General features: G+C 35.7%; 1 protein-coding gene across 1 annotated transcript; it reads left to right on the top strand.

Moving 5' to 3' along the window:
- The first annotated feature begins 51,159 nt into the window (after positions 1-51,159).
- On the top strand, positions 51,160-51,612 carry LOC131858312 (uncharacterized). The gene has a single exon (XM_059211511.1). It carries the CDS (start codon positions 51,160-51,162, stop codon positions 51,610-51,612), a length of 453 nt encoding a protein of 150 aa, XP_059067494.1.
- The last annotated feature ends 20,477 nt before the right edge of the window (positions 51,613-72,089 follow it).

Here is a 72,089-nt window from a genome sequence, read left to right as displayed (position 1 = left end):
TACATTTATATCATAACCTAGGACCAATTTTAGTAGGTCGGCTCTAAAAGATATTACAATAAACTCAATTTACAATTAAATTAATTCATGATGCAATAACTGATTCAACATGTCGGCTTAATGCATTTACAACAATAATAAATCATCTCCATAGCGTGCCATGCTGATCTGGAAAAGATAAACCAGCCGATGTATAACCTGGACCTATTTTCTGGTAACAACAAATATGCAAATATGAATATACCAATAATCAAATCTCCAAGACAAGGTGTCCAAATGATGTCTTCGACATAACCAAGTGTTTTCAAGCCTTTCCAAGTGTCGATGATCATTATATCCTGTCGGTGTACTAGATACTGGTGACTGTGCATGAGTCATTTGCTTGCCGGTGAATGTTACTGATTCTCCAAAGTGCCAGAGTTGATAAGTGTTAGTAGGTGTTGACATCAATGACAAAACCATACCAAAATACCAATAGAGATAAATTGATTGGACTCATCTAGATATTACTTCAAGTGATCTTGTTCTTCTGCTGCAACAAGCTTAACCTTCTTGAGTTCTCTTCTTGTCTTACTTAACTCCTTGAGAGCACTTATGAGCTCACCTTCTAGATCCACTTTGTCTTCAATGTATTCTTCTTCCCCATCTTCACCAACTAGTTCATCTAGTTCCATAAAGATGTTAACTTCTCTTTCATTCTCATGGTAGTCATCTTCTGATGCACTCTCTTCATCATCCTCAATAGTATATAGGTTGTTATGCTTTCGGTAGCCTCTTCTTCCTTGCCTATAGACATTCCTTTCTTTGTCTTTACTGGAAGATCTTCCAAAACCTCTTTTCTCATCTCCACTGGTTTCATTATAAGGATATTTTGCAGCAAAGTGTCCAACTTTACCACAATTAAAGCATTTGAGTGGTAACTTTCCTTTATACTTATCAATTCCTCTCGTGGGCTTTCTGACAAAGTTTTCTACCTCTGTATCTGAGTCTTCATTGGATCCTTTATGAGAAACCTCTTCCTTTCCCTTTTTGGTGGAGTTGAAAGATGCCTCTTTCCTTGAGGATGCTTCACTGGTTGTTCTCATTTCATAGGTTGTTAGAGAGCCAAATAGCTCATCCATTATGAAGGTATTCAGATCCTTGGCTTCCTCTATGGTAGAAACCTTAGTATCATACTTAGATGTGAGAGATCTAAGTACCTTCTTGACAATGATCTCATTAGCAATTTATTCTCCAAGTCCTTTGATGGTGTTTACAATTTCATCTACTCTATGAAGGTAGTCTACAATATTTTCTTTATCTTTCATCTTGGTGCCTTCAAGCTAACCTCTTAGTGATTTCAGCTTGGCCTCTTTGACTTTGGCATCTCTTTCAAATAATCTTTTCAATTTATCCCAAGTCTCCTTGGTAGATGCACAATATGTGACCTTGATAAACTCATTATCTAACAACCCGCTTAAGATATCATGTTTAGCCTTTGCATTATTCTCATACTCCTTCTTAGCATCTGGATCAATGGGAGGAATACTAAGGACAATATACCCATTCTTGATAGACATCCACACATCAAAACCAAGGGAGGAAATATAGGTATCCATTCTTCTTCTCTAGAAGGCATAGTTAGATCCACCAAACATGGTGGATTTTGAGGAGGCAGACTCATCTCTTTCCATTGTGTTCTTTGACTAAAATCTACCCAAGCTATAGAAAGATTTAATCAATTGGGAACCTAGGCTCTAATGCCAATTGTAGTCACACAAATCTATCCAGCTTAATTAATTAAATATTTTCTATTTATTTGATTAAAAATCCACTAGCCACCAGTTAATTAAATTAACATTTAATTAATTCATCCTCAAACATTCTCCTATTAATTAAATAAATTATTCAATTTATTTTAATTCATTCATTAAAACCAAGTTCACAAATCAATTAAATAAATAAAATCTATTTATTTAATTAAATCCCCCCATTCCTCTTTTAAATAAATTAAATTAAACATTTATTTAAATCATTATCCCCCCCCCCCACTTGCATTTTCCTACAAATGCAACTTGCACACATTTATTGAAATAAATGAATTTTTATAAAATCCTATTCTCCCTCACCCACCAAATCCACTTGCAAATCTAATCCTCTTCTAGATTCTTCTAGCCCCTTCCCAATTAACCTAATCCATTCCCTAATTATTGTCACATTCCTAAGCAAAATGGAGTCACTTCTCAAAGACTTCAAAAGTCTTTGAAAAGCATTTAATGCTTTGTGTGTTCAACAAATTAACCTGCAAAGTCTTCCAAAACCACTAATGGCTCTTACATGACCATTAATGGCTCTTACATAATCATTTATGGTTATTTCAAACTTGTCTCCCCAAACATTTATTGCTTTGACCATGTTTATCCCTCTTGCCTTTTGCACAAGAGTTTATCCATTGGATAAAAGATTTATTCTTTGAATAGAGAGTTTATTCATTCAACTAACCTTGACCTTAGCTCCCAAGGTCATGTCAAGCATTTAATGCTTATTCCCTCTCCTCTCAACCTATCTCACATTGACACTTGTCATCCTAGGATTGGGTTGAAAGCCCTCACATGGATTGAAAATCATTCAATCCTGACCCTTGTTGAGATTGCTCAATCTCAACCATCCATTGCTCCATTTTTCCTATAAATAGAGCCCATTTCTTCATAAACCAGATCTTGAAAACTTGTATGCATTTAACCTATAGGCCTTTTAGAGAGCATTTAGCATAGCAAACTAATATCTTGTTATTTGGTTAAAATCAATCATTTTTAATACCATCTAGTATTTTAGCTTTTCATTTTACATTTGGAGCAAAATACTCAAATCTCAATCCTCCATAAGAATCCATAGTGCAAAAAGCTGCTGAGAGCTACACTATTTTGGAACTTGGAGAGGAGAGGAACAAGGGAGAAGGAGCTAAGAGCATGCTAAGAGGCATTTGGAGATGCCTTATTATTTTTGTTTCATTTGTTAGACATATTAGCATGATTTTAGTATCTCTTTTGATATGCATGTTTAGATTAGCTTTTGGTTAACCTTGTGTTGTTTGTCATTTGCTAACCTTATCCATTTTGCAGAGCATCACCAATTATTGAACACAATGTATCACTGAGAGGGGGGTGAATCAGTGGTTCGTATTAAATTTTCCTTTTAAACCAAGCCTTGAGTATCAGTTAACAACCTAAACACTAAACAATCAAACTGGTAAAATAAGAGTGGATGTCAAAAGAGCCAAACACACAAATGCATAATCCAGAACACCAGATGTATGAGGAAAACCCAATATGGGAAAAAAATCGGTGATAAATGTTGTTGGAGTCTACTACTCCAATCCAGCCTCATAATGAATTAATAGATTACAATGATTTAGGACACCAACCCAAGGAGCACCAACCCTTGCACCAAGAACCAACTCAGTGTGATAATGCAATACAATTTTAATGCAATGAAAGCACCTAGTTGTAAATTAGTTCTACAACACTTGATCAATAGATGTTTGTTGGTTAACAAACTCCTCTTCGTTACTGGTTCTCACATTGTCGATTATCAGATTACTCTCTCTAATCACTCACCGGTTACTCCCAACCTTTATTCTCTCTCTGCCTTAAACTTCATAGTGTCACTCTTGGATGCCTTCCTTACCAATCACTCCTTACCAGTACACTTGACTATTAAAATTGTAATAGTTTACCGGTTACTCTGTCTCTACCGGTTAGACCCTCTTACAAGTGACTTGCTAACACACATTGACTCTCTAAGAAAATAACTCTTAGGCAAATAGTCTTTCTTCTTTCTCAAGCTCTCTTTCCTCTCACACCTCGCATCTAGCATCCATTGATTTCAGTCTCAAGCTGACATATTTATCTTTGAGGGTTCTTTCCAAAGGCAATATTCAAACAATGTCGTGTTAGGTTTTACCTTCACCAACTCGATCCGTATTAGATTTGATCTGATCTACTTTTTTGGAATGGTGATCTGCATTCACCAAACAACACTGCCATCTCCTTTCTTTTCAATGTGCGTTTTCTATTTCTGGATGACTATGACATGCTTTTTCTGCATTGCTCTATCAAACGCCATTAATGGATCAGTTGTTTCCTTTGGCAAACAGGTTCAAAGATCAGATCTTCTTGCAAGATCAGTTCAATCACCTTGCCACCTTGTCTTCCTTGAGCTACAACATTCTACTATCCTCTCATGATTTTTGGGTTCTTCATTAATGTTGACCTGCTTGTTGACTATTATGTTGATGAATACTTCACCAATGAAGACTAACTATCGGTTAAACTCACCTTATCTATATAACCTAACTTCATCAGTGGTCCTTCATACCTACTGACCTCTTCTCTATTAGTGGATCAACTTGGCCTTCCATCAAACATATAGGTCCATCTACTAAGTCCATTTACCAATAGCATTAAACTTTCTCTGGGTATACTATTTCGCGTCCTTTTATTCTTCTTTGATTGCTTACTTTATCTTGTCGGTGGGCCTGCTTTACTAGTAGATGATATATTTCATGTGTATCGGTAACATACCTTTATGTTTGGTTACACACATATTGGTTGACATCATTATATCTTACTTCACCCATACCAGTCACCATTACTTACTCACCGATCACCATGCCATACTAGTTGACATCAATGACAACCTAATGCCAACACCTAGTAATTTGTTTCATTTTGGGAAAGTGTCATCTTATAGGAAACCTTGTTGGAGAGTGCAACACCTAGAATAAGGTCTATATGATGGCTAATATCTCTGACTGGAGGCAAGTTGTTAGGCATTTCATCAACTGCTATACCTTTGTATCTCTCTAACAATTGCAACACCTCTTTAGGAGTATCTTTCCCCTTATTTATTAACAAATCTGATTCACTTTTTGGCTTCAAGATCAAGGAAAACCGTTGTCCATCCTCTTCCTTCAATGTTCTCAAAAAATCCTTCTCACCTACCACCATGACACTAGAGCCAACTTGTCTATCCCTACTCTCATCCGACAGAGGGTTAAAAGTGAAAGACTCATCATTTTTGGTTATGGTGTAAGTATTTTTCTACCCATCATGTTGAGAATTAAGATCATACTGTCATGGACGTCCTAGAAACAATTGGCAAGAATCCATGGGAATTAAATCACATAGGACTCTATCCCTATACCCCCCAATCTGAAACTATACCCAGGATTGTACATTTCCAGGCACTTGTTGGCCCCTACTCAACCAAGACACCTTGTAAGAGGTAAGATGAGGAATTTTCTTCAATCCTAATTTCTCAACCATTTCTACTGACACCAAATTATCTGTTTATCCTGAATCAACTATGATTTTACATACCTTCCCTTTAGATTTACAAGAAGTCCTAAAAAGCGACTTCCTCTATGGTGGCTCCTTAGTGCTTGATACCTTCAAAAGTGTTCTCCTCATCATTAGACTCTCCCCATATTCTGGATCTGTGGGTTTGGGTGGTGCATTAACACTTTGGCTATCTTCCTCTTGCACTAGTTGATTCCTCTTATCTCCTCCATGAGAACTAGAGGCTTGATTTTCAGGACATTTGAAGGCTGGATGTCCCACTTGGTTACAATTGTATCATCTACCGATAAAGGTACTTGATCCTCTTCCTGAACTAATATTCCTTCCTCTTCTATTGGGCCTTCTTCCTCTAAAACTTCCTCTACTATTAGAGTCCCCATTTAGTTCATTTGGATTTGATTCTCCTTGTTGTCTTTGGGACTGATTTCTGCCCCAAAAGTTTCCTCTTCCTCTAAAACTCCTACCTCTTCCTCTACCTTGCTGGTCACTCTTCCTCTTCAACTTTTCTTCTGCCCTCAATGCCACTTGAAAAAACTCATCCACAGTTTTAGGAACAAGAAGGTTGATCTCATCTTGGATATTAAATCTTAGGCCATTCAGATATCTAGCCACCTTTTCTCTTTCATTCTCCACATGTCTAGATCTCATGTTGAGTTTATGAAACTCCTTGTAATGCCCCACCAGGAACCCTAAAGGAAAACAACACAGCTAGGCAACTAAAGGGTGAAATAATTTTTTTTGTTAAAGACTAAGTGCACTAACTAAAACCATTGCATGTTTATCAACACAGCGGAAGTCTATCATATGTTTTCCTAAGGGTAACCAACAAAGATAATTTCATAGATTATATTAACACCACAGTTAATCCATTCAATTAGATAAATTGAAAACTTAAGTTTAAAACTACACATACATCCAAAACAAAGATATAAAAGTATTCCAATGTATCCAATTTCCATAAATCATTTAAACATAAGATCAAAACAATAACATTCATTTCACTGACATAATAATATTATAATATCCATAAATACATGGCTTCCAATAATACCACTGGTTACAAAGATACAATATCAAGGTTACATAAAAGTCTGATACAATGACCACATGGTCTCAACTGAACAATGATCTCAAACAAGAGCTGATACATAAACCACAAACCAAGGAACACTAGTGAAGCCTTTCCTCACCTGAAGATACAATCTAGAATATCCAATGGGAAGTGACACTACCACCCGACCATGTGATCCCGAAATGGAACCACCCCACCATGCTAGGAGATAGTAGAAAACCCTCAAGCAAGCAAAGTAAGACAAGTACAAAAGGACTACAAAACTCTACAAACATCCATGTGACTCAACTCACAAAACACAAGTGACTCTAAGAAGAGAGTGTCATCGCATAGCTTGATGGTTACCATTGTACAAACTCCATAGGTCCTAGCCCCCATAGTTGGGTTTCTCCTGGTAACCTCTCTCGAGCCTCCGGTTCCAACTAAGTCTCATGCGGACCCTACCAATCCTTTCGTGAAGACAAGGTGATAAGTTTGCCATTCCAGGCCTTCGCGTAACATTATGAGCCCTGTACAAGCACTCACCTATGCACGAGGTACATTTATCTTAATTAATATTTAATCTACCCACCCCCTAATCAATTATTAGGTTATCACTTTTTAACTAACTCTCAATGGGTTATCCTGTCATCCACTTTGGGCATGGCCCCCGCTCGAAAGCCACTCTCTCCTAGGACACTAATAGGAAATGATTCTCTCTATGAGAACTCTATGGCGAAATAGGCAACCATAAACAATCTTGACAAGCACAGGTGAAGGATCAACAAATACCAACCCAAGATTGACCATTTGGACAGAAACACACAATGGCTCATATCAAATAGGTTATACAACAACACCTGGTCTAGGAGAAATAATAACATAGGGCATAATGACAATTTACCCAAAATTGCAATGAAATAAAGCTTGACTGAGAACATAATATACACAAGACCCTATAATAGGCAATCTTTCCTTAAAACAACCAATAAGCATAAATAACATGCAATTTATGAATTTCCAGATTAATAAAAATTTACAACTTTTTAAAACCAAAAACAACCACTTTGTCATTTGTCCAAAAAAGATAAAATACGAATAATTCTCCTAATGTATTTTCAACATATTTATATAAATTACCATTCCAAACTGTAATTAAATAATATTTAAAATAACATAAAAAAATATTATAATAACTACCAAAAGAAACATATCTAATATTAAATATATATATATAAACACATATATGAATATACATATATTTATTTATATACATATATAATATAATACATGATAAATTTAAATTATCTAACCCCTGGGTACGAAACCCAAAATTTTGCACAGGGTTTAGAAATTAATTAAAATTAAAACCACTTTTACAATTGCTAATAGCCCCTATCACGGTAGCCTAGGCTACCGCCGGTAGCTAGTACTACAGTTCGGTAGCACTGCTATTGTCTGGTAGCTAGTACTATTGTCTGGTAGCACTACTACCGTAGGTAGCTGCTATCGTCAGTAGCACTACTACTATCGGTAGTACTGTGTACTACCACCGGTAGCGGCTACTATTGTAGGTAGTGTTTTATTATATTTATTTATTTATTTTTTATATATATTTAAAACAGAACAATAAAAAAAAACAATACTTTTTCAAAAATTTCATTTTAATAAAATTTAATAGCAATAATAACAAAAACAATTATTTTTTTGTTTAATAATTCCATTTTCACAAAATTTCAATTCCTCTTCATATATTTTTCTTTTAAATATAATTAACCCAAATAAATTTAATGTGTAATTAAATTTATTTTCTTAAGGTAATTAAAACCATTTCTCAGGTAAATACCCTTTCTCACAAATCTTGCAAATTTCCATGCATCCTAAAATCCGACAAATTTTTCTATAATAATTTCTCTTAATTTTCTCAAAAATTACATACTTCCCATAAATTAGAAATACACATCAGGCATGGATTTCAAAAAAAAAAACTTGAATTCACCAGAAGAGGGTTTTGGATTTGACAATTATTTTACACACACATCAAGTAGAGAAAAATAGAAATAGCTTTCCTGGAAGAAATCTGTAGAAGATCCCTAATCCCTTCAATAACTTCCAATAAAATTTCTTCCCTAAATTCTTGACCTGTTCCTGCGTGTCCCTAAAATAAAGACCTAACCCCTATTTAAACTAAAATTCTAGATTCAATAGCTTTTTCACAAAAAACCTAAATTTAGAATAATAGTAATTTATATTTTATTTTTTAAATTTATCACATGCAATAATTAAAAAACATTATTCTTTCTTTACTTTTCTCATGCACATTAATTAATTTTCTAAATAAAGAATTAAAACAATATTTTAATTCTAATTAATTCTTTTATTCATTTATTTATTTAATCATTTATTTATTTAAAATTCAAGGAAACAATAAATATAATTAATCTAATTTATTTAAATAAAAATATATTTCAAATACCATGTAGGTTGCAACTTAATTTAATAATTTCTTTAATTAACTAAATTTATAATCTCAATGCATAAACAATACAATAATGAGATAATTTCATAAACTTAATTAATTAATTAATTAAATCCACTCAAACACTCAAATTAAACAAATCTCAAGCAATTACCCATAAAAGATAAAATGACAAAATATGAAAACCGAACTAATTGACAAAATGACCAACTAACAACACTCATATGAGTGTAACTGAGTAAAATAGGGTCAACTACTATCTCCTCCACTTCCATCAGAAAATATAAGGCACGCTCAGACCTATGAAGCCAGGTGGAGACGATACCCCGTACCTACCCAGTACTTGTACCTGCAATATCCTGCATCACCAAACTACACATGCATATATATACAATATAGAAAACACGACATACACACCGATGAAGGAGAATTGCGACGTTCCTTGTCTCACTGAAATGAGTGAAGGAAAATCATCCCCTTGCATCCAATACACTCGCAAACACACAACATATAATTCCACATTGCATAAATAAAGTAAAATGTCAGTACATAGCAATAATACATAAAATGCCATAAATCACAAGTACTGAATACTGCAAATAAATTATACATCTCATCTCCAAATAAAGCATAATGTCATAAAAATCTGAATAATATATCATGGTAATGTATCCACTAAAAAACAACCAATAATAAAATATGAGTCTAATGAGTTCAAACTAGTAGGGGTACTACATTCTCCCCCCCAAAACTAGGCTTACTCCTAGAAGCCTAAAATAAATAAGAATATAGTTCTCTCATCTTTGCTACATCCTCCCAAGTCGCCGAGGTCTCATCATTTGGGTCCCATAGGACCCTTACCTGGTCGATGGTATGACCCCTAAGGATCAAATCCCAACACTGAAGAATGTGCACGGGCTCCATGGAATGCTGCCCGTCCTCGACCTGCAAAGAGTTCCAATCAAGAACATGTGTCACATCTGGATGATAAGGCCGAAGAACTGAAACATGAAAGACATCGTGGATGTGGTATAGACTCGGTGGCAAGAAAAGATGGTAGGCAACAGGTCCTATCCTCTCAAGGATCTCAAAAGGTCCAACAATCTGAGGTGCCAACTTAGATCCCTTTCCATAATGGATCAGACTCTTCCATGAACGCACTCTCAAAAACACACAATCACCAACAAAAAACTGATGATCTACCCTATGAGCATCTGCATACTTCTTTTGCCTATCCTGTGCTGCTACTAAATACTCATGAATCCTATCTACCTGTTGCTCCATCTCTCGAAGAATATCCAGTCCTATAAGCACCCTGTCCTCTAACAGATCCCAACTCAAAGGAGTGCGGCAAGGATGACCATACAATGCTTGAAAGGGGGACATACCTATGGAGCTATGATATCCATTGTTGTAAGAAAACTCCACTAGATATATATAGTCCTCCCAACGTGATTGTTGGTCCATCACATACATGCAAAGCATATCCTCTAATACCTGATTCACTCTCTCTGTCTAACCATCTGTCTCTGGATGATAAGCTGAACTAAAATTCAACTGAGTCCCCAAAGCATGTTGATGTGAGGTCCACAATGCTAAGGTAAAGACATGATCTCTATCAAATATGATCTACCTCAGAATCCTATGCAATCTCACTACTTCTTCTAAGAAGACCTGTGCCACCACTACTGCTGTGTAGGAAGCTCGAATATGAACAAAATGAGCAACCTTAGTCAATCTGTCAACTATGACCATGATGGCATCATGACAATGAGAAGAGATAGGCAAACCAATAATGAAATCCATGGAAATGATATCCCATTTCCAATCCGGTACTAGATTAGGCTGCAAAAGCCCTGTTGGGTGTTGATGCTCTGCCTTCACTCGCTCACACTCTAAACACTTCGACACAAAATCAGCAATGTCACATTTCATACCCTCCCAATGATAAATTTGTCTAAGGTCTGTGTACATCTTCTTGACACCTAGATGTGCCAAATAAGGTGCACAATGGGCCTCGGTCATGATCAAAACACGAAGACCCTCCAAAGGAGGTACATAGATCTACCCATGGTGATGAAGAAGTCCATTTGCCTCAAGGTTATACCCAGAAAATCTACCCTCTAAAGGCCTTCCGGACTCTATCTCAACTCTAACATCTTGATACCAAGTATCCTGAGGAAGAACTCAAAGAATTATCTCTCTCAAGTCTACTCCAAGGGATAATGCTAAAACTTCATGCTGCCTATGACTCAAAGCATCTACTACTACATTTTCTTTCCCCTGAATATAACAAACCTCAAAATCATATTTGCAGAAGAATTCCATCCATCTTCACTGTCGAGCATTCAAGTTTGGTTGTGTGAATATATACTACAAACTGTGGCGATCACTATGCAGCTCAAACTGACGCCCTAACAGGAAATGCCGCCATCGAACCAAAGCATGAACTACAGCTGCCAACTCTAAATCGTGAACTAGATAGTTCAACTCGTGGCTCTTGAGTTTGTGAGACTCATAAGCAACCACACATCCATCATGCATAAGTACTGCACCTATACCTTCCAAAGAGGCATCTATGCATACCATAAAATCTCCAGATGGATCAGGAACTACCAAAATTGGAACAATAACAAGGAGTTCCTTCAAGGTTTTAAAAGCTACTTCACACTATTCTGAACAAACAAAATTCTTCCCTTTTCTCTGAAGAGAAGTAATCGGGTGTCCTATCAGGGAAAAGCCTTCAACAAAGCGACGGTAATATCTGGCCAAACCCATAAAACTTCTAACTTCTGAAATGTTGGTCGACGCTAGCCAATCAACAATGGCTTGGATCTTTGAAGGATCCACAGATATACCTTCTCCCGAAACCACATGACAAAGATAGTTCATCTTAGTCTGGAAGAAGTCACACTTTGCTAAATTGGCATAGTGTTGATTTTCCCTTAAGCACTGCAGTACCTGACGTAAGTGACCCTCATGCTCCTCCACAGATCTAGAATAAATCAGAATGCCATCCAAGAATACAATGATGAAACGATCAAGATAGGTGCGAAAAAATCCATTCATTAAGCTCATGAAAATTGAAGGCACGTTCATCAACCCGAATGGCACCACTGTGAACTCATAGTGACCATAATGAGTATGAAATGCTATCTTATGAGTGTCTACATCCTGAATGCGTAACTGATGGTATCCAGATTTCAAGTCAATCTTAGAGAACACCTTGGCTCCCTTAACCTGATCAAAAAGGTCATATATACAAGGCAATGGATATCTATTCCGGATGTTTACCTTATTCAGCTATTGGTAATCAATGCATAACTGAAGAGAACCATCTTTCTTCTTAACAAAGATAATAGGTGCACCCCAAGGGGAAACACTAGGATGAATGAATCCCTTGGCCAATAATTCTTCTATTTGCAATTTCAACTTGCTTAACTCCTGAGTAGTCATCCGATATGGAGCTCTCGAAATAGGTTCTGCACCAGGAACCAAATCAACATGAAATTCTGATACCATTTGGTATCAGAGCCTAAGTTTCAACACTGGGTACTTTGGGTTTGTAGTGTACCTTTCATTGACCATCTTGCTTAGGTCATAAATGTTTGTATCTCTCATGTCTTATCCTTACTATGGATCTGAACCATTTTCTATTTTATGGTACTAGGTCATGGCTAAGAAAGCTAGAGGAGGTGGTCGTACGGGTGGTCGCAAAGGAGGCAGAGGTGGAGGATGGGGCCGTGGTTCAGACCATCATAGTCCTTCACCACCACCCACTCATGTGAGTGTTGAGCTAGAACAGTCAGTTCATCAGGAGCAAGAACAATCTATTCATTAGAACTCTTAGCATGTAGGAGAACATGTTTCTGAAAGGGAAGAGCTGAGATAGATGTTTCAGGAGGTTCTGGCTAGGTTAGGCCAAAGGTCAGAGTTTGAGCAACCTATTCATGCTCAGGTTGAGGAGCCGCTTCAATAGGTTCTAGAGGAAAGAGAGAGAGATCACCAAGGTGAGGGGAGATTCCAGCTGTCCAAGATCCACCTTCCTTGGGTCACATAAAGGACTTGATGAGGTCCAATCCTCCTTACTTTGATGGTATGGGTACTGGTCTTGAGGCAGAGACCTAGCTTATCGGCTTGGACCGGTGTTTCGCTATGTTTCCATACAGTAGTAACACCAAGGCAAGATGTGCTATTATGCATCTAAATAAATTTGCTTCAATCTGGTGGAGATTAGAGGAGGAGAAGATCAGTGTATGCATTAACACCATCACATGGGAACTATTTCTGGAGAGATTCAGGGCACGATTTCTCTCACCTCAGTGGTGGTAGACTCGAGCAGATGAGTTTTATGCCTTGCGTCAGTATGGGATGACAGTAGATGAGTATGAGCACAGGTTCTATGAGCTCAAACAATATGCTGGAATTGGTAATGACGAGGCTATGCTTGTCCAACATTTCCTAAGAGGTTTGAATGACCATATCAGTGGAGGTGTGAGGGTATTCAAGCCAGCTTCAATGGAGATAGTCATGGCAAAGGCCAGATTAGTTGAGTTGAGCCTTAGTCATGCACTTGGTGGTCAGATAGGTGTGCAGATAGGAAGTGCACCTACTAGTGGAAATAAAGCTCGGGGAAATCAGTCCCAGTTAGCTACACCATTTAGAACTCCTCAAGCACCCGCTAAGAGTGGGCAACAACAACAACATCTAAACCTATAGTAGGAGATGTAGGGAAGTCCCATAGAGTATTTGCAGCAGTAGATGATTGCCAAGCTGATCATTAGGGTACAGTCATTGAGGTAGTAGGTATGTTGCATGGAACCCCTATCTCTGTACTTTTTGATTCTGGAGCTTCTGATTCTTTTATTTCTTCATCCATTACAGAGCAGTGTGGACTTACATCTACTAAGCAGGTGGATAGGTGGCAAGTAGAGTTGGCTATAGGTGTTCATGTTTCTATAGATGCCTTTATTCCCAGTTGTGAGTTGAAATTAGGAACCATAGTTACTTCAGTTGACTTTCAGGTTATTCCTTTGGGATCTTATGGAGTTGTATTGGGGATGGATTGGCTATCATCTCATAATGCTTGTGTAGATTGTCGCAAGAAGATAGTAGTGTGTTTAGATGACCTTGGCAGAGAAGTGGAGATTGTTGGAGTACAGAGGCCGATATCCCTACGTATGATCTCCGCTATGCAACTTGAGTGGTGCATGCGTAGAGGATGTCATCTTTTTGCAATCACTCTTGAGGTATTGGATGAGTCAGAGAGGTGAGAAATCACTCTTGATAGTCACCATATTCTTAGAGAATACGCAGACATGTTTCCATTGGATATTACTGGCGAGGCATTACACTCCTTAGTGTAGGCATCCACTTCCTTATCTTTCTGTTTCTAGTTTTGCACCCTCCTCAACACTTAACACTCATAATCAGAAAGTAGGATTTGTACCTTTAGTTTTTTCACCATCCTATCCCATGAACTTATAATGGATTTATTTTGTTTCACCCTTTCTCCTTGGGTGTAGTTCCACCATGTCAAGGAAGAACCCTTCAACTTGGTCCTGGCAAATTTTACCTTATTATCTTTAAGCAGCTCCCTATACTCAAAAAAATTGTTCAATGCATCAATCCACTCTATCAACTCCTTGTATAATATAAGATATCACTGAGAGGGAGGTTGAATCAGTGATTATAAACAATTTTAAACAATGTGCACAATCGATAGGATAATGAAAACACTAAAAAGAAACCACACACAAGAGCACATCACATAACACTAGATATATGAGGAAAACCCAATTTGGGAAAAACCTCAGCAAGAAATATTGATGGAGATCTACTACTCTAGTACACCCTCAATGAAATAAAGGTTTTATAATGTTTAGGGCACCAACCTAAGGAGCACAAACCCTAGAAATTTTTGGGCACCTACCCAAAGGAGCACTAACCCTAATCTATCTTTTGAGCACCAACTCAAGGAGTGCCAACCCCTATTCTATTCTACTATGTCTTCTCTCCTTCACTTTCTACAGCTATCTTACCATTTCAAACACTACTGGTTAGATGAACTGTTACTCTATAACTGTCTATCAGTTACCTTACACCTTGCCACTTAAACCTTCCTTACTAGTTATTTGACTAGCACTCACTCACTTCAATATTTTTCTATCAACACTCAGACTGATCAAATCTCACATGGCAGAAACACACTTTCTCATTAGTCATCCAATGACCTCTTAGATTTTTGATCTACACATTTATACTCATGCTTTCTCACCAAAACAAAAACTTAAACTTCACGTGCTTAAGGTTTTCTTCACCGACCATGATCCATATCAAATCGGATCTCATCTTCTTAAATCAACAACCTACAACAGTTAAGCAAAAATCTTTGTCCTTTTTAATTCTTCCAATAAATGTTTACTATTTTTAGTAAATTGGATCATGTTTATTGACCTTGACTTTGTCGATTACAATAAATGATCTAGCAGTTTCCTTCTCCAGATCAACAAGACAATCAAATATCTTGCTTTGATCATAATGTCAAAAAATAAAATATCTGCCCTTCGATCTGATTTGAGCCACAATCCTCTGTAATCGATCCATGATTTTCGTAGTCTTCATTTAATACTAACCTAGTTGACAACTACCTACCACTTCATGTTTGCCACTTGGAGTCCACGTGACATCTCTATCAGCATCTAGCTCACTTAATTATGTCGATTCAAACTCAGTCACTGATTGAACATGCTACCGGTATAGACTAGCCGGTTAACCTTCATATCGTGCACTTTTTTGTTCTACCAGTTAGGATATGCTATCTTGGACCACACTTACTAGGTTTTCTTTCTTACCGATTGAAAGACTTATTGGTTGACATCAACATGCCAACTATCTACATACTAGTAATGTCAACGTGCACACCAGTTGACATCCCATACTGGTTGACATCAATGAAAACAAAATGTCAGCACTGCTCAACATCCATTTTGCCTCCATGCATTGGAAGCTCCATCTTCACATCGGCAGCATCCCCTTTGACTGACTTCAAGGCATTAATGAACCTTCATTCTACAGGAGGGAGCTCCTCTTCCTAAGGTCTTGCAGGAGGGGTCTCACCTTCACCTTCTCCTCCTTATTCCTCTTTGATTTCACTATAAATATCTTCACTCCTATCTCTCCTTCTCTCTTTGGCCTTTAATTCTTCTACTTCTTCTCTTAGGGCTTTCAACTCCCTAGCTACTACTGATCCAACCTTTGGAGGCATATTGCCTACTCAAAAATCATTTTCTCTTCTTCACACACTGATGCTTTCCCTTACCAAACCAAATGTGGCTTTGATACCACTATGTTTTAGAGGGTCTACCAGGTCACACAATAATCAGGGATTAGATTCTAAACCCCACCTCAATTTGATCATTGAATGCTCAACCAAGACTATAACCTAGACAACGCTTCACAAAGGCCTAATGAGACATCAAAGAATAGGGAACAAGCATGACTTGGGGAAGGCCTTATAACATATCCTTTGACCTATTTTGACTTAGTAACATCAATCTCAACCTTGGTATCAAGCCCTACTAGACCATCCAACACCAAATGCACCCTTTGGGCCTAGACTCTATTAACCCTATTTCAAGACAAATTCAAACATATATTTTAATTCAATCACAAAAGAGATGAAATGAAAAAAATTTTAGATACCCTTTTAGAATTTTTTCAACATATGTTAAAACCAAGGTGGGGTACTTTGGACCAACATTCTCAAAATCATACTGTTACAGTCCTACAAAAGCCTAATTAGGCCTCCAACAACACTACAACAACCTCTTAGACTCTCCACTTCCCTACACAACCAATTTTAAAGGTAAGGGAATGTAATAATTTAATTTATTTCTTAAGCTTCAAGGTCTCCTTGGAATTTTTGATACCCAAACCAACATCAAGTCACTCAACCTTGTCAAACCGACCTAATACATGGAGATATTAGGCCTTCAATTGCTCAAAACTCCACTTGAACTCCTCTACAAAAATGGTTCAAAACCCACTTGGAGAACCCTCATACCCATCTTTCCACCAAGTCTTGAGTCAAGTCCTTAGTGGAATGAGTGGATATGCATAATTCTTGACAAAACCCTACAAACCTAGGGTTTTAGACTAGTCTAGAAAAAATCACTTGTAGAATGCATAAAACCCAATCAAATAAATTAAAAATAGTGCCAAATGAAATTTAACTTAGAGATATTTCCAACAAGTCTAGCTTTGAGTTCTAATTCATCCTAAATAGAGAGTTATGAGATAAAGTGCAGTGTTTTTTCTAGAAATTATAGAGAAAATATTCATGAATTGCCTTAAAACTTGGAGTTCTCCATACAATAGCATCAACTAACCCATTCAAAAAAACTAAGGGGTCTATAAATAATCTATACTCAATGGCTATAACCATTATTTGAATTGGTTAGCCGTACAACCACCTTTTGAGTGCTAAGTGTCTTGACAATGTTGAAAGTTCTCAAGCAACTTATACAAAAATTGCACAATTGGCAGTTTTGACACCAATGACCCCTAAGACCTTTGAAGACATCTAAAATAGGGTATACAAACACCAAATGCATCAGAGATATGTTGGATAGTTCATATAACTAGGAGACAACTGAGAGGGGGGTTGAATCATTTGTCATAGATTACAGGAACATTCGGCAATTAAAACTTTAATACCGGAACCTAAAACAATAATACCGAAATAGTAGTTAATTAATTAAGCATAAGAAATAATCACAAAGTAAAATCCATCCACACAACACCAAGATTTGTACGTGGAAAACTCAATAAAGGGAAAAACCACGGTGGGAAACCTACCCACAGTTAGATAATACTTCTGCAGTAAGTATGTGAATTACAATGAAGGGGCCCACACTTGCAGGAAGACCAACAACCTAGAGCACACTGCTCATCAAAAAAGGAGTCTCACTAACTACATATAAATCCAAACTACAATCCGGAGAAGATTTGAATTGCAAAAGATAGCATCTCCTATGCTAGAGTACAGTTCCAGTTAAGCTCAATATCAGAAGACTAAATCCTCTTACATGAACCCAATTCTATCTCCAATGATTGACCAACCCTTCTTCCTAAATGATATTACATTATTTGCACATTACATCCCTTGACCATGACCTCTTACATTAACCATGATGATCTACAATGAGATCTTACATCTATTTATACAAACCCTCGACCATGAACAATCAGGTCGGCCACCAAACAATAAACCAATTACATAATTACAAACCATGTTAGCCGATGAAACAAATAATAACAACACATCAATAAGTCCTATCCACACATTACATTAAAGCTGGTCCATAACCTAGATCAATCGAGACCAAGTATAGGTCCACACTCTTTAGCAATGATCTCCAAATGCCAAGTCTCGAACATGATCACCAAAAGCATCTTGAAACTCCATCAGAAGCTACACCAACACCACTCATGCAATTCATCAAAGATCTCCACGAAAAGCTCTGCTAGTGAAACCCTCGTCGGAACCTAAAACCAACTAACCAAATACCAGACCAAAACCAACTGACCAAATATGAGTATAAGTATTATGAACAAGCCAATTCCATCACCAGACTATACTAGAGTTTGTCAGATCATACCGGATCCAAGTTAACCAAAAACCACTCATCCTACTGGGACCAAAAGGGTGCTTGTAAAGTATCCAAACAACTAGTGTTGACATCAATGCAACACATACTCAATTCCACCAAATGACCAACAATCTCCGCCTTTGGCATTCATGACAACACTAGATGTGAAAAACATCTAAGTACAAAGAAATGCCAAACAAGTCTCCCCCTATGGAAGACAACCAACAATCACCTGCATATAGGTCCAAATATCAATATCTTTCCCCCTTTGACATTTATCATTTCCTTTCTTTATCTTTTTCACATCAATATCACTCCCCCTTTGACATCACTGCCAGAAATCTGACAGAAATGTCAAAGTAAAAACATAAGCCTCTGAATCTCAAAGCTGACTACTCCCCTTGAGTAGTAGCATCCCACATCAATGCCAGAATGAATAGTATCCCAGATAATTCATGTCGGATGGATGCCAAACCGCATTAGTCAAGTCTCTAGCGGAGGGGCAAAAACTCCTAATATGTCTCTCAGGTACTCAAATGATTCCTTGGATAAAGGTTTAGTGAAAATATTTGCAATCTGTTCTTTAGTGTTCACATAAACTAGTCTAACTTCATTTTCTTCCACCTTCTCCTTCAAAAAGTTATACTTGATAGATATGTGCTTTGTCTTAGAATGAAATACCAGATTCTTTGATATATCAATAGCAGTAGAGTTATCACAGTGAACAACCACTGGTGCATCACAATCCACCTTTATATAATTTAACATTTGGCCATAAAACTTGTGTATAATTAGTAGCAGCAGCAACATACTCAGCTTTAGTAGTAGATAGAGAAGTACATGTCTGTTTCTTGTTGATCCATGAAAGCAACTTCTTTCCAAGAAAGAAAGCTCCACCGGAAGTACTTTTCCAGTCATCAACATCTCCAGCCCAATCAACATTTGTATATGCACATAAAGTAAAGTCATCACCCTTAGGGTACCACAAGCCATATTCTGATGTACCTTGCAAGTATCTAAAAATCCTTTTCACTGCAATCTCATGATTTTCTCCAGGATCACTCTGAAATCTTGAAATAATACAAACAACATTCATAATGTCAAGTCTAGTTTGAGTCAAATAAAGAAGACCTCCAATCATAGATTTGTATCTTGTAGGATTTACCGACGTAGAAACATCTTTTCTTGTCAATTTCTCACTTGTAACCATAGGAGTACTTACTAGTTTAGAATCTCCCATACCAAATTTATTCAATAGTTCTTTAGCATATTTAGTTTGACAGATAAAAATGCCTTTGTTAGTCTGAGTAATCTACAAACCTAAGAAAAATTTCATCTCACCTACCATAGACATCTCAAATTCTTTCTCCATATTGTTAGAAAATTTTATGCATAATTTATCTTCACCTCCAAAAATAATGTCATCAACAAATACTTCAACAATAACTATATCATCATCAATTATTTTATAATATAAATTACTATCAGCACTGCCCTTATTAAAACCAAGCTTCAAAAGATATTTATCCAACCTTGCATACCAAGCTCTAGGTGCTTGTTTTAGTCCATATAAAACTTTCCTTAGCCTGCAAACCATATATGTATCATCTGATCATGAAAAACCATCAGGTTTCTCAATATAAACTTCCTCATCAAGATCCCTATTCAAAAATACACATTTAACATCCATTTGATAAACCTTATAGTTTTTATAAGCAACATAGGCAAGAAATAATCTTACAGCTTCAATCCTAGCTACATGTGCAAAAGTCTCTCCATGATCAATTCCTTCCTTCTGAGAATATCCTTTACAAACCAATTTGGCCTTGTTCCTTATAACTTGACCATTCTCATTCAATTTATTCCTAAGAAACCATTTAGTTCCAATAACATTTTTATTTTTAGGCCGGGGAACCAAAGTCCATTTGTTATTTTTCTTAATCTGATCTAATTCTTCTTCCATAGCTTTTAACCAATGTTCATCTTTACATGCCTCAATTACTGATACCAATTCAACTTGTGAAATTAAACATACCACATTATTTTCAGTCTTCTTCTTGTCATCACTCCATTGCTCTTATCCCCAATAATTTGATCTTCTGAATGATTCAGTCTCACATACCTAGGAGTCTTCTAACTCTTTGTTCCTCTTCCCTATTCTTCAGTTACTGTAAAATTCTCTGATGTTGTTAGAGTAACTGGTTCAACTCTCTGTTCTAGTAAAGGTTCTACTGGTTCTGATATAATCATTTCCACTATTAGTTCCTTCTCATAAACTCTGATTTGACTTTTGTTTAGCTCATCTACTTTGATATTAGAACTCTCCACAATTCTCTGCAATCTCTTGTTATAACATCTATATGCTTTGATTTCATCAGAATAACCAAGAAATATGCCTTCATCACATTTAGGATCAAATTTCCCAATAGTATCATCTCTTGATATAATATTTACTACCAAAAATTCAGAAATACTTAACTGTAGGTGTATTGCCAAACCATAACTCATAAGGTGTCTTACTAGTTTCTCCTTTGATATGTACTCTATTGAATATATAAACTATTGTACTCATTGCTTCTGTCTAGTAGATATGAGGTAGTTTAGCTTCCATCATCATTGTTCTAGCAGCATCCAAGATAGTTCTATTTTTCCTTTCCACAACTCCATTCTGCTGAGGTGTCTAGGGAATAGAAAATTGTCTTCTTATACCATGCTTGTCACAAAAGTTATTAAACTCACCGGATGTGAATTTTCTATCATGATCTGATCTCAAACATTTAATAGTCAATCTTGTCTCTGATGGTATTTTTAGATTCTTGGCATTTTGCATATAGCTTGCATTAATGATAGATTGTAATTGATGTCAATTGAACCGGTGAATGGCATTCATGATATTGCTGATGTTATTGCTATTATCTTGTAACTGGTATGATAAACTTTAAGGAAGATGTTGTAAATTGGTTATGGTACTTTGTAAGTTGAACAGGTGTAAAGGGTTAAATCTTTATATGTTAAGTAATCGATAAACCCTACCAGTTGTTTTTTTTAAACCCTAACCGATCAAGTTTGTTGGTTTAAGATCTAATGTTGAGCGGTAATATTGGAGAAACATGTGATCATTGTATGAGGATTAGTTCAAATTGATTTGGTGTGTTTGTTTATTATCTTGACAAGGAGCAAAGTGGATTGCATCTAATGCATAGCGCATGATGAGTTACAAAGTTCGATGAAGCAGTGATCATGGAGTGGTTGGAATTTTCCTACTTAATGTGAAGAGATTGTTATGATTTCTAATGATCAAGATTGTACTAACTTGTTTGTAATATCAATGATGAGAATTAGGGTTTTGTTGTGTTACTGGCCTAGTTGATTTGTGTTTAAGGTCGATGATATTGTTTTTCAAGTGTTGGCAAAGTTGACAAGATTGGCAGAAACCTGTTGAGTGTGTGGTTGCCTAGCTAGTGGATAGATCTGCAGTTTGAGTAAAGGTAGATTGAAGCTTAAGAAGGATTAGATCAAGCAGATGTAGTGTTATTCAGATAGATCAAGAAAACCTATTGTTTTCTAACAATTACAACAGAAATTGAAATCCCCTAACTGGGTAAGCTCTAACAAGCTTGGTTACTTTCTAAATCCTCTCACAAGGTGGTCCATTAGTTTGGTTTCTCAAATCCTCCAACGAGGTTACTCCCAACAGGGTATTGTGCTTTTCATCAAGGCATATTTGTAAATCCCTTAACTGGATGATTCCAAACATAATCATTTCTTAATAGGACTTATTGTAAAATCTTTAACATGCTTGGCTCCTAATAGGGCAAACTTTAGAAGAGTTCAGATAGATATCCTTGTGAGTCTCATCTCACCATGGTTTTTACCTATTTGGGTTTTCCACGTATAAATATCTATATCAAGTGGTGAATTTTTTTGTGGTTATGATCTTATTTGTTGATTTAATTAACTACTTAACTATTCTGATAAGGCATGATAATTGAAAGCATTGAGAGATGAATATGTTGACATATGATTAAGAATTCTTTTTTGTTTACAAGATTGAAGTTGTTTACTGTTAAGTTGTCATAACAGTCAAAATGGTTGATGTTGGTTAATGCTGGTAATCTTTGAGCTATTATCTTGACTGAGTTATTTGTTGATAAGTTTATTTTTGAGTTTGGGAGTTTGTATCAAGTTTTAAGTATACTCATTCACCCCCCCCCTCTCATTATTCTACCAAATACTTATTCATTCATCATACTATCAATTGGTATCAGAGCGTCTTAGGTCCTCTTTAACCTAAAGCCTAACAGCTTGAGGAAAAGATCTTGTAGATCATTATGAAGAAAGAAGGTCTGAAGTTCAACAAAGATAACTATAGGATATGGAGTGACATAATCAAGATATACATTAGGAGTTTGGGAAGTCAGCATTGGGATCATATAGAAACTAAGTATACTATACCTACTGGAACTCTGACTGATGATCAAAAGAAAGAAAACCAAGAGAATCATCAAGCATTAGAGGCTATTATTAGTTCCCTATCTAATGCCGAATTTGTAGATGTTCATGGTATTGAAACTGGATATGAAGTATGGAAAAAATTGAAGAGATTTATAGTGGTGATGAACATGTTAAGATTGCTCAAGAGGAGAGTTTAAGAGGAAAATTTCATGACATAAGAATGTCTGAAGGTGAGAATATCCAACACTACAGTCAAAGGATAAAAGAGATAGTTGGTGAAATAAAGAGTGCAAGAGGGAAAGTGGAAGATGAAATAGTGATTAGTAAGGTACTGAGAACCCTACTACTATTCTATGCTATCTGAGTTGAAGCTATTCAAGAGCTGAAATTTATTGAAAAAACAAAGGTAACTCTTCAATCTATCATTAGAAAACTTATTGCTTTGGAACTAAATGGCTATGATGGTAGTGTACAAAAATCAGAATTTGCATTCAGAGCTTTTGTCTCTAACTTATCTGTGAGAAGAAGTAGAGATACCAGCCATAGCTATGAATCTAGATCCAGCAAAGATGTTGATGATGAAGATAGTTTAGTGGACCTTGAAGCATTGTTGGCAAAATGACTGCCTAGAGGCACTAGGAAATATAGAGGTAAGCTATTGTTGAAATGTTTTGCTTGTAATAAGATTAGTCATATAGTAACTAATTGCCCTAATGGTGAAAATGAATACAAGAGAGACAAACTTAAGAAATATAAGGGTAAAGGCAAGAGAGATTGTCTTGTTGCTATTGACAGTGGTATTACTGATGAAGAATCTGATGATGATGCTAGTGAAGATATTGTGTTTGTAGCTATTAAGGAAGAGATATCAGATCAGATGACACTAGTGTCCAGGATGGATAACTCTGATGATTGGATCATTGATTGTGGTTATTCACATCACATGACCAGTGATCGAAGAAAAAAAATTTCCTTGAAGGAATTTGATGGCGGTGTTGTCAGATTTGGCAATGAATCACCCTATATGGTTAAAGGTAAGGGAGTTATTTCTATTAATGGGAAGAGTAGTGCTAATGATGTCTATTATGTTTAAGGCCTAAAGCACAATCTTCTGAGCGTGGCACAACTTAATGATAGAGGATACCCATTGGAGTGTAGAAATGGTATGTGCAAAATCATTGACAACAAAGGTGAATTGATTGCAATCAAGAAATAGACCAGAGGTAATCTATTTCATCTTAATACTAAAGTTATCGACTGTTTGATTAAAAAAATAGATGATAGCTGGATTTGGCATAGCAGATTTTGTCATATAAACTTTGATAACATTGTTAAAATGAGCAAGTCTAAGACAATAAGAGGTCTACCTTAGATAGACAAACTGGTTAATGCTCTTTGTAAAGAATGTTAGTTAGGAAAGATGACTTCTTCAAATTTCAATAGCAAGTCCTTCTCAGTAGAGCACTTGTTAGATTGGGTTCATATAGATCTATGTGGACCAATAAGAACTAGAAGTATTTCAGGTGATAGATATTTCATGATCTTCACTGATGATTGTTCAAGGATGATGTGGGTCACATTATTGAAGGATAAGAATGAAGCTTTTGGTAAATTCAATGCATTCAGAGCCTTAATTGAGAAAGAGAGTGGAAAAAAGATAAAATGTCTAAGAACATATCAAGGCAGTGAATTCACTTCCAAGGAATTCACTAAGTATTGTGATGAGAATGGTATCAAGCGACAACTTTCTGCACCAAGGACACCACAACAAAATGGTATAGTAGAAAGGAACAACCAGTCAGTGGTTGAAGCAGCTAGAACTATGTTGATACAAGGAAATATAGCAAAAGCATTTTGGAGAGAAGCTATAAGTACAATGGTCTATACAATGAACCGAGTTCTGGTGAAAAGAGGCGAGGACAAGACACCTTATGAGTACTGGTATGGAAGATCACCTAATGTTAGCTATTTTAAAATATTTGGTAGTAAATTTTTTATTAAAAGAGGTGATTACATAAGAAAGTTTCAAGATAAGAGTGATGAAGGCATATTTCTTGGCTATTCCACCAAGAGTAAGTCCTACAAATACTTCAACAACAGGACACAAAGAATTTTTGAGTGTCAATGTTCATGTAGATGAATGTCCTAAAATTTCAAAAGGAACCTGTTCAGAGAGAAAGGATGAAGATCCTTGCATTTTTATTTTGGAACCTGAAACTGTTAAATCAGAAATTGGTAAAGCAAATCCTGATGTACTTGTTCAATGGGAACAAATAAATTCAAAGTCAGAAGACAATGAAGAAACTCAACCTAAAGAGAATGATCATGTTATTTCTAGATATGTGAGACTGAATCACAGTCCTGACCATATTATTGGGGATAATGTTGTTAGCGTACTAACTAGAAGAAAAATTAGAGAGAACTCTTGCATGATCTCCACCATTGAACCTAGAAGTGCTAAGGAGGCATTTAGTGATGATCATTGGGTGAATGCAATGGAAGAGGAATTGGATCAAATTGAGAAGAACAACACTTGGACCCTGGTACCCTGATCGGTAAACACGAATGTTATAGGTACTAAATGGGTTTTCAAGAATAAGTTAAATGAATATAGTGTTTTATTTCTCAACAAGGCAAGATTAATTTACAAGGGTTATGCGCAAGAAGAAGGAGAAGATTATGGTGAAACTTTTGCACAAGTAGCAAGACTATAAGGATTTAGAACATTACTTGCATTTTCAGCCCATAAGAAGTTTAAGGTATACCATATGGATATTAAGTCTTCATTTTTTAATGGGATATTGGAAGAAGAGGTTTATATAGAGCAGCCTGATGGTTATGCATTGACAGATAAGGAAGACATGGTATGCAGATTGCATAAAGCTTTATATGGATTAAAGAAGGCACCCCAAGCATGGTATGAAAGACTTCATACAGATCTGATGAAGATAGGATTTGCAAGAACCAGTGATGACAAAAACATTTATCTTAAGTCTAAAGGAGATGAAATAATGGTCAGTGAAGTATTTGTTGATGGCATTATATTTGGAGGTAATGATGTCATGAGCAAAATTTTTGCAGATGAAATGAAGAATGAGTCTGAGATGTCATTAGTAGGAGAAATAAATAAAATTATAGGCCTTTAGATACAGTAGATGAAGAATGGTATTTTCATTACTCAATCTAAGTATGTGAAAGAAGTTTTGAAGACTTTTGGCATGAGTGACTGTAAACCAGTTGGAACTCCAATGGTTATAGGTTGTAAATTTTCCAAGGAAGACACATCTAAGTCTATAGATGAAAAGGAATACAGGTCAATGATTGGTAAATTAAACTATGTTGTTCATAGTCGACTGGATATTGCCCATGCAGTTGGTATAGTTGCTAGATTTCATTAAAATCCAAAGGAAGCACATCTGATAACAACCAAGAGAATTTTTAGATATCTGAAAGGTACAATTGATTATGGGTTATGGTATCCATATGGAGGAAACTTTGATTTGAAGGCATACACTAATGTTGATTGGGTAGTAAATGTTGATGACCGGAAGAGTACTACAGGTGGAGCATTCTTTCTAGGAGGAAGGCTAGTTTCATGGAGTAGTAAGAAACTTAGTTGTATTTCACAATCTACTATGGAAGCTGAGTATGTAGCAACTTACATGAATTGCACACAAGATATTTGGATGAGGCACATTTTGGAAGGTTTTAAGATGAAGATCTTAGAACCTATAAAGATTTTGTGTGATAATACAAGTGAAATAAATATTTCTAAGAATCTTGTTTTGCACACAAGGATTAAGCACATTGAATTGAAGTATAACTTTTTGAGGGAAAAAGTTCAAAGTAAAGATGTTATCTTAGAGCATGTTTCTACCCAGGAGTAGCTTGCAGATATCTTTACCAAACCTCTGCCTAAGACCACTTTTGAGTATCTTAGAAGTTAGTTGGGGATTGTCCCTCTTCATGAAATAAGTTGAGCATTATGTTGATTGTATCAGTCCCTGAATTACTTGCAGAATCTTACATGGATTGATGTTTTTGGAAGTGGATGTATTCCACAGGGGGAGCATCAAGTTGTAGTATGTTGATGCATAGTGAGAATTTAGAATTACATGTTTTACTTTCAATTTGGTATTGTTGTCAAAGGGGGAGAAGAATTATGTGATTGAGGAGAAGAATTATCTGTCTAATTAGGTGAACCCATGACCGACTGAAGACAAACAAAGCATGGTGAATACTTGGTATGTAAATCAGGATTCCTATTCACCAATCCACAACAACAATCAGAGGCATTGATATTTTTATTGCAATCAATGCCAAAGTGGGAGATTCTTGGCAATTTTAGATTGTTGGCATTTTGCATATAGATTGCATTAATGATATGTTGTCATTGATGTTAATTGAACCGGTGAATGGTATTCATGAGATTTTTGATGTTATTGCTATTGTCTTGTAACTGGTATATGATAGTTTGTAAGTTGAACTAGTGTATTGAGCATTGAATTTAAATGAATAGAATTTCATGGTTTCAATTGAAGCTACAGAAGTTTTCTTGAGAAAAAATGAAATCAAGCATGCCCTTAAGAATTTTGATAGAACCTTTGGCATTTCCATCAACATCAGAATCCTAAAGATTATCACTCAAACCAAGGCCATCAGATATACATGCTAATCCTTCACCGATATAACTAGTTTGACCAAAATGGTACACCTTTTGTATCGAAGAAACCTATTGGTGTTTCATCGAAAAGATGTCAACGAAACCACAGGAAGTTCTCATCGATAAGACTTTTCAACAAAAGGAAGCTATCGAAGAGGTGCAAAAGTTATTGACCGATGATCACAGTTTCATCATAAAATGAAAAATCAAAGGAGGATATTCTTCGTTCACCGACATGAAAGATTTCATCAATGACCCATGTAGAAGCTGGATAACAAGGGACCATTATCGGCATACTCAAAATAAGATAAGATAGTTGTGTGAGGCCCTACCCTGGCTCATCTTGGCATTTCTGTTATTTTCATGATGAGACTATTATGGATGCTTTATTTTTATGCATTATGGATTTAGAACTTATATGATTCCATGATTTGGATAACATTGATGTATATTGACGCTTCATTTTTATGCATTATGGATATGAAACTTTATATGATGCTAGAATAGAATTAATTTGAGATGATGTATGTCATTATTGGATTTGCAGGACTTCATTATGATGAAAGAAATAGGATGCTTATAATATGAATGGATGAAATTTTGAGGATTATGATAATTGCTTATGTGGATCAATTGGGATATATGAGATATTGGTTTATTACTGTCAATTGTATGAGTGTTTGATGTGTATTCAAATTCATGTGTTTAATAATATATTTGTGGTTATTTGGAATTACTAATGTGTAAATTGAGATGCACAGGAAAATTATCCATGTGACCATGGAAATATTATGGAGAACCAAACCTAGACTTACGTATGTTTGTAAAGCTAGGGGTTGTCTATTTGGAGAGACAACACCCCGTTTGTATCGTATTTTATTTGTGGAAGTAAATGATGCATGTGTGTTAAATTGATTTTGTTAATTTGTGTAAATCCAACAAGAGACAAATTCCATGTGTAATTTTTTTAATGTATTTTATTGTGTCACTTGACACATGTGCTGATTAGTGTCATTGATTTTGACTTGTCTCTTGGAGGGAGTTTGTTTCTACCAAAGGCCATTCCAAACATTTGAGTGTGGTCCCAAATTTTCCTTGGGTAGGAAGTCTTGGGAGTGGTCAACTCAGGTTTGACCCGTAGGTTAACTTAAGTTGGGTTTCTAAGGGGTCAAATGGACTCCTAGGGTTAGTTTTAGGGCTTTTCCAAAGGTCCAAAGGGTATACCTATGGGTTAGGAGTATTTTTAAACATGTGACTACTCCCATGTGATTGTTTAGTCACCTCAAAAAGTTGTTTTTCCAAGGTGAGCGAAAATTCTACTTAGAAGGTTCCTCCTAGGATAGACAACCTTCCCTTTTGGTGTCAAACTCTCTTCCCCATCCTCTCTTACCTTTTCTCTTTCCAGTTTTAGCAACATGTAAGAGGTTGGGAAGACCAACCAATGGGAACTCTCACTCTATCCAAGGGGTTGGGAAGAGTGAGAGAGGCCTTCTTAGGCAAGGATTAGGGACTTAGTGAGTTAATCACCCACTCTACATTGTTGGAGATTATGCAATTTTGAAGAATAGTTGTAGGATAGAATTTTTGGCTAAGTGTTGGTGAAGAGATTGTGTGGATTTGGGCTTCTCATCCCCAACTAAATCTATCACAATCTTTGGGCAGATTAAGGTCGGTTCTTACTCTTTTTTGTTTACGTTGTATATGCATGTTGGAAGAAATGCTTTTATGGAAGAGTTGTCTATATATATTTTACTTCGTGAAAGAAAGTGTGATTTTTCCCCTTTGTTCATTTTATGGTTTTTCTTGTATTGGGAGTGTCCAAGGCCTTCTACTCTTGGGAGAGTAGGATGGTCTTGGGGTGGAAGAAGTTTGATAGCCTTGGGTGAGAGGCTCTCCTTTATGGAGAGTGATCTCAAGGGTGTTCGTTGAGACCCTTGTTGCATAGCCTTGTTTATGCATTTGGGGGTCATAAGGAGAGATGATATGGCTTATATGCCTTTGGGGGGCATAAGGATGTACAGAGGTATTTGTGTTGTATTTGGTTTTCATGAGGTGGCTTGAGATGTTCCATGCTTGCAGTCTCCCCAATGGTATTTGGTCCATTTCCACCCGTGGAAAATCATCACAAGTTGTGGTGAAGTGTAGCCTTGGTTGGGAAAATTGTTTGTTGTGTGTTTACCCCTTTGCTTGTTGTTGTTGTTTGTGTGTAACCCATCTAGTGCTTGGTTCTCCAGGCTCGGGGGTGGCTTCTAGTAAGCCTAGGCTAGGAGGTGAGCACTCCATGGTCAAGCTTTATGTTTTAATTGTAGGTTACTTGGAAATGGAAGGAAAAAGAAATATATAAGTTGCTGGTTTTTACTTGAGTTGCAGAAATGATTAGGAAATGCGATAATGTAATTAAGTTGCAGCTATGTAAAAGAAAAGCCAAATGTTGTATTTATTTTTCAAAAGCAAAGAAATGTATGTATTTTATTCTAAGTTCTTATTCAATGGAAAGAAGAGACTAGTAGGGTTTCAAACCCATTTGTAATGTTATCTACATTGTATTCTAAATATGCTTAAATAAATACATTATTCTACTTAGTTATTTTTGCAAAAATGATATGTATAAGTTTTATTAAGTCCTATAGTTACCAAAAAAAATAAAGTTGTTGCATTCATGTTATTTTTGAAATTTAAAGTGCTTTTATTCCCTCATGCAAATAAAATTATGGGAATGGGAAAAGCATGCATATAGACCTTTTGAGTTAAATACAAATACAAATTATGTTAAATAGGTTTAATATATCTATCTCTAAGTTGATTTTAAATGTTTCTAGGCTATTGTAGTTGTTGTTAAAATTTATTACATTCTGTCATTTTATCCATTGCAGAATATAAAATCTAGTTATTTCATTCTGTCACTTATTTATTGGAGAAAATGTATTTAAAATTAAATAGTCATCTATTTCCAAAGTTAGCATTAGATAAAAAAAAGAGAGAGAGAGAGAAATGCACTATTCTAAATCTACTAGCTTGTTGTTTGTGTTTTAAATAAAATGAAATAGTTACAGATTGTCTTAAGCAAAGAAAATATAGTATATTCCCTCTAAGCTAGGGTTAATGTGCAGGAAAAAAAAAAAAAAAAAATGGTTAGATTTGGATTTGTGATATTAATGAAAATAGGATAAATTCTAGAGCATTCTCATATATTTAAAACTTACCAAAAAAAAAAAGAGAATAATCTCCTCATCTATTTCATGCTGCTATTTCCCTTATTAGTTTTCTGCATGGTTTATAAAATTATAAAAAAAAATATAGGATGCTAAGGTGTGCATATGTATATCTATATCTATATATATATATATATATATATATATATATAACCTCATATTTTATCTGTTAATAATAATATCATGCCTCTGAAAAAAAAACGTTATTTGAAAATCATGTAGCCACAGAAAAATGTAAATATATATATATATATATATATTTTAAAATCTTAAAAAAATAATTTATTGGCAAGTAATTTCCGGCGGACCCTTCCCTCAGACCAAGTGTTGCATGCAGGCGGGAAAAAGAATGAACTCTGCCGTGGGCGGTGACCCCAACAGTGGCCACAACCGCTCTATGGGCCGCAACCCATAGCCGGGGAGGCCTCGACCTTCCCCTGTGGGCGGCGTCCCACAGAGATGGCGGCAGCTGTGCTACGGGCCATGACCCATAGCAGCGGTCATGGCCACCACTGTGGGCCATGACCCGCAGTCACGGCTGCGGCTGCTTCTGCGGGGAGCCCCAATGGGAACTGCCTCCACCACCCCGTGCTACAAACCCCCGCCTCTCCCCATGAGCAGTGCCTCCCTCCCTTGGCTCCGCCGAATGCCATGGCCGCCGCCTCCTCCTACCTGTACACTCAAAAAAATAAAAAATACACACACACACACATGCCCTAACCCTAATTTCGGGTTAGGGCAAACACAACATGTGTCCAAAAATATATGTGTGGGTAAAAGTTTTATAGGAGTTTAGGTTTTCATTCTTTTTAATATAAAATAAAAGAGATTAAGAGAGAAAAAAAAGGGGGTCTTGTTGGGTTTATTTAACTCATTAAGTTATAAGTGTATTTCTTTTTGGGAACTTATTAAGGAGTTATTTAAAAATTTATTTTAAATTCCTTTTGGGTCTATTTTTATAGGAAATTTAATTGCAATACTTTTTGTTAGTATTTTAATTGGCCAAACATTAAATGTATTTTATAGGGTAAATTTCATGATGGACTTCATTGACCCCTTTTGTCAAATTCTAGGCAAATTACTTATATTGTTAAAATAAATAATAGGTTATTTAATCTAAGAGCTAGTGCTATTTTATTTAGTTCCTAGGCAATTAAAGGACTATTTGAGCTTAATAATATCTCTGGCAAATTAATTTTATTAATTTAGAGATATTTGTCTGAATGAATTTATTTATTTATTATTTGATGAGATAATAATGATTCCTTGGAAAATTAATATTTCATATTTAATTTAGATTACCTCGCTTGTTTGATCTAGTGTTTGGATTCTTTTATTAGTTGAAAATAAATCAAACATAGTTAAGACAAGCCTTGTTAATGTGTTATTTAGCAAATTTAGTTTTATTAGGTTAAGTGTTTTAAAAAAAAAAAAAAAAAATTACCCCGTTTGTGCCCAAAAGTTTGGGCATGACATTTTGGTATCAGAGCAAGGTTTCCAACACTAGGAACCTTTCTCCATTATGTTTCACTTTAATTATTTAATTAACTAAATTATAATTATTTTATTTATTTATTTATTATAGTTAATTTTTAATAAATTAAATCTTTCTCCAAAAAATTATTTATTTATTTCATTTTATTTTTATTTTCTTATAAGGATGCCTCCAACTATGCGACAAGCTCACAAACGTGGTAGAGGCCCTAGGCATGAACACATGGCATGCGAAGAGGTTAATAGGGAGGAATTGGTCCCAAAAGGGAACCCAGAGGCTCCTCCCGAATGGTCAATTGACTCGAACCGAGACATCTTGTTAGCTCTACAGAACCTGATTGGCATAGTCCATGATAGGCTTCTGGTAGTTTATCATCATGTTGAAAACCAAAACTCAGGGAGCCATAGAATAGTACAACGGGAATGGAGTAGGAGTCCACCTCCTAATCCCATAGAGAGTTAGGTTGGGCATGAACCTGAGTCCGTTCACCTACTAGCACCACCTCTAGTAGTAGCACCAGTGTATTATGAAAGGACACACCAGAATCCAAGGGATCTAATCAGAGAGGTTATGCGCCTTCAGCCACCATCTTTTGGGGGATCTACCGACGAGGTAGAAGCAGAGGCATGGCTTTTGAGGCTAGATAGGTGCTTTGCATTGCACTCCTATGAGAGAAATCTAAAGGCATGTGTAGCAGTCCATCTATTGAGAGGAACGACCTCCACATGGTGGAGGCAGGAGGAATATAAATGTGTCTTAGTGGCAAATACTCTCACATGGGAGATTTTCATAGAGAGGTTCAAGGAGAGGTACTTATCAAAGCACTATAGATAGTGTAGGGTGGATGAGTTCCATGACCTCCAGCAGAAGGGTCTTTTAGTGACCTAGTATGAGAGCAAGTTTTTCGAGCTCTTATCGTACGTGGACTAACTGAAAGACGAGAAGCTTCTCATCAACCAATTTATCAGAGGACTGAATGTCGGCATAGCAGGATTGGTGAGGATGGTTTCTCCAAGGAGCCTTTGGGTTTCCATGGAGAAGGCCTTGATAGCAGAGGAGATTCAGGTCAGACCTTATGACTCGAGGGATCAGTCCCAGAACTGAAACAATACACCCCAGACTTACGGATTTTTGAAACCCCATTGGAAGGGTAACAATAGACACACGTCGGGGTTCTCTAAACCCCCTCCTCCACAGCAGTCATAGCAGAACCAAAGGCAGAGGCCTCTACAGAGTTAGCAGGGCGTAAAGCCCAAGCAGTGGCAGTCTCAGGGTTAGAGGTGAGATCAGCGATCTCAGGTTCCTTACACACCTTCGGTGAGGACTCAGCAGTCCTCCAAGGGTGGGTACAGTGGTTCTAGTAGAACAAGGGGACAGTCTTTCTCCAGACCACAGGGCATGCAATTTCAAGCACGTGGCACTTGCTTCACATGTGGAGCCATGGGACACATGGCGAGAGAGTGTCCTCAGGTTCAGATGGTAGGCAGTCAGAGGATGGCAGCATTAGAGCCGATAGTTGGAGATATGGGAAAGTCCCATAGGGTCTTTGCAGCGGTTGACAACCACCAAGCAGAGCATTAGGCCATGGTTATTGAGGTTGCAGGTATGATCAGAGGTAGCAGTCTATCTATATTATTTGATTCAGGAGCTACTGACTCTTTTATATCTCCATTGGCTGTGGAGCATTGCAGGCTAGTGGAAATTAGACAAGAGGTCAGTTGGGAAGTGGAGTTAGCTTCAGGGGCTAGAGTGTTAGTGGAATCAGAGGTTAGGGGATGTTAGCTTCAGATTGGCAATACCACCACCTTAGTAGACCTTAGAGTTACACCACTCAGATCATATGGCATCGTACTTGGCATGGATTGGCTTTATGCCCACAGAGCCAAGATGGATTGTCACCTAAAAAAGATCGAGTGTGAGGATGATCATGGTTCTCTCATAATAATCACTGGAATTCAGAGACCCATGTCTCTTCGTATGATTTCCGCAATGTAGCTTAAGCAGAGCATGCAAAAGTGATGCCAATTATTTGCCATCACCATTAGTGATAGAGAAGAAGAAGATGAAAAGGAACCCTCTATTGATGACCATCCTATCCTTAAGGGATTTTCAGACGTATTTCCTTTAGAGTTACTCGATATGCCGCCTCATAGAGAGATTGATTTTCATAAAGACCTTGTACCAGGAGCTAAGCCAGTTTCAAGAGCACCATATAGGATGACCACAAATGAGCTTAATGAGCTCAAGATGCAACTTAAGGAACTCCTAGAGAAGGGCCACATTCATCCTAGTGTATCCCCTTGGGGTGCACCAGTCATCTTCATGAAGAAGAAGGATAGATCTCTCCGATTATGCATGGATTACCGTCAGTTAAACAAAGTAACCATCAAGAACTGATATCCTTTGCCCAAGATCGATGATTTATTCGACCAACTTCAGGGTGCCAAAGTATTTTCCAAAATTGATCTGAAGTCAGGGTACCATTAGTTGAGGATAGTGGATAGTGATATCCACAAGACCACATTTTGCACTAGATATGGCCACTATGAGTTCACCGTGGTTCCATTCGGTCTTACAAATGCCCCAGCTATTTTCATGAGTCTCATGAATGGATTTTTCTGCACATTCCTTGACCATTTTGTGATTGTGTTTCTCGATGACATATTGGTATATTCACGGGATGAGAAGGAGCATGAGGAGCACCTAAGACAGGTTTTGTAGTGTTTGAGGGATAATTAGTTATATGGCAGTTTGTCGAAGTGTGCTTTCTTTAGAACAGAGGTCAAGTACCTTGGTCATGTTATATCTAGTGATGGGATCTCAATTGACCCATCAAAGATCAGAGCCATTATGGATTGGCCAGGACCAACCAGTGTGACAGAGGTCAGGAGCTTCATGGGCTTAGCAAGTTATTATCGACGTTTTGTTGAGAAATTCTCTAGAGTCACACATCCTATTACTTCTCTTTAGTGTAAAGGGAAGAGATTTGAGTGGATGGAGAAGTGCGAAAAGGCCTTTCAAGAACTTAAGAAGGCACTTACTAGCGCACCTATCCTTGTAGTGCCTAATCCCTCAGCTGACTTCTTGGTTTTCACAGATGCTTCCCTAGAGGGTTTAGGAGCAGTCCTTATGCAGGATGGTAGAGCTATAGATTTTGAGTCTAGGAAACTTAAGACTCACGAGCTTAATTACCCTACTCATGACCTTGAGCTTGTAGTAGTAGTGCATGCACTTGTGAGGTGGAGACATTTCCTTTTAGGTCATCATTTTGAGTTACACTCAGACCATCAGAGCCTTCAGTACATATTCACTCAGCTGAATCTTAATGCACGTCAGAGGAGATGGATGGAATTCTTGTGCGAGTATGATTTTGACGTTCACTACATCAAAGGGAAAGAAAATGTAGTTGTAGATGCTTTGAATAGGAGATGTCATGAGGTATACACCATATCTATGGGCACGGATTTGAGAGATCAGATAATGCAGTAGTTGCCAGAGGATGGATGGTATTTAGAGGTTTTCTAGGCTATACGATCTCAGGAAAATTTAGAAGGGAAATATGTGGATTATTCCTTACAGTCCAATGGATTATTATGCCATAGAGGGCACATCTATGTACCCTCTTCCGGGGGATTGTGGGAGTTCATTATCACAGAGGCTCATAGAGCTCCTTATGCAGCACATCTCAGAGTTAAGAAGATGCATGCAGACTTGAGGCAGTTATATCATTGGCCAGGAATGCGACAACTTATTGCTAAGTTGGTATCCTGATGCCTCGAGTCTCAGAGAGTCAAGGCAGAGCACCACCATCCAGGTGGGTTGCTCCAATCTCATGTTATACCAGAGTAGAAGTGGGATACTATATCCATGGATTTCATCATTGGTCTCCCTATGTCATCTTGCCGCCATGATGCCATCTTGGTAACAGTTGACAAGTTGACCAAAGTGGCCCACTTTTCACCAGTTTAGACTACCTTCACAACACTAGTAGTAGCATAGGTGTTCTTGCGAGACATTGTCAGACTTCATGGCATTCCACACAAGATCATTTTCGACAGGGATTCCCTCTTCACTTCTTCCTTTTGGAAGGCATTACAGGCAGCTATGGGTACTAAGCTCAATTTTAGTACAACCTATCTTTCGAAAATAGATGGTCAGACAGAGAGGGTTAATCAGGTGTTAGAGGATATGGTTCGCATGTACATCATGGATCACTAGACCAGATGGGAAGAGTACCTTCCCTTAGTGGAGTTTTCCTATAACAATGGGCATCACACATCTTTGGGGATGCCACCCTACCAGGCATTATATGGTGGACCTTGTAGGACACCGTTGAGTTGGGACTGCATAAAAGACAGAGTTGCTATTGGTCCTGAGATAGTTCAGGATATGGAGCAGTAGGTGGATTTGATTAGGCAGCATCTTAAAGAGGCATAGGATAGACAGAAGAAGTATGTAGATGTGAAGAGGATAGATCGTAGCTACTTGGTTGGAAACAGAGTCTTCTTGAGAGTGTGACTGCATAAGAGTTCAATCCATTATGGAAAGGGTTCTAAGCTCACACCTCGATTTGTACAACCATTTGAGATCCTTGAGAGGATAGGACTAGTTGCCTATCGTTTAGCATTGCCACCTAGCCTATTGCACATCCATGATGTGTTTCATGTTTCAATTTTGAGGAAATATATATATGATGAGTCTCATATTCTAGATTGGGATGCCTTGCAGGTGGAGTTGGATGGGTACCTAGCTTCGGAGCCCATTCACATTTTGGCACGCTAAATGCTGGCCCTTCAAGATCAAGAGTTGGACCAGGTAAGGGTCCAGTGGGATTGCTATGATGAGGTTATAGCTTCATGGGAGGATGCAGCACGTATGAGATCACAGTACCCCCACCTTTTTGATAAACTCTAGGAGGAAGTTCATGCCTAGAGGGGGAGGGTGTGAGGCCCTACCCCGGCTCATCCTGGCATTTCTATTATTTTCATGGTGAGACTTCTATGGATGCTTTATTTTTATGCATTATGGATTTAGAACTTATATGATTCCATGATTTGGATAACATTGACGTATATTGATGCTTCATTTTTATGCATTATGGATATGAAACTTTATATGATGCTAGAATAGAATTACTTTGAGATGATGTATGTCATTATTGGATTTGCAGGACTTCATTATGATGATAGAAATAGGATGCTTATAATATGAGTGGATCAAATTTTGAGGATTATGATAATTGCTTATGTGGATCAATTGGGATATATGAGATATTGGTTTATTACTATCAATTGTATGAGTGTTTGATGTGTATTCAAATTCATTTGTTTAATAATATATTTGTGGTTATTTAGAATTACTAATGTGCAAATTGAGATGTGTAGAAAAATTATCCATGTGACCATGGAAATATTATGGAGAACCAAACCTAGACTTATGTACATTTGTAAAGCCAGGGGTTGTCTATTTGGAGAGACAACACCCCATTTGTATCATATTTTATTTGTGAAAGTAAATGATGCATGTGTGTTAAATTGATTTTGTTAATTTGTGTAAATCCAACAAGAAACAAATTCCATGTGTAATTTTTATAATGTATTTTATTGTGTCACTTCACACATGTGCTGATTAGTGTCATTGATTTTGACTTGTCTCTTGGAGGGAGTTTGTTTCTACCAAAGCCCATTCCAAACATTTGAGTGTGGTCCCAAATTTGCCTTGGGTAGGGAGTCTTGGGAGTGGTCAACTCAGGTTTGACCCATAGGTTAACTTCAGTTGGGTTTCTAAGGGGTCAAATTGACTCCTAGGATTAGTTCTAGGGCTTTTCCAAAGGTCCAAAGGGTATACCTACGGGTTAGGGGTATTTTTAATCATATGACTATTTAGTCACCTCAAAAAGTGGTTTTTCCAAGGTGAGCAAAAATTCAACTTAGAAGGTTCCTCCTAGGATAGACAACCTTCCATTTTGGTGTCAGACTCTCTTCCCCATCCTCTCTTACCTTTTCTCTTTCTAGTTTTAGCAACATGTAAGAGGTTGGGAAGACCAACCAATGGGAACTCTCACTCTATCCAAGGGGTTGGGAAGAGTGAGAGAGGCCTTCTTAGGCAAGGATTAGGGACTTAGTGAGTTAATCACCCACTCTCCATTGTTGGAGATTATGCAATTTTAAAGAATAGTTGTAGGATAGAATTTTTGGCTAAGTGTTGGTGAAGAGATTGTGTGGATTTGGGCTGCTCATCCCCAACTAGATCTATCACAACCTTTGGGTAGATTAAGGTTGGTTCTTACTCTTTTTTATCTATGTTGTATATGCATGTTGGAAGAAATGCTTGTATGGAAGAGTTGTATATATGTATTTTACTTTGTGAAAGAAAGTGTGATTTTTCCCCTTTGTTCTTTTTATGGTTTTTCTTGTATTGGGAGTGTCCAAGGCCTTCTACTCTTGGGAGAGTAGGATGGTATTGGGGTGGAACAAGTTTGATAGCCTTGGGTGAGAGGCTCTCCTTTATGGAGAGTGATCTCAAGGGTGTTCTTTGTGACCCTTGCTGCATAGCCTTGTTTATGCATTTGGGGGTCATAAGGAGAGATGATATGGCTTATATGCCTTTGGGGGGCATAAGGATGTATGGAGGTATTTGTGTTGTATTTGGTTGCCATGAGGTGGCTTGAGATGTTCCATGCTTGCAGTCTCCCCAATGGTATTTGGTCCATTTCCACCCGTGGAAAATCATCACAAGTTGTGGTGAAGTGTAGCCTTGGTTGAGAAAATTGTTTGTTGTCTGTTTACCCCTTTGCTTGTTGTGGTTTTTTGTGTGTAACCCATCTAGTGCTTGGTTCTCCAAGCTTGGGGGTGGCTTCTAGTAAGCCTAGGCTAGGAGTTGAGCACTCCATGTTCAAGCTTTATGTTTTATTTGCAGGTTACTTGGGATGGGAAGGAAAAAGAAAGATATAAGTTGCTTGTTTTTACTTGAGTTGCAGAAATAATTACGAAATGGGATAATGTAATTCAGTTGTAGCTATGTAAAAGAAAAGCCAAATGTTGTATTTATTTTTCAAAAGCAAAGAAATGTATGTATTTTATTCTAAGTTCTTATTCAATGGAAAGAAGAGACTAGTAGGGTTTCAAACCCATTTGTAATGTTATCTACATTGTATTCTAAATATGCTTAAAGAAATGCATTATTCTACTTAGTTATTTTTGCAAAAATGATATGTATAAGTTTTATTAAGTCCTATAGTTTCCAAAAAAAAAAAAAAGTTGTTGCATTCATGTTATTTTTTAAATTTAAAGTTCTTTTATTCCCTCATGCAAATAAAATTATGGGAATGGGAAAAGCATGCATATAGACCTTTTGAGTTAAATACAAATACAAATTATGTTAAATAGGTTTAATATATCTATCTCTAAGTTGATTTTAAATGTTTCTAGGCTATTGTAGTTGCTCTTAAAATTTATTACATTCTGTCATTTTATCCATTACAGAATATAAAATCTAGTTATTTCATTCTATCACTTATTTATTGCAGAAAATGTATTTAAAATTAAATAGTCATCTGTTTCCAAAGTTAGCATTAGATAATAAAAAAAAAAGAGAGAGAGAAATGCATTATTCTAAATCTACTAGCTTGTTGTTTGTGTTTTAAATAAAATGAAATAGTTACAGATTGTCTTAAGCAAAGAAAATATAGTATATTCCCTCTAAGCTAGGGTTAATGTGCAGGAAAAAAAAAAGAAAATGGTTAGATTTGGATTTGTGATATTAATGAAAATAGGATAAATTCTAGAGCATTCTCATATATTTAAAACTTACAAAAAAAAAAAACAGAGTAATCTCCTCATCTATTTCATGCTGCTATTTCCCTTATTAGTTTTCTGCAAAAAAATTACAGGATGCTAAAGTGTGCATATATATATAAAACCTCATATTTTATCTATTAATAATAATATCATGCCTCTGAAAAAAAAATGTTATTTGAAAACCATGTAACCACAGAAAAATGTAAATATATATATATATAGTATTTTAAAATCTTAAAAAAAAAAATTATTGGCAAGTAATTTCGGGCGGACCCTTCCCTTGGACCGAGCGTTGCACGCAGGTAGGAAAAAGAATGAACTCCACTGTGGGCGGTGACCCCAATAGTGGCCGCAGCCACTCTGTGGGCCACAACCCACAACTGGGGAGGCCTCGGCCTTCCCTTGTGGGCACCGTCCCACAAAGACGGCGGCAGCCGTTCTATAGGCCACGACCCACAATGGCGGCCATGGCCGCCACTATTCGTCGTGACCTGCAGTCATGACTACGACTGCTTCTGCAGGGAGCCCCCATGGGAACTGCCTCCACCGCCCCATGCTACAAACCCCCGCCTCTCCCCATGAGCAGTGCCTCCCTCCCTTGGCTTCGTCGAATGCCATGGCCACCGCCTCCTCCTACCTGCACACTTAGAAAAATATAAAACACACACACACACACATGCCCTAACCCGAATTTCAGGTTAGGGCAAACACAACATGTGTCCAAAAATATATGTGTGGGTAAAAGTTTTATAGGAGTTTAGGTTTTCATTCTTTTTAATATTAAAAAAAAGAGATTAAGAGAGAAAAAAAGGGGGTCTTTTTGGGTTTATTTAACTCATTAAGTTATAAGTGTATTTTTTTGGGGGAACTTATTAAGGAGTTATTTAAAAATTTATTTTAAATTCCTTTTGGGTCTATTTTTATAGGAAATTTAAATGCAATACTTTTTGTTAGTATTTAGCCTTAGTGGAATTAATTATTTTTATTGGCCAAACATTGAATGTATTTTATAGGGTAAATTTCATGATGGACTTCATTGACCCCTTTGGTCAAATTTTTGGCAAATTACTTATATTGTTAAAATAAACAATAGGTTATTTAATCTAAGAGCTAGTGCTATTTAATTTAGGTCCTAGGGAATTAAAGGACTATTTGAGCTTAATAATATCTCTGGCAAATTAGTTTTATTGATTTAGAGATATTTGTGTGAACGAATTTATTTATTTATTATTTGATGAGATAATAATGATTCCTTGGAAAATTAATATTTTGTATTTAATTAGATTACCTCGCTTGTTTGATCTAGTGTTTGGATTCTTTTATTAGTTGAAAATAAATCAAACATAGTTAAGACAAGCCTTGTTAATGTGTTATTTAGAAAATTTAGTTTTATTAGGTTAAGTTTAAAAAAAAAAAACTACCCCATTTGTGCCCAAAAGTTTGGGCATGACAAGTTGCAAAACACTACGATGAAAGGATTCCCGCTGAAAATGGGGTTTCGATAAGCCGATGGAGGATTACATCGACATAGACACGTGAGGTAGAGCATTTCAATGAAAGTGAAGAAATCAATGAAGCCACAAAGCTCCTTAACAATGATGGTAGTTTCATCGAAACCAAGGAGACATCGATGAAACATGAAATTTTGAGGGAAGATAAAGTTAAGCCACCAAAGTACATGATTGCATCGAAAAAGGGTGTGACCATAGAATTGATGAGCATCAATGGGTGATATGAAGTGCTGCTAGACGAATGAGTACTTTTTGCCACAGGGATCAATACAATGCTTAATAAGGTCACTTCATCATGAATTCAAATAAATGCCTCTGTGACTATTGTGTAATTGATAATTGTAATTGATAAAGTCACCATGAATGCTCAATAAATTGATAAAAGAGGAAACACTTTTGAGAAACACTTGAAGAATTCATAGTGAGCCTCAGAGAGCCGAGATTACTCGAGATCAAATTCATGAGTGGTATAGAGCATGGCTATTAGATGCTATAAGAGTGATAGTTATATTAATTATCTTGGCATGCTTAATCTCTTTATCTTTCAATTTGTTAAGAAATTGTAATCAAGTTGTTAATGATGAAGGGACGTAACTTCTCACACAATAGGTTTTTCTCACTTATTTATATGAGTAATTTTTTGTGAAATAAGGGGATTAGAACATAGGATACTGGACAGAGACAATAGCCTTTGGCATACTATTGTACCATTTTGAAGTTTTTAATAGAATCAGTCATTTTCTTTTGCATATGTGTTGTGGATTATCTCATTTTCTATAGGCAGTTGTTTGTGATATTAGCTAAAGGAGATAAGGTTATTCGTATTCTTATAGTGAATTCTATGTTCCTATGTTATAAATTTGGATTAAGAAGATCTACTCGTGGATTGTAATTGTTCCTTGTACTTATTCCTTGAATGGTCCCTTAAGGTTAGAGTTAAATTCATTCAGGCAGTTTATGATATAAACATTTAGCAGATCTCATAAGATATAGTAACTTACAGATTTACCAAAGGGGGTAGGTTTAAAAACTATCTCACAAATCATACATTAAGTCCTAGAGAAATATAAGACACTATAGCCCAAATAGTAAGAAAGACACTGGTCATTTACAAATCACAACCTTTACCATATTAATTACCTTTGTATTAAAACTATAGGATAAGTAAGTAGGATTCATAGAACCAATTAGCAATAGTGTACATACATATAAATTTCAAGTACAAAGATCGAATAGCTTCCACAACAACAATCTTGAACCCATCTAAAATCACCTATCCTAGGAACCTATGCCATTCTGAAGTAGGGAAGAATTTAGATCAAGATACTCAATCTACTATAAAAAGCATTAGTCATCGAAAGCCACTAGTGAATAGGTATGCCCACCTAGGTCTTGCAGAGCGTAAAGTGAGGGAGTTAGTAACCAAAAAGGTTCACTCTATACGCTGGCCAGGTCGAATTGGAGGGTTTGATCATAGGAGTCAACATTTTCTTAGAACCTATCCCATTTGTTGATTTGAGATCCAATAGATTGGTGACTCTTCTGGGGATAGTACTCATTTAAAGAGACTCTGTTGTGGGAAAGAACTCATATAAAAAAGAAATAAATTTCCTCTCTAGGGAGAGGTGGCAACTCTGAAGAAAGAGAAGAATTTTTATGTATGGAATGAGGTCAATAGCACAAGGCCATCCAATAGTACAATTGAACTTTGATAAAAAAAGAAACAAGGAAAAACCAAACAAAGAACCAATAGACAATCCAATGGAACATGAATGATTTCATGAAGGAGAGGTATAACTAGTATTACTATGAAAATAACTCATAGTCAGCCTAGAATAAACAATATGATACAACTCCTTCATGCCCAAGAAATGAGGACTTGGTAGCTGTAGATAAAGAATGAAAAGGAAAATTACCTCTTGGTTTTGAAAATCATCTCCCAAATTTGAGAGAAAATACATCAAGTTCCTTAGGTTCAAGCAAGATGGATGCACTAGACCATTTTGTAGATTTGATGAAACAAATGTTAGATGTAGCTACCGAAATGAAAGATACTGGAAGAATAAGGGATTGCGTGGAATTATGTGTTAGGATGGGTATCAATATCAATGAAAATGATATTGATCATGACCTAAATAAGTATAAAGAAAGATGTGAACATGCAACCCAAGGGTCGGACAAGGGAAGAAATCATAAAGATGAAACCAATGTAAAGAACAATACCTATAAGATAACTGCAAACCTCTTATATGATCATGAGAATGGTAATTATGCATACACCCATGTACCTCTTGAACATCAGTACAATCATTATAACAACTTTTCATATCAAACTCAATTCCAACCCCGAAACCAATTTCTGCATTATAATAACATGAGTCAGAACCATGGAAATTTCTTCTAGGGAGGATATGGATTTATGAATACAGAGCATATCACACAATTTGACTTTTTAGGAATGATGGTGTATCCTCATCCCATCCTAAATGAAATTAGGACTGTAGTATTAAAATTCACTGGGAGTAATGCTATCATGGGAGAAGCACATTGCAAAGCTTTTGATACACTCATGGAAGATTTTTGCCTCCCATATGAAGATGTTAAAATGAAGTTATTCATGCAGTGTTTAACAAAAGATGCATGAGATTGGTTTAGAACATTACATGATGCTTCAATAAGTAGCCTTGTAGAGTTTAGGAGACTTTTTTTTGAACGGTATGGAGATCAAAATAGCCCTGAGTTTGCACTACATGAAATCATAAGTATCAAAAAAGAACTTAATGAGATAGTAGTCAATTTCAATAGAATATTTAATAGAGTTATAAACAAAATTTCTAATAGGATAAAACCAATCCCTTAACCAATTGCTTGAGTCTCACCTATAGGAAATGCAGTTTACCGAGTTCTATTTGATCCATAGATAATAGATACATAGCCAGTAGCACAGGAAGCAGTTGAACCTATAGGAGCAAAGGCAGTAGAGGTAAGCATCTTGTACTACATAAATGCCTTTGACAACAAGACAAATTATGAACTTGGAACAAAAAACCCTACAACTCTTCAAGGAGTTATGAAAGCTTCCATAACTCTAGAAAACAATAGAAAAGATGCTAGGAGAATTGGGAAGAGAGAAGATACTAGGTTGTTCAACCCAAATGCTCCCAAACAAACTAAAGATGAAGATAAATTGGACAAGGTATTAAATGTTCTAAAAGATTTATCTGTGAAGGTAAATAAAACAGAAAAAAAATAGTTCTTCTGTCATGATAGACCCAAACTACATGATATGCCTTACAACACTACCTGGAAGGATGGGAAACTAGTGGAGAAGAGTCAAAAGGATAATATGCAAACACTAGATCCTCTGAAAAGAACTATTAATCAAGTGTCAGATGATAACCTGTGGTTCTTTTCCTGTGACATGCCACATTCTCCTTACCAATGTATAGTGGCAAAGAAGCTGCAAGAAGAAGAAGAAGAATGTGAAGGGTATACAGATGACCACACCATAAATTTTCTATCATTCAAAGAATATAACTCATCTGAGGAAGAAGGGGATGGTGATGTAAGTTCCAGATGGATCAATTAGCAATTTTGTATGTAGAAAATATTCTCAGATGAGGAAGAAGATATCAAACTAAAGGTCCCCACTAAGGAAGAAAGGGAAAGAATCACAACGGCTATAGTGGAACAAGCCAAAAGAACCTATGCTCTCATAAATAGAACCATAAACCCCGAGCAGGGAAAGAACTCTGGAATGTTCATAAAAGAAGTCAATAAAATATCTAAACCAATAAATAGAATGAGTAATATCCAAGATAAGGACCTAGAAAAAACCAAAGAGAAAGAGGTTCAGATAATAAAACTGCAAAAGGGAGAGAGGGAGAATATGGCAACTACTTCCCCAATACCTCTTGCCACATTGTTTGACATTGCCAATGCTTTGACACAAATGAAGGTCTCTGTGCCATTGCTTGAGATGATGAAGTTCCAAGAATACAGAGAGAAGACTCTAAGGATGATGACAGATGTCTCAGGAGATAAAGTGAAAGAACACAAGCAGAGTGGTCAAGTCAATAATGGTGAACATGATCCAACTCCAACCATTTATTTGGGGTTGACAATAATAAAAAAACCTTCCCAAGTAGATCCCTTTTACTTGACTCTAATGGTCAATAATAAGATGATTAAAAACTACATGATTGATTCAGGAGAAGCAATAAATGTTATGCCGATAGGAGTCATGAAAGAGCTTGGAATGGGGGTGGATACGACATTCGACAAGTGTTATGCTATGGATAATAGATTTGTTCTAGTAGTGGGTGTTATGAAAGATGTAGAGTTCAAGCTAGCAACATGCCCCAAAGCATCCTACAAGACGGACATCACGGTGGTAGATGTCCCTCCAAATTATGAAATGTTATTATCTAGACAATGGTCAAACCTGATAGGGGGACATGTCCAATTGGATTTGTCATATGCAACCATACCACTAAATGGACATGAAGTGAGAATTGATAGAGAGCCTTGTTCCTCATATATCATTGAGGATGTGTAAACGCCTAATCCAATATGTTTTATTTAGTCAGACATGGATAATTTTAAAGTATAATTGATGAAGCCAAAGATTGAGGATTTGTCTCCAATTGAGTCTTGCATCAAAGAAACAAATGATCAAGTGTGGCACATGTACTTTGATGGCTCATGCAATAAGGAAGGAAGTGGAGCTAGGATTCTATTCATTTCACCAAGTGGAGAAACATTTAAGTATTCTTTCAAGTTGATATTTGAATGTACCAACAATATTGCTAAGTATGAGGCTCTAATCACAGGACTAAACCAAGCAGTTAAGCATGGGATTAAAATCCTTAGTGTATTTGGGGACTTAGAACTGATAGTGTCCCAAATTAAGGAAAAATATGCCTCTAAACATATCAGATTGAAGCAATATAGGAATGTAGTGTGGGACACTATCGAATTGTTTGATCCCTTTCAAATAAATTGGGTTGATAGGTCAAAAAACATAATGGCTAACTTTCTGGTGAATATTGCACTAAAGGAAAATGATGTGACATTGAATGGGCTATCAAAAGTGGAGATAAAAGTCAGACCTTCTATCCTTGATAACCTATACAACTGGAAAATTTTTCAAGATGATGCTCACCTGCTAAATTTCTTGCAGTGTGTGGATCATTATCAAACACATGCTATTAACTTTAATGACTTTGTGGAAGAGGCTGATGGGAAAAAAAACTTGTTTGGACAAGAAATCATATAGTTGAAATCAAACAAAATACCAAGAGGTTTGGTTGCATTAGAAAGAACTTTCAATGCACAGGACAAAATATAAACTAAAGTGACTGCAACTAAAAAAAGTGGTGTTGAACAAGTTAACTTGGGAAATGAGGAGTCACCAAGGCGTGTGTTTGTTGGAAAGAAATTAACTCCTAAAATGAAGCAACAACTGATAATATTTCTCAGAAAGTATAGGCACATTTTTGCATGGTCATATGATGACCTCAAGCCTATAGAGAAGATCTTTTCTAGCATGAAATACCCCTTAAACCTGATGCCAAGCCATTTAGACAAAAAAAGAGACCTATAAATCCAACCTTGCTACATAAGATGGAAGAAGAAATAATAAAAATGAAAGATGCAGGGATAATCAAACCTTGTAGGTATTCCACTTGGGTTTCAAACCTAGTGCCTGTCAGAAAAAAGAATGGAGATATAAGACTCTATGTAGACTTTAGGAACTTGAATATATCATCTTTGAAAGATAACTACCCATTACAAAATATGGATATCATGTTACAAAAGGTAACTAGATGTGAACTATTATCTATGATGGATGGATTCTCAAGTTACAACCAAGTAAAAGTCATGGAGGTTGAGCAATACAAGACAACCTTTACAACACCATGGGGTACGTATGTGTATGCAAGGATGCCATTCGGCCTAACTAACCTTGGAGAAACTTTCCAAAGAGAAATGGATGTAGCATTTGCATAGCTAATAGATGTGATAATGGTGGTATAATAGGATGATCTAACTGCTTATTCAAAAAGGGCTGAAGACCACTACAATCACCTTGAAAAATATTCAAAAAGGCTTTAGAGTATGGGATCTCTCTTAATCCAAAGAAATGTCATTTTGGAGTAGAGGAAGGAAAGCTCCTAGGACACATAGTATCCAAGGAGGGAGTAAAAATTGATCCTGAAAGAGTTGTTGCAATCAATGAAATCCCCATTCCAAAAACCGTTAAAGTCATTCAGTCATTTTTGGGGCAAATCAACTTTGTCAGGAGATTTATCCTAAACTTTGCAGACATTGTAAAGTCTATAGTGCAGATGTTGAAGAAGGGAGCCAAGATATATTGGGGTGAAAAAGAATTGGATTCCTTTGTAGCAATCAAAAGGGAAATATTTGAGGCACCAGTACTGATATCACCAAATTTTAGTAAACGATTTTTTATATTCTCTTTTGCCTCTTGTAACACAGTAGCAACATTATTACTACAAAAGAACCAAAACGGTTATGAGCAACCCATTGCATACTTCAGAAAATCATTGAGCCCATTTGATATCAAGTATGATATAAGTGAGAAATAGGACTATGCTCTGGTAAGAGCAATAAAACACTTTAGACCATACCTAGTAGGGGCAGAGATCACAGTTTTTGTTCCTAATGCAGCAATAAAAGATATTTTTAGACAAACCAAAGTAACAGGAAAAAGGTGCAAATGGATCAATCAAATACATGAGTTTAACATTGAGCTCAAGATCTCACAAGTCATTAAGGGCTAGGGATTAGCTAGACTCGTGCTATGGGTAGATTCTGAAGGATTTCAAGTAAATGAAGTTGGGCTTGAGGAAGATAATTTCAGCATCGAGCACATAACATGGTACACAGATATTGTGTATTATCTTAAACATATGAAGTGTCTAGACAATATGAGTGATAATAAAAAGAGGACCTTGAAGTTGAAATCATTATTTTAGGTGATCATTAATGGCGACTTGTTTTGGAAAAATAGAGATAGGATCTTATTGCTTTGCTTGGATGAACACCAAGAAAAAGGAATCTTGTAGGAAATGCATGGTGGGGTATATGGTGGTCATGTTTCTTCTAGGACCACAACTCATAAAACCTAAAGCAAAGCAATAACAATTAGGACAACCACAAAACCTAAAGCTGTTATGAAAGCAATCCTAATCAAATCAATGAAGACATAAAGAAAAGATATTCAAATCAAATGAAATCGGAGCAAACCGACGCAGATATCTCCTTCATGTGGCTCCATTGTTCTTCTTTCACCTTCAAATTTGATGTGGATCTCACCTACAAGTGCAAAATGCAAGTGGAAAGCAAGTTGTTGAGAGATGAAATTCATAGCATAAGGTTAATCAAAAATGTGATTGATCTCCCCTTTTCATTGAAGAAAATCATCCAATTTATAGACAAATTGGAGAGAGGACAATATTAGCATGAAGAGATTTGAAAGGAAATTCAAATAAAGAATGGCAAAATTATGACAAATGTATGACAATTTCTATGCAAGGTGTATGACAAATTATGCACAAATTATGACAAGTTGCTATTCCCAATGTATGACAAATTATGACAAGATTGAAATAGAAATTAGGAATTAGGAGAAATTAGCAAATTAGAAAATTGAGGAAAAAGATGAAATAGAAATTAGGTGAATTAATTAATAGGTTTTCATCCATTAATTAATTCATGAAAGAGACCTAGGACTAAATAAATAGATTTATTTAACCCATAAAGAAGAAGAAAAGGATTAAATGAACAAATCATAAAACCCTAGAAATAAGAGGACAAGGAATTAGGTCAATACAACAAGAAATTAATGTAGGTTCGATCATGATTCTAATTGACAAAGGACCAATGTTGATAAATGATTCAGATTGGTTGACAAAAATCAATGACAAATTGACCAAGATTGACAAGGAGATCAAATTGATAGGTTCCAATTGACGAGGAACAATGACTAATCGATCCAAATTGACATGATTGAAAAGGACAAGGATCAATGATGAATCGATCACAAAATGACAAGATTGACAAGGACAAGGATCAATGACGAATCGATCACAAAATGATGAGACTAACAAGGACAAGGATCAATGACAAATCAATCACAAAATGACGAGATTGACAAGGACAAGGATCGATGATGAATCGATCGCAAAATGACGAGATTGACAAGGACAAGGATCGCTGATGTATCAATCACAAAATGACAAGATTAACAAGTTGATAATCACAAATGATTACTAACAAGCTAAAGATGATTGAAAGATTGACAAGAGGACAAAACCCTAATTCTATCATCGATTAGGATTGATGATGTCCAAAATGATGATAAATGATCACACACCATGATGCGACAGGATAAGATCGACCAAAATCATGACTGAAGATTGCTATCGACATGACCTAAATTAAAAGTGAGACAAATGAGGAATGTAGAAGAAGGACTCGATGCTCACAAATGATAAAGACCAAGTGTGCAATATAGAAGAAATGTTAATGAGACGCAAGAACCCTAAAATAAGGCAATGCGCAAATGTTAAAGTATGACTCCACAAGCATTGACCATTTTTAGACATCTACAGATATCAAGTATGATATAAATGAGAAATAGGACTATGCTCTGGTAAGAGCAGTAAAACACTTTAGACCATACCTAGTAGGGGCAGAGATCATAGTTTTTGTTCCTAATGCAGCAATAAAAGATATTTTTAGACAAACCAAAGTAACAGGAAAAAGGTGCAAATGGATCAATCAAATACATGAGTTTAACATTGAGCTCAAGATCTCACAAGTCATTAAGGGCCAGGGATTAGCTAGACTTGTGCTAAGGGCAGATTCTGAAGGATTTCAAGTAAATGAAGTTGGGCTTGAGGAAGCTAATTTTAGCATCGAGCACACAACATGGTACACAGATATTGTGTATTATCTTAAACATATGAAGTGTCTAGACAATATGAGTGATAATAAAAAGAGGACCTTGAAGTTGAAATCATTAAATTATGTGATCATTAATGGCGACTTGTTTTGGAAAAATAGAGATAGGATCTTATTGCTTTGCTTGGATGAACACCAAGAAAAAGGAATCTTGCAAAAAATGCATGGTGGGGTATATTGTGGTCATGTTTCTGCTAAGACCACAACTCATAAAATACTAAGGGCTGGATATTATTGGCCACATGTTTTCAATTATTCCTATACATGCGTTAGGAAGTGTGAAGCATGCCTGAAGTTCTCAAGAAAATTGAAGTATCAGGGGGCACTCCCATTAAGACCTATGCAGGTTGAAGAACCTTTTCAACAATGAGGATTAGATTTCATTGGGGAGATATCAGATAGATCTAGTGGAGGTCATAGGTGGATATTGGTAGCCACCGATTGCTTAACCAAATGGGTAAAAGCAATTCCTACCAAGCAGGCTACTAGCAAAGATGTCATCAAATTCATGATGGAAAATATCATCACCAGATTCAGTGTCCCTGCAAGGATTATTACTGATAATGGAATGTGCTTCAAATCTGAGGAATTCAACACCTTCTGTGAGGAGTATGGCATCAAAATATCCCATTCATCTCCATATCATCCTCAAGGTAACAGGCAGGCTGAATCTAGCAATAAAATTATCCTCAAAATCATCAAGAAGATGCTAGGACAAAATAAAAAAGGGTGGGATTCAAAATTGAGTCTGGCACTTCGGTCTGATAGAATAACAATCAAGAAGTCCACAAGAAAGTCTCCATTTGAATTGGTTTATGGCAAGAGAGCTGAACTTTCGTTGGGTAATCTTTTGCCTATCCATAGATTTATGATACAAGAGGAAATTAATGCGGAAGATCCTTTGCAGGAGAGGCTTGTTCAGCTAGTAGAGCTTGATGAGATCAGAACAGAGGCTCAGAGGTAGAATGTTAAGGCATAGAATCAAATTAAAAGGTTATATGACAAAAGGCAACAAATAGGAAGTTTGAGATAGGTGATTGGGTCCTAATGTAGGATGCCAGAAACTAGGACAAAAGGTAGGCATGGAAAGTTTGAGGCCCTTTGGCTTGGGCCATATGTGATTATAGAGAAAGTAGGGGAGGATACTTATTACATACAAAGTGCAATAGGAGACAATCAATAATTGCCAGTACATGGACAATTCGTGAAGAGATTTTTCTCTTAAAATATTATTCCATGTACAGTAGGTTAGGCTTCATTTTCCATTGTATATACCGCCAAACACCATTAGTAGGTCCCTATTCATCAGAGATTATAGATTTTTGAAGGCATCCATAGTATACCTCCATCCCCAGTCAGAGCCACTATTGAGCATTGAATTTAAATGAATAGAATTTTGTGGTTTCAATTGAAGCTACATAAGTTTTCTTGAGAAAAAAATGAAATCAAGCATGCCTTTAAGAATTTCAATAGAACCCTTCACATTTCCATCGACATAAAAATCCTAAAGATTATCGCTCAAACCAAGGCTGTGAGGCTCTACCCCAACTCATCCTAGCATTTCAGTGATTTTCATGTTGAGACTATTATGGATGCTTTATTTTTATGCATTATGGATTTAGAACTTATATGATTCCATGATTTGGATAACATTGATGTATATTGATGCTTCTTTTCTATGCATTATAGATATGGAACTCTATATGATTCTAGAATAGGATAACTTTGAGATGATGTATGTCGTTATTGGATTTGTAGGACTTTACTATGATGATAGAAATAGAATGCACGCCTTATGTATGGATCAAAATTATGAGGATTATGATAATTACTTATGTGGATTTATTTGGATCTATGAGATATTGATTTGTTTAATGCCAATTGTATGCAGAGTGTTTGATGAGTATTCTTATCCATGTGTTTAATATTTCATGAAGTTATTTGGAATTACTAATGTGTAATTGAGATGCGCAGGAAAATTATCCATGTGACCATGGAAATACTATGGAGAACCAAACCTAGACCTATGTATGTTTGTAAAACTAGGGGTTGTCTATTTGGAGAGACAACACCCCATATGTATCGTATTTTATTTGTAATAGTAAATGATGCATGTGTGTTAAATTTTATTTATTGGTTTATTTAAATCCAACAAGAGACAAATTTCATGTCTAATTTTGTAATGTATTTTATTGTGTCACTTGACACATGTGTTGATTTGTGTCTTGATTTTTGACTTGTCTCTTGGAGGGAGTTGTTTCAACCATAGCCTTTTCAAACATTTGAATGTGGTCCCAAATTTTCCTTGGGTAGAGAGTCTTTGGAGTGGTCAACTTAGGTTTGACCCGAAAGTTAACTTCAGATGGGTTTCTAAGGGGTCAAATGGACTCCTAGGGGTAGTTTAAAAGTTTTTCCTAAGGCCTATAAGGTATACCTATGGGTTAGGGGTATTTTTAGGCATGTGACTACTCCCATGTGACTGTTTAGTCACCTCAAAAAGTGGGTTTCCTAAGGTGAGCGAAAATTCAAATTAGAAGGTGCCATCTAGGTTAGATAACCTTCCTTTTTTATGTGAGATTCTTTTCCCACTTTCTCTTACTTTTTCCTTTTTCAGTTTTAGAAACCTGTGAGAACTCTCACTAAGACCTTTTTAGGCAAGGATTAGAGATTTTGTGGGTAATCACCCACCCTCCATTTTTGGAGATCATGCAATTTTGAAAAGAATAGTTTTCAGATAGAAATTTAGCTAAGTGTAGAAGGAAGAATTGTGGAATTGGGCTAGTCATCCTCAACTACTTCTAGCAAACCTTTGGGCAGATTGAAGGTTGGATTCATCTTCTCCCTTTCATGTTGCATGTTTATGTTGGAAAGATTGTTTGTATGTATAAGTTGTTTTCTTGTATTTTCCTTTGTGAAATTATTAGGTGACCTACCTGTTATTTCTTTTATACATTTTCTTGTGATTTGGGAGTAACCAAGGCCTTCTACTCTTGGGAGAGTAGGATGGCCTTGTGGGTGGAAGGAGTTTGACAACCCTCAAGTGAGAGGCTCTCTTTATGAGAGTGATCTCAAGGGTTGTATATGTGACCCTTGCTACATAGCCTTGTGTATGCATTTGGGGGTCATAAGGAGAGAAAGTATGGCATGAATGCCTTGGGGACATAAGGAAGTGGGGTTAATGAACTTATGATATATCTTTGTTTGCCATGAGATGGCTTTGTGATCTACCATTCTTGCAGTCTCCTCAGGGTATTTGGTCCACTTCCACCCATGTAAAAACACCACATTTTATGATGAAATGTAGCTTTGGTTGGCAAAGTGTTTGTTGTATGTTTTTCCCTTGCTTGTGGTGTTTGCCTGAGTGTAATCCTATCTAGGGCTTGGTTCTCCAAGCTCAGGGGTGGCTTCTAGAAAGCTTAGGCTGGAAGGTGAGCTCTCCATGGTCATAGCCTTGTGATTTATTTGCAGGTTGCTTGTAAAGAAAAGAAAAAGACAAGCTAAGAGTTGTTGGTTTTACTTGATTTGCAGAAAAAGATTTGGGAATGGGATATTAAATTTTAGTTGTAGAAATGTCAAAGAAAAGCTATATGTTTTATTTATTTTGAAAAAAAAAATGTATTCATTTTATTTAAAGTCCTCATTTAATAGAAATGAGAGACTAGTTGGATGTCTCACCCATTTGTAATGTTGACTACATTGTATTTTAAATATGCTTTAAAGAATGCATTATTCTATTAATTTATTATTGTAGAAATGAAATGATTATTTGTGGATTAAGTTCCTATAGTTATTGAAATAATACTTGTTGTATTCAGGTTATTTCTGAAAATAAAAGTTCAGTTTATTTCCTTATGCATATTGAAATAATGGAAATGAGAGAAAAGTAACTATATCTATTCCTTTTACAAATTATGGTTAAGAAAAAAATTTAATTTGTCTATCTCTAAGGATTATTTCAAATGAGTTCTAGTCTAATATAGTTGTTGTTAAAATTTATTAAATTCTGTCACTTTATTTATTTGCAGTAAATAAATCTAGAATTAGTAATCCATCTCTAAAGTTAGCAAATAGATTGTCAATAGAAAAAGAAATGCTTTATTTAAATCTGTTGGTTTTGAAAATCTTCTTTAAGTGATTTTAGGAAAAATAAATATAAACAGATTGGTTAAAGTAAATAAAAGAAATTTGCCTCTATGTCCATGTTGTCAATACTTTGTTAATATTTGCATAATTTAGAAAGCAAAGAAAATATAGTCATATTTAGGTAAATTAGAAACTAAATCTATCCCTAAAATATATATATATATATATATATATATATATATATATATGTATATGTATATGTATATGTATATATATGTGTATATATATATATATGTATGTATATATATATATGTATGTATATATATGTATATATGTATATATATATATGTATATGTATATGTATATATATGTGTATATATATATATGTATATATATATGTATGTATATATATGTATATATGTATATATATATATGTGTATGTATATATGTATATATATATGTGTGTATATATATATACATATATACACACACATATATATATACATATATACATATATACATACATATATACATACATATATATATATATATACATATATATATATATAATCTTAAAAAAAAAAAAATAGAATTAAAATTTTTAAAACAAAAAAAATTTCATGTTAACCCTACTCAGGGGACCCGGAGCCGAGGCTCCCATGGGCCCCCTAGGCGGGGCGGCCTCTCTGTGAGCCACGACCCACAGAGACACTACAGGCGGCGCTGCGGTGTTCGTGCCCTCACACGCCGACCCCCCTATGAAAGGCCTCCGCCCCTCTGCCGCTACCTGCACCAAATGAACAAGCGGCCCTCCTCCTCCACCTTAGCAAAATTTTGGTCTCCTCCTGCCTACACAAAAATATAAAACCCTAACCCGGTTTGGGTTAGGGTAGCTTTGAAGTTGTAGAAAAAAAGGAATAAAATTTAGAATGAAGGGTTAAGTTTATAAAAAAAAAAACTTAGGTTATCATTGTTATATTATTATTAGGGTTAGAACTCTTTTTTAAATAAAAGGGGGGAATCCCATTTGAATTTCGAATAGGGTATTCCCCATCCCTTTAAAATAATAATATGGTTAGTTCCCTTGTTTAAAGGAACCCTATATCCTTATATGTATATATATGTGTGTGTGTGTGTGTATAATTATATATATATGAACGCATAACTCTAACTTTAGATCAATTATTTTACGTTCATATTTTATATGTTTATATAAACATTTAAATATGATGTTTTAATTTTAAATTATTTTGGAGGTTAATCTTTTAGGAAATTATAATGACTTTGTAAGTTATTTTGGCCATAGTGGACTATTTGTAGTCCACCTAACTTTAGGCTTATCGAGATTATACTTTATAGGGTAATTTTTATTATGGATTTATTTAGCCCTTTATTCAGATTTTAGATATATTACAATTATTGTTAAAATAAATCATGAGATTTAAAAAAATCCAATTGCTAGATTTAATTTAATTAATATCTACAATGAATAAAGGACTATTTGAGATTAATAATATATCTTGTCAACTAATTTAGGGGTTTTTGCTTAAATGAATTTATTATTTATTAATTGATTAGATAATAATAAATTCTTTGGAGAGTTAATTTTCCACATGTAATTTAGATTATCCTGCTTACTTAATATAGTGGTTTAAATTAACTTTAGTTGAAGAAGAATTCAAACGTAGTTAAGACAAGACTTGATACTGCATTAAATTAGCAAACTTAGTTTTATTAGGTTATGTTTTACAAATAAAAAATTATTCCGTTTGTGCCCAAAAGTTTGGGCATGACAAAGGCCATTGGATATACATATTAATCCTTCATTGATATATCTAGTTTGATTGAAATGGTACACTTGTTGTATCGAAGAAACCTATTAGTCTTTCATCAACAAGATGACTTATTGAACAGACTTGGAACTCGATGAGTTCCAAAAGTGGCTCATCGAAAACATTATTTTCATCAATAGGTGGTATGTCAAGGAAACAACAAGAAGTTCTCATCGATAAGAATTTTTGAGAAAAGGAAGGTGTCAAAGAGGTACAAAAGTTATTGGCTGATGATCACAGTTTCATCAAAAAATGAAAAGTCGAAGGAGGATATTCTTATTTCATTGACATGAAAGATTTCATCAATGACCTGTGCAGAAACTGGATAATGAGGGACCGTTATTGGCATACTCAAAAAATAATAAGACAGTTGCAAAATGCGGTGGTGAAAGGATTCTCGCTAAAAAAGGGGTTTCGATAAGCCGATGGAGGATTACATCGACATAGACATGTGAGGTAGAGCCTTTTAATGAAAGTGAAGAAATTGATGAAGCCAAAAAGATCCTTAACGATGATGGTAGTTTCACCCAAACTAAGGAGACATCAATGAAACATGACATTTTGAGGGAAGATAAAGTTAAGCCACTAAAGTACATGATTCCATCATAAAAGGGTACAACCATACAATTGATGAGCATCGATGGGCGATATGAAGTGATGCTAGACAAATGATTACTTTTTGCCATGAGGAACAAAATAAAGCTTAATAAGGTCACTTCATAAATTCAAATAAATACCTCTGTGACCATTGTAAAACTGATAATGGTAACTGATAAAGTCACCATGAATGCTCGATAAATTGATAAAAGAAGAAACACTTCTAAGCGACACTTGAAGAAATCATAGTAAGCCTTCGAGAGCCAAGATGATTCAAGAGTGGTCTAGAGCGTGGCCATTAGATGTTATAAGAGTGACACTTATATTAATTATCTTGGCATGCTTAATCTCTTTATCTTTCACTTTGTTAAGAAATTATAATCAGGTTATTAATGATGAAGGGACGCAACTTCTCAAAGAATAGGTGTTGCTCACTTATTTATATGAGAAATTTTTTGTGAAAGAAGGGGATTAGAACATAAGATACCAGACAAAGACTATAGCCTCTGGCATACTATTGTACCATTTTGAAGTTTTTAATAGAATCGGTCATTTTCTTCTGAACATGTGTTGTGGATTATCTCATTTTCTATAGGCAGTTGTTTGTGATATTATCTAACAGAGATAAGGTTATTCGTATTCTTAAAGTGAAGTCTATGTTCCTATGTTATAAATTTGGATTAAGAAGATCTACTCATGGATTGTAATTGTTCTTTGTAGTTCTTCCCTGAATGGTCCCTTAAGGTTAGGGTTAAATTCATTCAGGTTGTTTATGATATAAACATTTAGCAAATCTCATAAGAAATAGTAACTGACAGATTTACTGAAAGGGGTAGGTTTAAAAACTGTCTCACAAATTATACATTAAGTCCTAGAGAAATATAAGACTCTGTAGCCCAAATAGCAAGAAAGACACTGGTCATTCACAAATCATAACCTTTACCATTTAATTACCTTTGCATTAAAACTATAGGATAAGTAAGTAGAATTCATAGAACCAATTAGCAATAGTGTACATACATATAATCAAGTACAAAGATCGAATAGCTTCCACAACAACAATATTGAACTCATCTACAATCACCTATCCTAGGAACCTATGCCATTCTGAAGTAGGGAAGAATTTAGATCAAGATACTCAATCTGCTATAAAAAGCATTAGTCATCGAAAGCCACTAGTGAATAAGTATACCCACCTAGGTCTTGCAGAGCCTAAAGTGAGGGAATTAGTAGCCAAATAGGTTCACTCTATATGTTGGTCAAGTCAAATTGGAGGGTTTGATCATAGGAGTTTGCATTTCCTTAGAACCTATCCAATCTATTGATTTGAGATCCAACACGGTGTAAAGGGTTAAACCTTTCTATGTTATGTAATAGGTAAACCATACCAGTTATTTTCTGTTAAACCCTATCCAATCAATTTTGTTGGTTTAAGATCTAATGTTGAGCGGTAGTGTTGGAGACACATATGATCATTATATGATTATTAGTTCAGATTGATTTGGCATGTTTGTTTATTATCTTGGAAAGGAGCAAAGTGGATTGCATCTAATGCATAGTGTGTGATGAGTTACAAAGTCCGATGAAGCGATGATCATGGAGCGGTTGGAATTTTCTTGATTAATGTGAAGAGATTGTTATGATTTCTAATGGTCAAGATTGTATCAACTTGTTTGTAATCTCAATGATGAGAATTAGGTTTTTGTTGTGTTACCAGCCTAGTTGATTTGTATTTAAGCTCAATGATATTGTTTTGTTTAATTTTTGCAAAGTTGACAAGATTGGCAGAAACCAAATGAGTGTGTGGTTTCCTAACCGGTGGATGGATCTGCAGTTTGAGTAAAGGCAAATTGAAGGTTAAGAAGGATCTGATCAAGCAGATGTAGTGCTATTCAGACAGATCAAGAAAACCTGTTGTTTTCTAACAATTACAGTAGAAATTTCCCTAACCGGGTAAGCTCTAACAAGCTTGGTTACTTTCTAAATCCTCTCACAAGGTGGTCCATTAGTTTGGATTCTCAAATCCTCCAGTGAGGTTACTCCTAATAGGGTATTGTGCTTTTCATCAAGGCATATTTGTAAATCCCTCAACCGGGTGATTCCTAACAGAATCAGTTCTTAATAGGAATTATTGTAAAATCTTTAACAGGCTTGGCTCCTAATAGGGCAAACTTCAGAAGAGTTCAGATAGCTATCCTTATGAGTCTCATCTCATTGTGGTTTTTACCTATGGGTTTTCCACATATAAATATTTATGTCAAGTGGTGAATGTTTTATGGTTATGATATTATTTGTTGATTTGATTAACTACTTAACTATTCTGATAAGGCATGATAATTGGAAGCATTGAGAGATGAATATGTTAACATATCATTAAGCATTTTTTATGTTTACAAGATTGAAGTTGTTTATTATTAAGTTGTCATAACAATCAAACCGGTTGATGTTGGTTGATGTTGGTAATGTTTGAGATATTATCTTGACTAAGTTATTTGTTGATAAGTTTATTTTTGAGTTTGGGAGTTTGTATTAGTTTTTTAGTACACTAATTCACCCCCCCTCTCAGTATTCTACCAGATACTTATTCTTTCATCATACCATCAGTCTCAGTTTCCTCTTTAGCCTTAAGAATTTTAAATTTTTCAAATGCTTCATATTTTCTCTCAAAAAAGTAACCCACATCATTCTAGAATAATCATCAATGATTAGCATGAAATATCTATCACCATGAAAACTTTAACTCTAGTAGGGCCAGATAAATCAGTATGAATAAGATCAAGAACATCATTTGATTTATCTTGTATACTCCTAAAAGAGGTTCTGACCTGTTTACCCATTTGACATTCCTTGCATACTGGATTATAGGGTTTCATAATCTTACGTATATCCCTAACTATCTTAGTTTAACTAATCTTCACAATGCAATCAAAATTCACATGACACAGCCTTTTATGTCATAGCCAACTCTCATCAATCTATGTAATCAAACATGTCTTCTAACTAGAGTTCAAATGAAATATATTTCCTTTTGTTTGTGTACCAGTTGCAATCTCCAAGCCAGGTTTGTTAATGATTTTATATTTAGCATCCTTGAACTGTAGTTGAAATCCCTTATCTACCAATTGTCCTACACTCTAAAGATTATTCTTCAAACATTCAACATAATAAACATTGTCAGTATTGTTCTTACCATTCAATGATATAGCTCCTTTTCCTTTAATCATACATGCTTTATCATCTCCAAATATAACTAGTCCACCATCAAATTCTTGCAAAGACAAAAACTTCCCTTTATCTCTAGTTATATGATGTGAACAATCACTATCAATTACCCATTCATCCTTGTCCTCAATTTTAGCTGCAAGTACCTTCTCCTTAGGTAAATTCTCTTCCAGTGCCAGATTATCTTCCTTGATAGCCAAGAATACCCATTCCTTCCCATTGTTGGATCCACTAGCAGAGTCTTCTGCCAGTTCATCATCTGAGTCACTAATGCCTTCCTCATCCGCTATGTAGCATGATTTGTCTCTATTTTTCTTGTATTTATACTTGTTCTAATAACCAATGTAGGGCTTAAAAGATCTTTTAACTGTTTCTTCAAGCCTTGAATTCTTTTTTAGGACATCTAGATGCAAAATGACCAATATTATTACATGCAAAACATTTAATAGATGCCTTTCCTTTATACTTACTTCCAACAAATAGTCCTTCAAGTTTCTCAAACTCATCATCTTCTCTCTTCATATCTTTTAACTCCTTTTCATATAAATCTTTCTAGTATTGCTTATCGGTTGTAGATGTAGATGCATGAAAAGAAGGTTCAATCTTCACAGCTCCAGAACATCCAAATTCCTCAAGCTCAAAAGCAGATAGTTTCCCAACCAAATTATCTCCATTGACAAATGTATTAGCCATTGTTCTTAACTCATTAATAGTAGTAGCCTTCATTTTTAAGCCAGTGGTAGGGCTCTCAAAACTTTAGAAACAATTTCATCTTCACTCAAAGTTCCACCACAACATTGAATTCCCATAACAATCTCATTTACCCTTTCCATGAATGCAATAATCCTTTCATCTTCTTCCATCTTCAGGTTTTCATATCTCACCTAGTAACCATCAAGTTTAGAAATTTTCATTGTAGGGTCACCTTCATTAAGAGTCTCCAACTTATCCCATATAGCCTTTCTAGATGATTTGTCTATTAATCCCATTATTTGTTGATTAGAAAGTGCACACAAGAGGGCTTCTCTTGCTCTACAATCATTCTCAAGATCCTTGTCTAGGTTTGTCAGAGGAGGATTGCCAAATCCCAGATTATAAGGTGTGACACCATTCTGTGTGATCTCCCAAATCTCCTTGCCAAGACATCTGAGATGAGTTTCCATCTAAATCTTCCATATTGTGTAATTTTTTCCATCAAGCCTCGAAATATCCCTTCGAAAGATATCTCCAGAAGAACTGGATGAACTTGAACTATTAGTCGCCATAGGATCTTCGTCAAGCAGTTAAGCTTTCTGCAAAGAGGACCAAAGCTCTGGTACCAATTGTTAGACAGTTCAAATAATTAGGAGACAACTGAGAGGGGGGGATCAGTTGTCATAGATTACAAGAACATTCAACAATTACAACTTTAATACCAGAATCCAAAACAATAATACTGAAATAACAGTTAATCAATTAAGCATAAAAAATAATCACAAAGAAAAATCTATCCAAACAACACCAAGATTTGTATGTGGCAAACTCAGTAAAGGGAAAAACCATGGTGGAAAGCCTACCCATGGTCAAATAATACTTTTGCAATAAGTATGTAAATTACAATGAAGGGGCCTACACTTGCAGGAAGGCCAATATCTTAGAGCACACTGCTCACCACAAAAGGAGCCTCACTGACTACATATAAATCCATACTACAATCCGAAGAAGAGTTGAACTACAAAAGATAACATCTCTTATTCCAGAGTCCAGTTCTGGTTAAGCTTAATACCAGAGGACTAAATCCTCTTACATAAACCCAATTTGATCTCCATTGATCGACCAAATCCTCTTCCTAAATGATATTACATTATTTGCACATTACATTTCTTGACCATGACCTCTTACATTAACCATGATAATCTATAATGAGATCTTACATCTATTTATACAAACCCTCGACCATAAACAATCAGGTCATCCACCAAACAATAAACTGATTATATAATTACAAACAATATCGGCCTTAGACCAAACAAATAATAACAACACATAAGACATCCCAGAAATACATCAATAGGTCCTATCCACACATTACATTAAAGTCGGTCCATGACCTAGATCAATCGGGACCAAGTATAGGTCCACACGCTTCAAAACTGATCTCCAAATGCCAAGTCTCAAACATGATCACCAACAACATCCTGAAACTCAATCAAAAGTTGTGCCAACACCACTTAGGAAATTCATCAAAGATCTCCACCAAAAGCTCTCCTGATGAAATGCTCATCAAAACTAGAATCCAATCTTCTAAACAAGCAGGATAGCCTCCAATCACCAGACCAAAACCAACTGACCAAATATGAGTATAAGTATCATGAACAAGCCAATTCCATCTCTAGACTATACTAGAGTCTATTAGATCATACTAGATGCAAGTTAACTAGAAACCACTCATCCTACCGGGACCAGAAGGGTGTTGATAAAACATCCAAATAGCTAGTGTTGACATCAATGATAAAACATCAATGCACCACATACTTAATTCCACCAAATGACCAACAAGATACCCCCATACCACACTTTGGGAGGCATTGACCTAGTTTGACGAAGATATTCCTATTTTAGTACATTCAACAAATTGACACCAAGGCCTTACAACATGAGAAAAAATGACCCCAAAGGTTTGAAGATGATCCAAGAAACCTTATTACATCCAAAATGATAAAAAAAACATGAAACCAAGAACAAACATCTTAAATAGGTCCCATGGACCCTATTGTGCTCCTCCACCACTAGGCAACTATATTTGAGTAGTGAGCTCTAGGAAGTGAGCCTAAATGCAAGTGCATTCCCCATCTATATAATTTTTATATAATCTTGGCCATATTATACGAATATTGTGGGATCCATCCCCATCATGGTTTTTCCCTTTCTGGGTTTCTACATAAAAATTTTGGTGTTGTGGATTTGTGTATTCATTGTCACATGTTTATGTTATTTTCTACTATACATTTCTAACTTATGGATAAATAATAAGTTTATGGTTTTAGCTTCTGATAGATCACTCATTCACCCCCCCCTCTGAGTGATCTATGATTCTAACATCTGCAAGATCCACAAAATGAATAACCACATGTTACCATAAGATATGCACTATTCTTGCCATAAACATGATTACCAGATCTTCTAACCTACACAAAACTTATCATCAGAGGTCACAAACCTGTAATAAGGCATATTACATATCCACAAAATTTCCCCGAAATTTGCAAATCACAATACTTAACCAAAATAATCTTCCAACCAAAACTATACACTCTACCAAATACCCTGTTCTTCTCACTAGATCTCACTAGACTCAATCAATATTCTAGAATGAATTAATTATAATCTATGCATACCAAATCTGATATGAGTTACCATAAATGATAACATCTCAATATGCATTCAGTGTCTCTTGCCAATACTTTTCATTAGTTTCCTTTGCTTGACCATTTCTTTGGGGATAGTATGGAGTTCCAAAACGTTATTGGATGTGGAACTGTTTGCATAGTTCACTCACTTCTTAGGTTTTGAATGGCCATCCATTATTTGTAATGATGCACATGGGGACTCCATATCTATAGATGATATAGTTCAAGAATTAGCTATCTATTTTCCTATGGTATAAGTCATATGGATTGCCCCAACCCATTTTATGAAATATTTAATAGCTAAGAGTATGAACTTGTTTCCATTTGAGTATGATCAGATCTCCATGTATCTAACATTGTCTACATTTTTGGACATACTTGTAAGCATTCTTCTCCATTGTTGGCCAGTAATATCCTATCCTCAGCAGTTTCTTGGCTAAACCAAGACTAGAAGAATGAGCACCACAGATCCCATCATGAACCTCTTTTAATGTTGTTTGTTCTTCTTCCAAATTTAGATAGTGAAGAAAAGTACCATCTAAGCTTTTCTTGTACAAAATATCCACAATTATTGTATGTCTTAATGTGTGATGTATGTCTTTTGTTGATTGCATGAAAGATCAGGACACATATATTTATTATGTATATATGCATATACTTCTCTATACCAGGGTGATTCAGGTCCTACTATAATATAAACATACTCATAAGATGGGATTTCATATGCTAGTACCATGAGTTATTCTACCATGAACTCAAACTGAGTTCCATTGTTGGGCATATCGAGAAGAGATCCTACTATAGCCATAGCATCAACTACTCTATTTTGTATTCTGAGAATTTTCTCAAATTTCACATTGGTGAAATGTCTCTTAAATTCCTCCACCAATTGCTTGTAGGGTGTTAGCTTGTCATCTTTAGTGTTGTAATTATCATACAACTGATTGATAATAAGATAAGAATCTCCATAGAGTTGTAATTCCATTATTTTCCATTGTATGGCAGTGCAAAGTCCTATGACTAGGGCTTCATATTCAACTATATTATTGGTATAGGGGAAGTTGATTCTGAATGATTCTGGGATAGATTCTCCTTAAGGACTGATGAATATTATTCATTCTCCTACTCTATGATTTGTATATGACCTATCAAAATAGAATTTCCAACTTGTGGATGCTAAGAGTATAAACATTGACTCATCGAGAAAGTCTACTACCAATGGATGTTTGTCTTGTATGGGTGCCTCTACTAATTGATCCTCTATGATCTGACCTTTTATTACTTTTCTGCCAACATACTCTATGTCAAATTCACTCAAGATCATGATCCACTCAGCCAATCTTCCCATTAATACTGCTCTGCTCAATAGGTATTTTAGAGGATCAAAATATGCAATAAGTTGGTCATTATGACTAAATATTTAGTGTCTAAGCTTCTGGGATGCAAAGATCTCTACTAAATTTTCCTTGTTAGATGATTAGTGCATATCCTTAACAAACTCATTATCAGACAAACCACTAAGAATAACATGCTTGGCCTTGGCATTGTTTTCATACTCCTTCTTAGCATCTGGATCTATAGGAGGACCATTAGGGATAATATACCCATTCTTTATAGACATCCAAATATCAAAACCTAGGGAGGACAAATAAGTTTCTATTATTCTGCTCTAGAAGGTATAGTTGGTACCATCAAACATGGGAGCTTTGGAGGAGGAGGATTCATTCCTTTCCATTGCATTCTTAAACTAGAATCTACCCAAGCTAGAAAAAGCTTTGACCAACCAGGAACCTAAGGCTCTGATATCAATTGTAGAGAAAAAGATATCACTAAGAGAGGGGTGAGTCAGTGATTATAAAACAATTTTAAAAAATGTATGCAACCGGTAGGATAATGAAAACACTAACAAGCAACCACACACAAGAGAACATCACATAACACTGGATATACGAGGAAAACCTAATGTGGGAATAATCTTTGTGAGAAATGTTGCTGGAGATCTATGCTCCAATCAAACCTCACAATGAAATAACAATTTTACAATGTTTAGGGAACCAACCCAAGGAGCACCAACCCCAAGCAATTTATGGGCACTTACCCAAAGGAGCACAAACCCTTAATCTATTCTGAGCACCAACTCAAGGAGAACCAACCCCTATTCTATTGTGAGCACCAACTCATGGAGCACCAACCCCTACACCAAGAACCCACTTAGTGAAATAGAATGATATATAAAACAATACAATGATAAACACTTGTTACAAATGAGTTTTGTAACCCCTGCAAACAATTCTCTCTGCCAGTTAAACTCCTTTCTATTGCACTTCTTCTTCTCTACCACTTCTCTGTTCTTTCTATCTAAATCCTTTACAACCCAATTTCTACCTTACCAGATCTCCTCTCACGCTCTGCTGCTATCTTACCAGTTCATACACTATCAGTTAGATGAACTATTACACTCTGTAACAGTCTACCGGTTACCTCAAACCTTTTCGGTTAAACCTTCCTTACTAGTTCTTTGACTATGATAAACCTAAAGGATTCGGTTAATATTGAGAGGGTGGTGAATCAGTATTACCAAAAACTGAAACTTTCAAGACCAAAATAGACTTATTTCTGATCTGAAAACATTCAACACTTAAACCAAATCTTCATAATAAATTTCCTTGTCGGATCTAGATAATCATTTCCTCTTATGCAAACTTATTAATTAGATCAACCATCAATTCAATATCAAATCAACAAACACAATTACTAAATTATTAACTGATCATAATGCTTCATCAATCATATAATCATCAATACTGATAACCACTTTAAGATCTCTGATAAACAAACATAAACTATCTTTACCAGTTATCAGAAATAAAACATGAACATCACAAGAAAAGAATACCATACATGAACACCATGTTTTTCATGTGGAAACCCAAATAGGGAAAAACCACGGTGGGAATTGGTACCCACAAATATTTTTCACTCTTTCAGAATGTGCCCTGTTAGGAGCCAAGCTTGATTAGAAGCTTACAATGATGCCTTTGTTAGGAGAAGACCCTCTTAAGAGTCACCCAGTTAAGGGATTTACTTCAACCCTATTAGAAGCTTTGATCTATTAGGATCAACCTCGCAAGAGGATTTAGAACTTAGATATTGAGTCACCCTGTTAGGGGATTTTACAATGTGAGGTCTGTTAGGACCTACCCGGTTAAGGGATTTTAGTCATTGTAATTGTTAGAGAACAATAGTGAACGATCTATGTATAACACTCTCTTGCTTTCTTGATCAGATCTGATTAAGTTCTAAGTTTGCATCTCTTTGGAAGATCTTCTCACACATATTGGTTTGACTTCTCACACTTCTCAAAATCACTGACACTCCAAAACATAAACCTTGCGACATAAATAACTTTTACAACTAGGTTGGCATCAAAACCCTAAGACTTACTACATAGATAATCATAGATCTTTACAACTCATTACAGATCATCATAGGGATCATTACAATCAATTACAAATCAATATTGATCGTTCAATGATCATAAATCATCATAGCAAGTCCATCTGGTACAAAGTCAAACTCTTAGCACATTTTGCTAAACACTTTGCACATTCCTAAGAAATTATTTCTCTAAACGTGCCAAAACATCTTTCAAACTCATCACGTGGTTTGTGTTGCATTATCATCAACATGTGAACTTGATGTAGATCAAATTCAAACCAAAAATCATTGCCGTTTAAGAGAATTATTTACCGGTCCTTAAACCCTTCTTAAACCCTATAAAACCTTCATCAGAAATTCAAAACATGCCTTCCAATAACCATCATAGGATGCGGTTGCGGTTACATACTCAAATCCTTCATAAAATCTTATGTATCAAACCATAAGTCACCAAACATTGCCAATCACCTAATTCCATTAAAACTTATCTGTTAGGTCCTGGAGACAACTAAGAGGGGGGGGTGAATTAGTTGTCAAATAAAACAAAACAAAAACAACTTAACCAACTTACTGCTTAATACCGGTGAACCAGTCTTTTATATTGATGGATAGTTTAAATAGATAATTGCAATACCGATAAAGATTAATGCATGAAACAAAAAGACAAAGTCATCCATAACACTTAACACAAATATTTGTACATGGAAACCCTGTAAGGGGAAAAACCATGGTGGGAAACCTTACCTACAATCAGATGATACTACTGCAGATAGTAAGTGTATACAAATGGGGCCTGCACATGCAGAAAGGCCAAGTGCCTAGAGCTCACTACTCAATCACCAAATAGGAGTCACACTGACTACAATTGCATGGTTAAATCCAATAAGGATGTACTGCTCAAAATAACATCTTCATATGTTGGATTCAGTACTAGTGTAGTTTTGATTTGCTTTCACAAAAACCTTGCTTCACCTTCAAATGATGTTTGCATGTATAGCTCTGCTTAATCTCGCATATACCTTCACACAATTCTTTTTTGCATTCCACATCCGATCTTACAAATAAGATCTTACATTTATATCATAACCTAGGACCAATTTTAGTAGGTCGGCTCTAAGAGATATTATAATAAAATCAATTTACAAATAAATTAATGCCTGATGCAATAACCGATTCAACATGTTGGCTTAATGCATTTACAATAATAATAAGTCATCTCCATAGCGTGCCATGCTGACCTGGAAAAGATAATCCTCCCGATATATAACCTGGACCTATTTGCCACTAACAACAAATATGCAAATATGAATATACCAATAATCAAATCTCCAAGACAAGGTGTCCAAATGATGTCTTCGACATAACCAATTGTTTTCCATGCCATTCCAAGTGCCGGTGATCATTATATCCTACCGGTGTACCAGATACTAGTGACTGTGCATGAGTCATTTGCTTGCTAGAATGTTGTTCATTCTCTAAAGTGCTAGAGTTGATAAGTGTTAGTAGGTGTTGACATCAATGACAAAACCATACCAAAATACCAACAATCTGCCCCTTTGGCATTGATGGCAACACAAGATGAAAAAACCATCAAAGTGCCAAAATAGAAATGTCGAATACCAAAATACCAATAATTACCAAAATATAAGTAATCTTTCTTAAAGTAACAATCTCTCCCCCTGAGAGTGACATGTGTTTCCTTGTGTTTTTCCATACCAATCTCTCCCCCTTTGACATCAAATGCCAAAGTTACTACAAAACCAAGTTCATTACAAAATACCAACCAATTTAGTATACCAACTACTCCCCCTAAGAAGTAGCTTCGTCATCAAAGCCGGAGTAAAAGATTTCTCTGTTAATTCTCCCAGTTGATGAGAAACATCAACTCTCTAAGTATCTACTAGTGGGGGAATGACCCCAAGCCAATCTCTAAGATATTCAAAAGTCTCCTTAGGTAGAGGTTTAGTGAAAATATCTGCAATTTGCTCTTTAGTATTCACATAAACCAGTTTTATTTCTTTTACTTCAACATTTTCCCTTAGAAAATTTAGTTTGATAGAAACATGTTTGGTTTTAGAATGTAGTACCAGATTCTTAGATATATCAATTGCTGTAGTGTTATCACAATAGATAGCTATAGGTTCCTTGCATTTTACCTTTATGTCTTTCAACATTTATTTAATCCATAGTACCTGTGTACAGTTAGTTGCTGCTGCAACATATTCTAATTCTGTTGTTGATAAGGATGTACAACTTTGTTTCTTACTCAACCAAGAGACTAGTCTGCTTCCAAGAAAAAATGCTCCGTCGGTGGTGCTTTTTCTAGCACCCACATCTCCTACCCACTTTGCATCTGTGTATGCACATAATTCAAATTTTTCATCTCTAGGATACCATAATCCAAGATTTGTAGTGCCTTGTAAGTACCAGAAAATCCTTTTTACTACCAATTCATGATTTTCTCTAGGATTACTCTGAAATCTTGAAACAATACATACTGCATTCATGATATCAGGTCTAGTCTGTGTCAAATATAGTAAACCTCCTATAATATATTTGTACCTAGTTGGATTAATAGGTGTAGATTCATCCCTTAGTGATAGTTTGTCATTTGTAGTCATAGGTGTGCTTACCAGTTTAGAGTTCTCCATCCCAAATTTCTTTAGTAACTCCTTTAAGTACTTGGATTGACTCAAGAATATACCTTTATCAGTTTGTGAAATATGTAATCCCAAAAAGAATCTTATTTCACCAATCATTGACATTTCAAATTCTTGCTGCATTTTAATAGAAAAGTCTTTACATAATCCATCTTCTCCTCCAAAGATTATATCATCAACAAAAAATTCTATAGCCAAGATGTCATCATTAGTCACTTTATAATATAAGTTGTTGTCAACGTTACCTTTAGAAAAACCAATCTTTAAAAGATACTTATCCAATTTTGCATACCAAGCTCTTGGAGCTTGTTTCAATCCATACAAAGCTTTCTTTAACCTACAAACCATATCTTTGTTATCTATCAAATAAAATCCATCAAGTTGTTCAATGCAAACTTCTTCTTCAAGATCTCCATTAAGAAATGCACATTTAATATCCATTTGATATACTTTGTAGTTCTTATGTGCTGCAAAAGCCAAAAATAATCTGACTACCTCAATTATAGCTACTGGTGCAAAGGTTCCATTATAATCAATTCCTTCTTTCTGAGAATATCCCTTACACACTAGTATTTCTTTATTTCTGATAACCTTACCATCTTAATTAAGTTTTTTTCTGGATACCCATTTGGTTCCAATTACATTTTTATGTTTAGGCCCGGGAACTAATGTCCAAGTGTTATTCTTCTCAATTTGTTCTAATTCTTCTTCCATAGCTTTAATCTAGTGTTTATCATCACATGCCTCATTAACTAATGATGGTTCAATTTGAGAAATAGGACATACCTCTTCATTTTCCAATCTTCCTCTTATCATAACTCCTCTATACTTGTTTCTAATTATCTGATCTTCAGAATGACTCAATCTTACATACCGGGGTGTCTTTGTTTGTTGTTGTTCCTCAATCACAGTGGAATTTTTCAGATGATGTCAGTGTAACTAGATCTTCATTCTGTACCGGTGGGGTCAGTGTAGGTTCATTTCCTAGAATTTCTGTTGCCGGTTCAAAATCTATATACCTTGAAGTTCCTCTGAATTGTTCATAAATCTTCACATTTGTACTCTCAACAATTTTTTGCAATCTTTTGCTAAAATATCTATATGCTTTACTCTTAGATGAATAACCAAGAAATATTCCTTCATTACTTCTAGGATCGAATTTCCCAATATACTCATCTCTTCTAATATAGCATTTACTTCCAAATATTATGCAATATTTAAGAGTAGGAGTAATACCAAACCATAGTTCATGAGGGGTCTTACCAGTTTCACCTTTGATGTGAACTTTGTTGAATTTATAGACTGTTGTACTTACCACCTCTCTCCAATATACATGTGGTAGATTTGCTTCTGATAACATACTTCTAGCTGCATCCAAGATAGTTCTATTTTTCCTTTCAACAACTCCATTTTGTTGTGGTGTCTGAGGTGCTGATAGTTGTCTTCTGATTCCATTCACTTCATAGAATGCATTAAATTCCTTAGATGTAAATTCTCCTCCTTGATTTGATCTTAGACATTTGATTTTCTTACCGGTTTCATTTTATACCATTGCTTTGAACAGTTTGAACTTCCCAAGTACTTCTGATTTTTCTCTAAGAAAAGTAACCCAATAGCTTCTAGAATAGTCATCAATGATTAGCATGAAATATCTATCACCTTGCAAGCTTTTGGTTCTAGCTGGACCACATAAGTCAGTATGAATTAAGTCAAGAGAATTATTGGATTTTTCTGGAATACTTTTAAATGTAGTTCTAACTTGTTTTCCAAATTGACATTCCTTACATACTATATTGTGAGGTTTGACAATTTTAGGTAAATCTCTAACTGCCTTAGTAGTACTGATTTTCACCATGCAATCAAAGTTTACATGACAGAGTCTCTTATGCCATAGCCAACTTTCATCAATATGTGCAATCAAGCATGTCTTTTCACTATTATTCAAATGAAAGATATTACCTCTAGTTTGATTACTGGTTGCAATTTCTAAACCAGTTCTATTCACGATTTTGCATTTTCCATTTTTGAATTGTAACTGAAATCCTTTCTCAACTAATTGACCAACACTCAAAAGATTATGCTTTAAACCTTCAACATAGTAAACATTGTCATTATTATGCTTACCATCAAGAGATATTGTACCTTTACCTTTGATCAGACAAGCTTTATCATCTCCAAATCTCACTAGACCTCCATTATATTCTTGAAAGTTCAAGAATT

The sequence above is a fragment of the Cryptomeria japonica genome, chromosome 9, assembly GCF_030272615.1.
Source record: "Cryptomeria japonica chromosome 9, Sugi_1.0, whole genome shotgun sequence".
Taxonomy (NCBI): Eukaryota; Viridiplantae; Streptophyta; class Pinopsida; order Cupressales; family Cupressaceae; genus Cryptomeria; species Cryptomeria japonica.
The sequence above is the reverse complement of the archived record's forward strand: the minus strand, read 5'-3'. Positions and strand labels throughout refer to the sequence as shown.

What these genes read in the sequence shown, in the direction of transcription:
- LOC131858312 (XM_059211511.1), top strand. Translation starts at nt 51,160, where the DNA reads ATGGAAAATATCATCACCAGATTCAGTGTCCCTGCAAGGATTATTACT.